Source organism: Schistocerca nitens, chromosome 2, assembly GCF_023898315.1.
Source record: "Schistocerca nitens isolate TAMUIC-IGC-003100 chromosome 2, iqSchNite1.1, whole genome shotgun sequence".
NCBI classification, from domain to species: Eukaryota; Metazoa; Arthropoda; class Insecta; order Orthoptera; family Acrididae; genus Schistocerca; species Schistocerca nitens.
Window position 1 is genome coordinate 1,025,513,863 of NC_064615.1, and position 72,089 is coordinate 1,025,585,951.

Here is a 72,089-nt window from a genome sequence, read left to right on the forward strand (position 1 = left end):
AGGCAGTACAGTTGAAGAGGAACGGACATCACTAAAACGGGCGTTCACAGAAGTTGGAAAGAAAAACATAGGAACGAAGAAGGTAACTGCGAAGAAACCTTGGGTAACAGAATAAATCCTTCAGTTGATCTATGAAAGAAGTAAGTACAAAAATGTTAAGATAAATTCAGGAATACAGAAATACAAGTCACTAAGGATTGAAATAAATAGAAAGCACAGGGAAGCTAAGACGAAATGGCTGCATGAAAAATGCGAGGAAATCGAAAAAGGAATGATTGTCGGAAGAACTGACTCAACGCATAGGAAAGCCAAAGTGGTCTTCAGTGAAATTAAAAGCAATGTTTTTTAACATTAAGAGTGCAATGGGACTTCTGCTGTTAAATGCAGAGGAGAGAGCAGATAGGTGGAAAGAGTACAATGAAGGCCTCTGTAAGGGGGAAGTTTTTTTGATGTGATAGAAGAAGAAAGAGGAGTCGATTTAGAAGAAGTAGGGGATCCAGCATTAGAATCAGAATTTAAGAGAGCTTTGGAGGACTTAAGATCAAATAAGGCAGAAGGGATAGACAAGGTTGCATCAGAAGCTCTAAAATCATTGGGGGAAGTGGCAACAAAACGACTATTCACACTGGGGTGCATAATGTATGATTCCGGCGATATACCATCTGATTTTCGGAAAAATATGATCCACACAATTCCGAAGACTGGAAGAGCTGACAAATGCGAGAATTATCGCTCAGTCAGATGAACAGCTCAGGCATCCAAGATGCTGACAAGAATAATACACAGAAGAATGGAAAAGAAAATTGAGGATGTGTTAGATGACGATTGGTTCGTCTGCAGGAAAGGTAAAGGCACCAGAGAGGCAATTGTAAAGTTGCGGTTGATAATGGAAGGAAGACTAAAGAAAAATCAACACACATTCACAGGATTTATCGACCTGGAAAAAGCGCTCTGGGCTGCAGGGAGATGTTGCAGAAATATGTAAACATTTATTTTCCTTTGCTTCCGGTGGTACAGTGTCCGTCGTCCTGCTCCGGTCGAAGTCTGCCCATTCGATGGTTTGGTAATGCGAGACACGCTACCCCAGGAAACTCTTCAGTGACGATTGTGTGCCGGCCTCCAGTGACTAGTAGCACTCTCGTCACGCCAACCCTGGTGAAAACACTCTCCTTGCTCCTCACTAACATCTCCCATATTGTCCGGGAAGTAATCAACATGACTATTAAAAAGTGAACTTTCAGGCTCATTAAACATCCTAAAGTTTTAAACTTCTATAGCACTGAAACTTCCTGGCAGATTAAAACTGTGTGCTGGACCGAGTTGGTAGAGCACTTGCCCGCGAAGGTTCTGAGTTCGAGTCTCGGTCCGCCACACAGTTTTAATCTGCCAGGAAGTATCATATCAGTACACAATCCGCTGCAGAGTGAAAATCTCATTCTGGAAACATCCCCCAGGCTGTTGCTAATCTATGTCTACGTAATATCCTTTCTTTCAGGAGTGCTAGTTCTGCAAGGTTCGCAGGAGAGCTTCCGTGAAGTTTGGAAAGTAGGAGACGAGGTACTGGCAGAAGTGAAGCTGTGAGGATGGGGCGTGAGTCGTGCTTGGGTAGCTCAGTTGATAGAGTACTTGCCCACGAAAGGTAAAAGTCCCGAGTTCGAGTCTCCGTCCGGCACACAGTTTTAATCTGCCAGGAGGTTTCATATCAGCCCACACTCTGCTGCAGAGCGAAAATCTCACTCTGAGTTCTTTAAGATCGTAGCTGTAATAGAAACGTGTTCTCGGTCTTTTCCATGTCCTAAGAATTTTTTAACGAGTTGCTTGAATGATACCCATGCCTTTTTCTCATTTAAGGTCATTGTGCATTCAAAGTTAACATCAAACATCAATTTTCTAATGTCATGTCTGACAAAGACGCCTTCTTTTACTTTAATTTCTGAAAAGTGTGAAAACTTTTGGCAGAGATACTTAAAACATGGTCCATCTTTAGGTAAGACCTTTACAAACAGTTTCAGTAAGCAAAACACTATCTGTTAACACAAAAGTAGAATCGACCTTTTTGCCAGCAAACGTTTTTCAGCAGTGCTAAGACGTCATCTACATTCATGACACCTCCTTTCTAAATTATTTTAACTATATAAAAGCTGTTAAATTCGTTAAAAATCGCTTAATTTAATAAATGTAACTGTAAAATGTGAAGAAATAGTGGGTGATACAGTTTTTTAAGTATCATATTTGTATCTCCCACCATAAAAAACATAAGAATAAGGTATTTTCAGCAAAATTTTTTTTCCATTGTTGGCCTGTGTAATCTTCCCACATACAATGTTAATATGATTTGGCCATCACAAGTTTTCATCTAAGTACAGGCATAGGGATCTGCAGCTATTAGTGTCCATTGCTTCAATTCCACATATATTAATTATAGAGATATGGTTAGAGCTAACAGTCTGAAATGATAATAGTTATGATTTCTTAACATTTACATTCAGATCTTGATCATGAAAGTACTTAATTATATTTATTACTCCATCTGTTGCAGAAGATGTAAGTTCACAGGTATTTTTGCAAGAAAACAACAAATATGTGTTATCTGCATAACTCACTATTTTGGAGTTTTGTGGTTGGGTGACATCATTGACACAAACTTGGAAGAGAAAGGGACAGAGAATTGACCCCTGGAGGACTCCTTGATCCACTGTTTCACTAGAAGACTGAGAGATTACAGCTCGATCAGTAATCTGATACGTTAACTTCGTGCATTGCTTCCGGTTGGTTAGCAGTAGTAATGCTGAATCTTTTAAGCTATATCCTCGAAATTTGTTTATTAATATGTTCAACAGAACCAAGTACTTTAGTAAGATCAAGGAATGTGCCTGTTGCCCAATTTCCTTCATCCAGTACACTGGATAAACCACGTAAAAACGCAGAGATTGCTGTGACGGTGCTGTGGTTTTTCCTCAAACCATGTTGTGTTTCAGTGAGTGGATTCTTTTTGTGAGACTGTCATTGAGTTGTGAAAGCAAAACAAATTCAAAGATTTTGCCAAATATGGGCATTAATCAAACTGGCCTTAAGTTCTCAACCTGTGTTTTGGATATTTTCTTATAAACTGGTTTAACTAAGCACATTTTTAATAAGTCTGCATAGATGTTTTCCCTAATACAGCAGTTAATGAGATAGGTAACAAGTTTACTAATTCTTTGTGATACTTGTTAACTAGGACACTAGATATTTCACCCCTGCCAGATGAGTGCTTGGTCTTTAATGCGTTGATCATTCGACTTAATTCATGTTCGCTAACAGCTCTGAATTGAAAGTTTATATACTGGGATGAGCAAATGTTTATCTATTTTTGTCAACAGGCTGAGCTGGAATACCACATGGAGTGATGAAATATTTATTAAAAATGTCACCGATTGTTCTTGGATCTTCTATTTATTTTCCCTAGTGTAATATGCTTATTTCTTCCACATTCACATTTGATGGTGTTTTCTGCTATTGATTAATGAGCTTTCAAGATGCTTTTCTCATATTGTCCGATTTGATGACCGAAACACTTCCCTGCAGTTCAAAAGCTCTGTCTTAAAAATTTTCATGACTTTGGAATACTTTTCCTTGAAAATTATACCTATTTTAGATTTTTAAAGTAAGAAGAGGTCAGGAATATTTTGCTTAAGTTTTTATCAGATTGCTGGATCGTCTCAGCTTTGGATTCTTTCTATGTATTAGAGTCCTTTAATACCTTTAACTGAGGAACAATGATTATTATGCCTCAAAGCTCTTTGAGCCTTTTACCTTATAAACACTGCTCTATTCCTCCTACGCTATGTTTCAGGCAGTTTGTATTGTGATCATTCAGTATTCATTTCTGCTCAGTAACATTTGTTGCATCTGCTCTATTTATATCCATGTGTTCAACAAATTGACATTAGTGGCCTGAGTAGTGATATTCTATACCGCTGTGCTTAACGTTATTTTAGTATTTCTACCGATTTTGGCTTAATCTATCCTGCTGGAGATGTAGTCAGTCACTCTTGTATGACTAATATGTTTACAAGGTTGTGTGAAATCAATACGTCTGTCAGCCTCAAGTTAGTAATGTTGTTGGAGTTTGCATTAATATCCAGGTCCCCTAGTATAGTAAGATTACAGAGGCCACTTAGACTAACTATTGAGCTGAGACTAGTAAAAAAGTGTGATACATCTCCATTTGATGGGTGATAAATTTCTACTATATTGTGCCTGGTGTAATTACTACACTCTGTCTTCAGTTCAAGAGTAATTCCAGTAATTTCTAGATTTATTTCACTGCTGTGTTTATCCAGAAATGACATTCTTGAAGTAATTAGTGTCTCTTGAACGAAAACAGCCGCCCCACTGCCTTTATGCTGCTGCCTACAGTAGCTGTTAGCTGAGATATAAATCTCGAATTTCGAAAATTTTAATTGCTCATCTTGAAGACCATGTTCAGTAATCGCAATGACATGTGGGAAGGGAATCTTCAGTCTCAAAAACTTGTAAATGTTCTAGTTCATTTCTGAGGTACTGAATATTTCTGTGTATCAGTTTCAGGACTTGTTTTCTACCTGCTGCATTACTAAATTGTTCAGACCAACTTAGCTTTTGAAAAACGTATCTATAGTAATAAGCATATTAATACTTTTGTTCCACCCTAGTTGTTTAACTGGTGTGTGTGACTGAGGGCTAATCTGTTCACATACTGGGTGTGCTAGTTTGGATCTTCCCTTTTTGTTCATGTGGGCAATTCAAAGAACTCAAGGGACAAGTAGCATCACATATTCAATGGGAAGATACAAATTTTGAAGCTGTAGTATTACCAGCAGAACGACTTCTTGTAACCCTTCCACTTTTGGCAACAGGTGACAGTTATACAAGTTTAATGTACTCTCATCAAACGTCTCTGGTCAAGATTATTGAAATTGTGCCTAAGGTGTTCTGGGTTATAATGGGTGTACACAGATTTTGTAAAAGTAAGTAAAAGTAATATTTTACTTTCTATACTTTCCACATATTAATATGTACACTCACTTGCACATATTAGACAATCATTTCCTTCCCAATTTCACATTATGAGAAGTGAAGGAACTGAAAGTTATTTTTATGGTCTCAGAATGCTGTAGTTGTTAGTAGGCACTTCAAGTTTTAAGTGCAAAAAGAATACAGGTTGCCAGAACCACTTTAAATACATGCCCTTACATTCACATACATTATATCTTGCAAGCATTTTCTTCTGAAAAGAAGCAACTAAAATATATTTTAATACCCAAAATGGTGCTCAGTAGATGTCACAGTCTTAAGATTAAAATAGAAATATGGTTGAATTGAAATAATTTATTCATAAAATTATTGGCTAACATGGGCTCTACAGAGTTAAGAAACAAAAAGAAAAGCTATCACTATGTTTCATCTGTATCTGTTGCCAGTATCAGAGTGTTTTCTGTATTTGAATACTCTTCATCTGTTGCATAAAATAATATCACTGTTACTGCTAAATCAGCAGTAGTAGCTTTGGCTTTTGCTTGCTCAGCAAGCATTTCTTTTGTGTCATTTATAACACCTGATATTTCTCTTTTTTACTTTAATGAGTGCCTTCTTATAAGCTGATCCAAAATAATCTGCAAATGCAAATATTTGCCTAATATTTTTGATGGTTTTTATCCTGTACTGATGAAGTAATTAAATGTGTTCAAAGGTCCTCTTCCTCGTCTTTGCAAAATTTGTACCTATCATATATGTTGAAGATGATGGAGAGTGTGTGTTGTTTGTGATGATGGAGATGGCACTCTAGATGCAAAGATACTTGGTGTAGCAGGTGTGGTGTCTTCATTACGGCTTGCAGACTGGTGTTCGACCTCAGTACTGTTCCTTCAAAGTCATCTAACTCATCACTGTCATCATTATTATCCTTTACATTGGCAGCTAGGTGGTGAGAATTAAATGTTTCTTATGAATTCTGAAATACACAAAATGTAAGTTTACTTTAAAACATTGACTCCTCTAAAGCTACCTATTAATACACTGTTTGAATTTTAACAGTATTTTTTTCTTATTTTTGTAGAAATCATCTAGCATATAAAATGGGAAATAGCTGCAATAGATGGCTGACACATTGAAATAGTGCTGCCTGCAGAAAATGGATCATTGTACTATAATTACACTGGAATGTTTAGTGTTGTACTGCTAGCACAGGTAAAGGCATATTACAATGTCATCAGTACATAGTAGGTATACAGGCAAATATTTCAAATGGTGATGTCTTTAACTGATCTAAAATGGGTGAGCGATTTGCTAAGGGGACGATTGCTCTCCCCACACCAAGACCACTTCCTGGAAGAAATGAGAATGTACCATTTTTTATGGCAGGAGATGATGCTTTTGCTCTGTTAGAGTACATGATGAAACGATATGCAGAGTGGCATGAGAAAGTGAGCCAAGAAAGAATGTTTAATTATCAGACACCTTGTACTAGAAAACTGTTGAAATTTTTAAAAATATTGTCAGCTGTTTTTCACGTTCTACAACAACTATGTATGTAAGTCCAGAAAAGCGACATTAGTGGCAGCTGCAGCTGCGTCTTTGCACAATTGTCCTAGAAAAAAATACACAAAGTGCCACATCTTGCTCCTCAACTGGCAGATTTGATGTGGAAGATTCAGAAACAAGCAGAGTGTCAGATAGTAGTTGGAGGATGTCTCCACAAAACAAATGTCTTCAGACAAAAAGATGAATGCAGGAAGAATATAAGGGATGAATTTGCAATGTAGTTTGCGTTAGATGTCAGTAAAGTGATATGGCAAGAGAAATATTCATAAATAAATACTGAGTGAAAAGACAAATGTAATTAAAAACTTCCAAACAAAACCCTTCCCGCTTCAGTTATGAGCAATGAAAACCCTGAATTTGCAAATTATTTTGTATCAGATGCTGGGTAAGCGATGGGCCTATAGCAAGATAAATAAATAAATTTTCAGTGAAAAGGCAGATGTAATTCCCAACTTCTGACCAAAAGCCTTACAGCTTCAGTTATTCTAGTGAGTGATACTTCACCTACGATTGTGAACATTTTTCCCACTGGCTTGTTCACACTTACCAAAAACATCATTTACTCAAAACACATCCACTTCAGAATATAAATATCAGCAGTCCTGGATCCACTTTCAATTTACAGCATTTTACGATGCTTGCTGTATCACTGGGTTTTCATATTAGTCCATTTTCTTTCACATTTCACAAGCGGTACACAATCATTTTCCGAGATTTCTTTCAATAAATCGTATGTGTCCTTAAACGCCGAATCAGGTGGATCTCACGAGGGTTTCCTGATTTCAGTTTCTAACAAAAGGTGAATACTTTGTCCTGTTGACCATTCGTGAGTCACCATTGTAAAAACACAATACAGGAAAACAGCAGACGTTACAGCAATGCACATGTACAAGTCATCCAACTCTGTCGTGTATATGCTCACTTACCATATACTACTAACCTGAGATACAATTCCTCTTAAATACTTTTTCAAACACGCGATGTCAAACAAAGGTTAACAACAACTGACAATTAAGTCTAAACTTCGAATTGAAAACAATTGTCAAATGAGTTTCTTGGACTTTGCTTTCAGTGTGAGGGTTCTTTTAGAAAATAGAATGTTTTCGTTAGCTGATGGTAATCTGTATCATCATTTAGGTTCGTTCGAGTAAAGATAGGAGAAATGAGTGAAACTGTTTTCAAACCGTCTCTACAGCTTCGTAATAGTTTCGACCGTCTGAGCAATTTGGCTTTTTCTCGAACGCCACAGCTAGTGGAACGCTGCAGTTGTCTGTGTAAACTCCTAGTTCTTTCTATAACGGCGTGACTTACGAGACGCACCTTTTGTCATGCCACAAAACGTTCAAATTGGTTGTACTTAATTGCGCCACTTTCCTTCCACCACTGTTCCTTGGTAGCAAAATTTGGAAATAGAGGGATTCTGTCTTAGTTGTCATGGAGTAACTCCTGCTGTATTCCATTCGATTTCAGAGTGTTTTCATTTTATTACTGAAAAAAGTGAAAACTGCAGTCGGACAGTACACTTTTGCAGCTTCTGGAACTACAAGAACTGCATCTACGTTTGATTTTCTGTAGCAGTGTGTGTGTGTGTGTGTGTGTGTGTGGATTCAACATTTGGGTTTCATATTCCTTGTATTTGACTCTTGTCACAGCTCTGATAACATAACCTGCACTATAACACTCATACCCGTCCATATGATTTCAGTTGACGCCATGCTGCAAAACTGTGAAACTACGTTGAATTTGTAGCGTCCTTTGTAAATTTTAGATCACGATGCCTCTAAAGAAGGTCACAAACTGTGGTTCCACATTAATTGCACTTGTGACCCCAGCTTAACGTACCAGTCATGGCATTCCGGCTTGCTTTTGTTACCCAATGCGATAGCAACCCGTAAAGTGGCCAGCAAATAACACTTGTGAGTAGCACATTGGATAAGCGCGAATTATATCGTTTGTATTGACTTATAACATTGCTTTTACAATAAGGAGCGTCTGTAGTGTCATAATATCGACAATAACTGAAAAATGACACCATATCTCTCATTCTTTTATTTCCTAAGGACCATGGAAGGTATAAAACTGTATGTAACAGAACAGTTCATTGTCAGTTCTCTGGTGACGTTGTAAATAATTATATATATATATATATATATATATATATATATATATATATATATATATATATTAAGTGTGTTTTTCTTTCTTATATACACTAATGGAAATTGAAATAAGAACACCGTGAATTCATTGTCCCAGGAAGGGGAAACTTTATTGACACATTCCTGGGGTCAGATACATCACATGATCACACTGACAGAACCACAGGCACATAGACACAGGCAACAGAGCATGCACAATGTCGGCACTAGTACAGTGTATATCCACCTTTCGCAGCAATGCAAGCTGCTATTCTCCCATGGAGACGATCGTAGAGATGCTGGATGTAGTCCTGTGGAACGGCTTGCCATGCCATTTCCACCTGGCGCCTCAGTTGGACCAGCGTTCGTGCTGGACGTGCAGACCGCGTGAGACGACGCTTCATCCAGTCCCAAACATGCTCAATGGGGGACAGATCCGGAGATCTTGCTGGCCAGGGTAGTTGACTTACACCTTCTAGAGCACGTTGGGTGGCACGGGATACATGCGGACGTGCATTGTCCTGTTGGAACAGCAAGTTCCCTTGCCGGTCTAGGAATGGTAGAACGATGGGTTCGATGACGGTTTGGATGTACCGTGCACTATTCAGTGTCCCCTCGACGATCACCAGTGGTGTACGGCCAGTGTAGGAGATCGCTCCCCACACCATGATGCCGGGTGTTGGCCCTGTGTGCCTCGGTCGTATGCAGTCCTGATTGTGGCGCTCACCTGCACGGCGCCAAACACGCATACGACCATCATTGGCACCAAGGCAGAAGCGACTCTCATCGCTGAAGACGACACGTCTCCATTCGTCCCTCCATTCACGCCTGTCGCGACACCACTGGAGGCGGGCTGCACGATGTTGGGGCGTGAGCGGAAGACGGCCTAACGGTGTGCGGGACCGTAGCCCAGCTTCATGGAGACGGTTGCGAATGGTCCTCGCCGATACCCCAGGAGCAACAGTGTCCCTAATTTGCTGGGAAGTGGCGGTGCGGTCCCCTACGGCACTGCGTAGGATCCTACGGTCTTGGCGTGCATCCGTGCGTCGCTGCGGTCCGGTCCCAGGTCGACGGGCACGTGCACCTTCCGCCGACCACTGGCGACAACATCGATGTACTGTGGAGACCTCACGCCCCACGTGTTGAGCAATTCGGTGGTACGTCCACCCGGCCTCCAGCATGTCCACTATACGCCCTCGCTCAAAGTCCGTCAACTGCACATACGGTTCACGTCCACGCTGTCGCGGCATGCTACCAGTGTTAAAGACTGCGATGGAGCTCCGTATGCCACGGCAAACTGGCTGACACTGACGGCGGCGGTGCACAAATGCTGCGCAGCTAGCGCCATTCGACGGCCAACACCGCGGTTCCTGGTGTGTCCGCTGTGCCGTGCGTGTGATCATTGCTTGTACAGTCCTCTCGCAGTGTCCGGAGCAAGTATGGTGGGTCTGACACACCGGTGTCAATGTGTTCTTTTTTCCATTTCCAGGAGTGTATTTTTGTTGAACTGAATTGAGATGGATGGAAATATAAAAAAAATCTGTGAATATATTTAAACCATGATAAGGTGGCAACAGACATATACTTTGAGAATTTCATTGCCGTAAGAAGGAGGTTCGTGGGCCACGTTATTTCTGAGCTGAAATGAGATAAATACTGAAAATACAGTTTACATATAATGTAGAAATTTTAGGATCATTGATTAAACAAATAATGAAATCACAATAGCATTAATAGCGTTAATCATAACTATAATTACTAAGTGCACTATGCTACTTACATTGGAAATACAATGTTAATCACTAGTGATATGTTGATTATCCGCACGTCGGTATCTCGTCCGTGCGCAGTGGAAATTTCCTTATATAATTACTAGTATGTGCGAGTATGCGCCCTGCAGTACACAGTGACTTATTATAAAATTAAAGACTTTAAATTAGAGCGGCCAGTCTCACTTTCAAGGCTCTCCCTCGATTCCATTCCAGAACAGATAACAGAAGAAGTAATTAACAAAAGACTAGACATCCTTTCTGTGTCTCACCAGCGATCACATGCGACCTCGCACAAGATAACTTGCGCTGGCTTTCATGCTTTATTAAACAGGGTTCTCTGATTTAAAAAAAATAGATTTACATGCTATGGCTAAAAATGTGCCTTTAAACTTCCCCCAAAGTTGCGAGGCAAAAGATCACACCTTTAGACAAGCAACTTTCCCAAGTGGGATGGCAAAAATAAAAAAAAAATAATAAATACTCATACAATTCCTTAAACATAACAACATATACAGATACATTACTATTGCATTTATTTACATTTTGACAAATCAAGTTCTTAGCCGGTCTTTAAGTTGCCGGGTAAGTCCCTTTGTCTGTTATTGTAGTCCGCGCGCATGCGCTTCACTGTAGGTAGCTGCCGCGCCGCGATCGCTGCTAGATATTCCGTCTCGCATAGATGCCGGTTTCACTCTCTGTTGCCACGCATACATTCTCGGATGTATCTTGTTGTGATAACGTTCATATGACTGCATACCAAAGTTCCTTGCAGGTAAGTACTTCATCACTTCGAAAAGAAAATATTTTCCATTGGTTTTCAATGTTCATTGTACTGGCCTAGTTTATAATTTATTCATTTCTTGCATCCGTTAGGTTCTCGTGCTGTCAATTGACGTCAGTGGTCAAAGTCCATTTGTTGGTGTTATTGCAGATATGATACAGGTTTGTATTGTCCATTAAAGTTCATTACAGTGCACCTTTTCCTCGCTTTTAACGAAGCAAAGGATTCACTTTTGCCGTTTGATTGACTATTTTGTCGTTGTTCACAGATCCGGTCGTATGTAAGAATTGAAGTACGTAACTTCAGGTGTGCCACGAGTGTTTAGTCCCGGAGAAGGCATGGAAATCACTTCCGACGTCACAGTTTACTGATTTGTTTATCCAATGTTCTAAAGTTAGTGTTTGTCATACCGTATCACGTCGTTGTCACTGTTCGCATTCACACACAAGACCTAACAACGCACTTGTTCATACACGCGAATAACTTCACACGTAAACACACTGATCACATTGTGTTGTGGGAATTTATATATTCTGGTCCTTTTCTACACTCTTGTCCTTATTTACAGGTATAGATCAATACATTGACATGTAAATAAAATTAAGAATACAATTACAACTATATTTCTCACTCATTCATGTGAGGGTTTCATGTTAGACATGTACAATATTATTCACATTTCTCCTTCTGTTGTGATCTAGTTTTTGCAACTAAATAACTTAACGAAATAAGCATCCTTTGTCAACAAGGTATGGAAAGAATTGTTTGCAAATCAAAAATTCAACAAATTTATACAAGTTTAAATTCACCTAAAAATAGAGAATATAAGGCAAAATACATCATAACTAGAACACTGGACCCTGAGGCGCTTATTAAACACAAATGTTACCGCATAACGAAAAGGAAATTTATTCAGTAAATCATAACCTAAGGTAACCATGCAACTAATTGTCCACTGTGTTCACGTCACTCAGTGTTGTGTGTTCTTGTCTCAAATCGCTGTGCTCAAGAATTTCTATTTGTTCCGCAGGCGTGCATGTGAATCGGTGTCACAGTCTACACATTGTACTGCAAACTTCTTTAATAGATGTGCCTTGCACAATTATATATACTTAATAACATATAATATCACTTACCTTCTATCTTAATGACTATAATATTCAGCATCAGCGTTCTGCAATCATGTCTTCTTTCTTCAGTCAGGTACATGAATATTACTTAATTAATATTAGTATCCTCTGCCTGTCATTATTCACTGCATTCCCTTAAAACTACTATTTACATGTAGTTATTCTGTGTTGTACTTTTTAATGTCTTTATGCGGATATAATCCTATAATCTTGTCATTTCTCCGGTTCTTTAGTAAGTATGCTACTGGATGCGATATCCTGAGGATTATGTATGGACCATCATAGACAAGTCTCCACTTAGCATTCCTATGCATCAGAGCTGAGAATTTGTGGCGAGTACGCAAAAGTACAAGTTCACCTTGTTTGTAGTTTAGTCTTTTCTTAGTTTGTTTACTGTAGTGTCCTTTTCTTATCTTACTTTCCCTTTCCAATGTAATGTAGACTTCTCTTAGCTTGTCTTCTAGTGGGATTTCTTCGTGTTTCAACTTCGGTATTGGATTACTGAATTCATTTCTTTCTGCTATGTTAAACATGATTTCCATAGCTGTATAGGTAGTGTCATATATGTTTCGATTATTGTGCACCTCCTCAAATGAGTTCAATAGGCTTACCCATTTGGTTTGCTTATTCGGTATGTAAGTCCTGATAAATCGATTGAGTTCCCTAAATATTCTTTCTGCTGGGTTACCTTGTGGTGCAAATTTACTAATGAATATGGGTTGTATGTTGTTGTCGGATAGAAATTTCCTTCAACGAAATCCTGTATAGTATGTGGCATTGTCTGATACGATTTTAACAGGTTTTCCTATATATGGTATGTAATCGTTCTTAAATCTCCTGATAATGGCATTTGCTGTTGCAGATACCAGTGCAAATAACTTTAAATGTTTGCTAAAAACATCACAAAATAAAAGTATGTATTTTGCTCCTCCAGAGCTTGTAGGATGAGGTCCAGATATGTCAGTACTAATTATTTCCAATGGTTTGGTAGGCAGTATTGAATGTAGTTCTGTTCTGTGTGACTGGTTACTTGCTTTTGCTTTCTGACATATGGTACAAGTTTTGAGTGTGTTATGTACTTTTCTCCTCGTGTTCGTGAAGTAACAGTATGAGCTTAATTTAGAAAAACATTTCTTAGATCTATAATGACCAAAGAGAAGATGTGTATGCCAAGTAAGATATCCTTCATATTCCTGTGGAATACAAATGCACCAGTTTTTACTCAAAATGGGTCTTCTGTAAAATAATACTCCTCTATCTAGTTTATATCTACTACACAGTGTGTGCTGAGGCTGATCTGTGATAACTTTCCTAGTTTTTGACCAGTGAGGGTCTGCCATCTGTAGTGTTTCCATGTTTGTACACAAGTCTTTGTAATTCTGCATTAGCAAAATTCTGTAATCATGGAGGTTCTCTGGTTCTGTTGTATCCCTACTAAATCCTTGTGGAAGTCGTGATAGTGTGTTTTCTATGCCATTATCTGTACCTTTAATGTGAATTATTTCAAATGAGAGTCCTTGAAGGGAAATCGCCCACCTGGCAAATCCGGGGTGTAATAATTTACATGATAGAAGAAATGTCAAGCATGATGATCTGTGTATACCCTTGTGTGCTTGCCAAAAATATAATAGTTAAGTTTCTTGAAACCCCAGACTATGGCTAATGTTTCTAGTTCTGTAGTTGTGTAAGATCTTTCACATTTGGTCAAAGTTCTGCTAGCAAATCCTATAATTCTAACTTCTTCCTTACCATCTTTATTTACAACTTGGAAAAGACATGCTCCTAAACCATAGTTGGAAGTATCACAAGCTAAACAGAACTCTGAGCTAAAATCTGGGTGGCATAATATGTCTGCATTCATTAGTGCATGTTTAATTTTTTCAAAGCCTTCCTGACACTCCTTACTCCAATGCCAAGTCTGGTTTTTCTTAAGTAATTTGAGTAGATGTGGGTTGTTTAGAGGTGGGTGAGTGTGGTTAGTGTACTGTAAGACCTTCAGTACACACACCATCAGATTATTTGACTTGTCACTCTAACGAAGTAGGCAAGTGTCAGCAATATGTCTCATGGTCTTATTGTGGCGTGTTTATCTTCTGCCGTTAGGTCAGACGATAGAAATGCGACTTGCACGCTTAGAGCAGCAGATTGACAGTGGCCAACCTTAAACAGAACTAGATTAATTTTCACACACATTTACTAAAATAATAACAAGCATAAAAATTACTTAACTTGGTTCTGGATGCTATTTACATTTGACAATCTGAAGTTCCTTTGGTATTGGTGCGTTAATTTTATTCTCACATATCTCTGATACTTGACAAAAGTGTCTATACATTTATCTTCATGGCTATGTACAGGAATATGGTAATCGTATTAGGCGCAGTCTGAAACTTGACTATTGACTGGTACAGACAAATGTAGAACTCGTACAGACTGGTACAGACTAATGCAGACTGGTACAGACTGGTGCAGACAAATGCAGACTGGTACAGACAAATGCAGACTGGTAATCGGAGGTCTGTATCCTTGTTATAATACCTCGCGCATTCATGTATCACTGCGCGAGGGTGATGCGCGAGGAGAAAAGGTTCTGTGTTAGCAGCAATCTCATTGGCTGCATTACATATTAATACGCGGATCAGCGGAAGCAGAATTTGGTCTGTCTCTATGGTGGCACCATCTGGTAGTGCAGAGACAGACGAGCTCTGCGCCTGCGCTGTTGTGTTTAGCGGGGCGCGCTCTAGTGGGAAAGTTGTGTACGTGCTGACTACGGGAAACTATGTACACAACAGTGAGGTAAAAATTTTCTAAAAAATGAGAAAAACCCAATTAGTGACCTTAGTTGTTTCTTTTTTCTGGGTGCTGGGAGATTCTTCAGTGCATCCAGCTTCATGGAATCTGGCCTTCTGCCTTGTGCATTTATTATATGTCCTAGAAATTTTATTTGTTCACAAGCAAACGTAGACTTAGATAGATTCACTGTAACACCACATTCCATAAATCTGTTTAATAGCTTGTTGAGAATGTATGGATGTTCTTCCCATGTGTGGGTGGCTATCAAAAGATCATCCATGTAGTGTGTGACAGAATGTTTTAAGTCTTCATTCAGTACCGTCTCTAAGGCTGAGATGAAAACACCAGAGATGATATTCAAGCCAAAATGCAGTACACAAAATTGATAACTCTTTCCATTAAACGAAAAAGCTGTGTATTTTCTACACTGAGGTTCCAGTCTTGTTTGCCAGAAGAAATTGACCAAATCTAAGGAACTAAAATATCTTGCATCTAGAAATTTCTGCAGTTGCTCTTCAAGGTTCTCAGGCTTAGTTCTAACAGGTAGTATAATCTGGTTTATTGCCCTAGCATCTAACACAAGTCTAATGCTACAATTAGCTTTCCTTACAACTAATAGTGGGCTGCAACATGAAGATATGCTGGGCTCAATAATATTCCACTCCAGCATCTGTTTCAACTCTTTCCAAAGTGCTGCTTTCTGTGAGTGTGGCACACTATATGATTTGTGGTAGAATACTGTATGGGGCTTCACTTCAGTGTTATAAGAATATGTGTTAATTACTCCTGGTCTATTTGAGAAAACACTGGCATATCTATGCAATAGTTCTGCTAGTTCACTTCGTTCGTCCTCAGATAAGGCCGATGATTGCTGTACCTTACTCTGTATAATTGTATCTGACTCAAACATGTCTTGCTTAGGTACTGGTGTGCATATCTTTATATCATCATGTTCATGTATTATCTGTAACTCGTATCCTGAACAGTGTTTATTATGGGTTACTTCTCTAGTTTCTAAGTGCATGGTGTACTGAATGCCAAAATCCTTAAAACTACATGTTTGTGCAGAAAAGTCAATTATAGCGTCCTTCCAGAATGAGATTTTCACTCTGCAGCGAAGTGTGCGCTGATATGAAACTTCCTGGCAGATTAAAACTGTGAGTCCGACCGAGACTCGAACTCGGGACCTTTGCCTTTCGCGGGCAAGTGCTCTACCAACTGAGCTACCGAAGCGCGACTCACGCCCAGTACTCACAGCTTTACTTCTGCCAGTATCTCGTGTCCTACCTTCCAAACTTTACAGAAGCTCACCTGCGAACCTTGCAGAACTAGCACTCCTGAAAGAAAGGATACTGCGGAGACATGGCTTAGCCACAGCCTGTGGCTAAGCCATGTCTCCGCAGTATCCTTTCTTTCAGGAGTGCTAGTTCTGCAAGGTTCGCAGGTGAGCTTCTGTAAAGTTTGGAAGGTAGGACACGAGATACTGGCAGAAGTAAAGCTGTGAGTACCGGGCGTGAGTCGTGCTTCGGTAGCTCAGTTGGTAGAGCACTTGCCCGTGAAAGGCAAAGGTCACAAGTTCGAGTCTCGGTCGGACTCACAGTTTTAATCTGCCAGGAAGTTTCATATAGCGTCCTTTTCACACAAGAAATCCAGTCCCAGTATGGCATCACATATTAAATTAGGTACAACTAAGAATGCACAATTGATCGATCAATTCTCTACTTGAACTGGTATATAAACTTGCTTCTTAATACTAAAAGGCTTGTTACCTACAGCAGTCAGTATGTTGCATCCTTGCACTGGAAACACTTTCACTTGTCCATGCTCTTACATTAAATTGTAAACATGCTCAGATAATACGCTTACAGCTGCACCAGTATCTAATGTGAGACTTGTAGTTATACCTCCTACTTTTGCTTTAGTGGAAGCAAGTACTACTATTTTGTGTGATGAACGGCAAATATTGTCATCATTTTCAGTGAGTTCATCTGATAAATTTTCACCATAATTATAGTGTAAGAATAACACAGGTTTATGTTTATAAATACTTCTTACTTTTTCTTGTTCAGTACTTACTGTGTCAGTCTTAAATAATTCTTGTAAATCAAAGTCGCCCCCATAGTATTCCTCAGCCACAACTTGGGGTCTAGTAATGGCTGTCATTAGTTTAGATGCCTGTCTTGTGTTCCATCAGTCTGTCTTGGTGTAGATGGGTTATTGTCTACCTCTATTATGTTTACATTCGGGTACTGTCTATTCCAGTCACCCGCATTCCTTCCTTGTTGCTGTGTAAAAGTTGCGTTAGGTGTCTGTTGTGTTGTGTTCTGTACTGCATTGCTCTAATTCCTTTGCGGCGGTGGCTGTGATTGAGTTTGATGTTGCTGTGGGCCATTGTTTACATTCTAATGCTGTGAATATGCTGGATATTGCATTCTGTAGTTTGGGTTATTACTGTACCAAACCTGCCCCTGTTGGTTTTGGTTACCGTTGTAATTAAAATTTTGTCAGGTATTTTGCCAGTTTTGGCCATTTTCATAATTGCGGTTTTGTTTATTGTTCCGCCTGCATTTGTAGCCATTGTCGCGAGGCGAAAATGTGGGGTTAGTGTTCAAGATGGGTGGTTGCAAATTAGGTACACAGTTGCCAGCAGAATTTGCATTCGCTGCAGACCCAAATTGCGGCGCAACATATGCTACGGTAGGTGGTATGTATTGATGAGGTTGGCTATACTGCTTGTTTTGGTTGGAATCACGACTGTCATATTGTTTGTTGTCATGTCGGCTGCTACGCTGATGTTCAAATAACAGATCGACAGTATCTAGAGCCTGGAGAAAATATTCTATGTCGTAATCCGGGATATGTAACGATTTCTCTTTGATATAGAACGGTAAACGTGCTTTCAATGCACGGAGCAGATCTCTAGACACGACAGGTTCTGACAAGAAATATGTCATATTTATATACTTCTCAAAGTAACGTCTAAGATTTCCGTACTTTGGATTAAATGGTTCGAGTTCTACAATCTGTCTCCTTATTCTTTCCTGCATGGTATGTGAACAGAATTTTGACAGGAAAGCATTTTCGAATTGCTGAAAAGTTTGGCATCTACCTCATTATAGGCCCATATAGCTGCGTTTCCTTGTATATAAGATACTGCAAAATTTATTTTCCTCCACTCACTTCACGTGCGAGGAAATGCGTCTTTGAAAGCTTTCATGAAAATTACAGGGTGAATAGTTTTCTTGTCTGAAGTAAAATGTTGAAAGGTTCGGTGTTTTATAAAACTTTCTTGCTGTCTGTCGGATTGAACTATATTTCCTCTACTCGTCCTTCGTCTCTGATACATTTCAGGACAAGAAGACTGTGGGTCAGAATCATTTCCGAAATTTCGGTTTTGTTTTACTTTTCTGTATTTATATCTGTCTGAGTTGTCTGAATAAGTTTCTCTCTTATGTCTGTTATTATGTCTCGACAATTTATGTCGGTTGTGTGTTTGAATGTAACTACCACTGTGATCTGAATTGTCTGTACTGTCAACATCATGTACATGTTTGTTTACACATATTCTTGTTTGTGCAGCATCAGGTACTTTGTTCGCTTTCGTTACAACATATCTCTCTACAGTCTGTTTGACTACTGCCGGTAGGTTTGTTCTAATGCATTCGTCAAGATGTTTGTCTTTTCTGTCAATCCACTAATGAAATTCTTGATTAATTTTAGAAAAACGCCTGTCTGTCTCTAATTTGATTGTCTGGTCAATTGTCTTTGTCATCGTTTCTAAATCTGTCTCTACTTGTGTGACATGCTTCGTGATGTCATCATGAGCAGTGACGCACTTTTCAACTTTTGTTGTCACGGTGTCACACGTGCTACTTAACTGTTTGACATTGGCTTCAAGAACATTGATTTTGGTTTGAAAACTTCGCGTCCATTTCATTGATCCTTTTGTTTAAGTCAGTACTGTCAAGATTTTTGTTTATTTCCTGAAATTTTTCCATAAACTGTTTGTCATTGTTCTGTAAACTTGTATTCATCTGCTGAAATTGTTGCATGACTGCATTGATAAATTGTGAGAAATGTACTGTTTGAACATTATCTGCCCCCAGTAAATCGTGAGAATTTACTGCTTGTGATTCAGTTTCCATATCTTGCGACTCTATGTTACTGTCTGTTGCTACAGCTATATTGTTTAGGTTCTGTATTTCATTTACTGTTTCGCTTGTTTGAGCATTAGTGTTTTGAACAAGCGTAATTTGATTCTGTGCTTCTTCATTGTATATAGAAGTTGCAGTAGGCGAACTGTTTATGTTATCCATTCTATTTGCCATACTACGAGTTGTGACCATATGAATAGCAAAAATGTAATAAAATTTTTTGAAAATTCAGTAAAGTAAATGCGTGAAATATTTTTAAAATCGTCTCTACAGCAAATGAGTATCTACAATGTTTAGCTTGTATGTAACTGTTATTCAAACAATGCATAGACTTGATCTATTATTGATGACGTATCTACACGCTATGTTATCTCTACTAAGCTGTGTATCGCCCATATTGCAATAATTATTCTCGTACTTTGAAAATCTAAATAAAATTTTGAAAAAAAATCACACTCAGTAGTAAAAATCACTTCCTTTTTAAAAAAAAGCTTTTGCAAACCTTCACTATATATCGCGAGTTAATGAAATATTGCGCCAGTATCAAATGCGACAGATGTGATATGTCTGTCCTACCTACTCTGTTGTGGTGATTGTTGTCACAGTCTGACCAGATTTTCCATTATGCTTTCTGGATTTAATATTCTTTCCATTCCTTCTTGGTGATTTCTCAGAGTAATGTTTGTGATGAAACATGAAACAAAAAAAATTATTAGCTCACAAATAACATCCTGGCCAATGTGTCGCCAATGTAAATTTGATATATATATATATATATATATATATATATATATATATATATATATATATATATATATATAAATACTGAAAATACAGTTTACATATAATGTTGAAATTTTAGGATCATGGATTAAACAAATAATGAAATCACAATAGCGTTCATAGCGTTAATCATAACTATAATTACTGAAGTGCACTATGCTACTTACATTGGGAATACAATATTAATCACTAGTGATATGTTGATTATCCACACGTCGGTTTCTCGTCCGTGCACAGTGGAAATTTCCTTATATAATTACTAGTATGCACAAGTATGCACCCTACAGTATGCAGTGACTTATTACAAAATTAAAGAGTTTAAATTAGAGTGGCCAGTCTAACTCGCAAGGGTCTCCCTCGACTCCATTCCAGAACAGATAACAGAAAAAGTGATTAACAAAAGACTAGACATCCTTTCTGTGTCACACCAGCGATCACATGCAACTGCACACAAGATAACTTGCATTGGCTTTCATGCTTTATTAAACAGGGTTCTCTGATTTAAAAAAATAGATTTACATGCTATGGCTAAAAATGTGCCTTTAAAATGTGCAGATGCTTACTGAAGAACATCTTTTTCCTTTAATAACAAGGAATTTCCAAGAAGCACTATAAGACCTGGCCTCTTGAAGAAAGATGTCATATATCTTCCCAACAACATGAGGTTTTGTTCACTGCACTTCCAGCCAAATCAGTAAACATGAAATGTATGAAATGTGTATGGAATGTAACATTGACATTATTTAACATATCAAATAAGTTGCAATACATGTAGCTGAGGAGAAAACGGGTATCCACATAGTCATCAAAATAAAAGGTCAAAAAGCAATAAAACTGTTTCCCAACAGAGACAAAAGCAGTTCCACAACTGTTGCTACATCTGAGCCACAAATGGCAAGAATCTTCAACATATTCACTTTGGAAGCAAAATTAATTACATTTACAAAAATGTTGATATATAAGAAAGTCTATCGACCCATTTCCCTTTTGTCGATTTTTTCAAAAATACTTGAAAAGGCTGTATTCAAGCGTCTTCCTTAGCATCTAACTACAAATAATACATTGTCCAAGTTACAGTTTGGGTTCTTTAAGTGCCCCACTATAGGGAAGGCTGTTTACACACACAGTGAGAATGTGCTTAATTCATTAGATAACAGTGGCTTCGGGCTTCTTCTGTGACCTGTCAAAAGCCATTGACTGTGCGAATCACAGCATTCTCTTAAGTAAATTAGAATGTTATGGTGTCACAGGTAGAGCGACAAAATGGTTCCATTTCACCCAACAGAAAACAAAGAATGTCTTTGTGGAAATACTTATAGTGTAAGCAGTCAGTCATCTTCTGTGTGGGAATTAATTACATGTCATGTTCCCAAGGTTCCGTCCTGGGTCCATTGCTTTGTCTTATATACATTAATGACATCTCATCTATTACATTGCCAGAAGATAAATTTGTTTTGTTTACAGATGATACAAACAAAGTAGTAAGTCAAATGCAGCTTTAGAAATGGCTGATAGTCAAATTTTCTCTGACGTTAATAAGTGGTTTAAAGGTAATCTACTGTCATTAAACTTTGAATAGATCCACTAAATGCAGTTCAGAACATGTAAGAGGTTTCCTTCCAAGCAATTGGTATAATCGCTGTGTGTATCACAGGAGATTAGTCGATAGGGCGCTCTGCACCAGAGACGCCACACCGATAATGTATGGTAAATTAAGTATTTTTGGAACTCTGTCAAAGGCATTGACTTGCTGTTACAGCAAAATTTACGACAATAGACATAGCAGTACGATAAAGTCACAGTGTAATAAATACAGTCACAACAGTCTCTGGTGTGGAAGTTGCTACCGTTTGACAGCTGGAGAAACACTAGCCTCCAAGTGGTGAGAAGGCAGACAGTAACAAGTCTCGAAGGATAATGCATATTACATTTATTTTTCAAATTAAGTAACAAAATAATTATATTTTAGCATTCTATGCATTACTAAATTATCAAGGGACAAAAATTGTCATATAATAAATCTTAAAACAGCTGAATTTCACTGATTCAGTGACGTAAGCTACAACTTTTTCATAATGTGATACCTTTTAATTCTTAAATAATTGCAGATTACTTTGCTGGCGGCTCTAGGTGCTACAGTCTGGAACTGCGCGACCGCTACGGTCGCAGGTTCGAATCCTGCCTCAGGCATGGATTTGTGTGATGTCCTTAGGCTAGTTAGGTTTAAGTAGTTCTAAGTTCTAGGGGACTGATGACCTTAGAACTTAAGTCCCATAGTGCTCAGAGCCATTTGAACCATTTTTACTTTGCTGACAACAAGAGAATAAAAATAGATATTTCATGCCTAAGAAGCATATATCTCTGTTTCTATCACTTTTCTTGATATATAAAAATTCTTTTATACAGTATAATGATTCGCTCATTCTTAGACTTCATTCGGCTTTCTGATTCACGAATATTTTTGTACATGTAGTTACTTTTATTTCAGATGTGAATATGTCGAATATTCTTGCTGTTTGTGTTTTCAGATGTAGTAACAATAGTAGAATTGGTTTCTTCCATGTAAAAAACAGTTTTATTGCTTTTTGGCGTTTTATTATGACGTTTGTGCAGTTTTCCCTTCCGCTACTTGTGCAATGGCTTCCTTGGTACATTAAATAATATAGGTATTAACTTTCATGCCAGACATGTCTGAAAGAACAGATACCATCTTCATATAGTTAAGGCTAACCAGCCATTGACCTTCTTCTGTGCGGATGCACATGCATTGCCCAAACTCTTACGGGACTAAGTAAGTTTGTCCGCTGCGAGTAATGAGAGTAATGGGCAGGGCCACTACGAATGTAGTGTGTGGACATTACACTGGGAATGTGAATCTCATGGGGAGCGTGCAAGGGATAAATCCCAGCAGTCGCACTATCCTCTGTGCCCTCAATGGCTCAGATGGATAGAGTGTTTGCCATGTAAGCAGGAGATCCCAGGTTCGAGTCCCAGATTCGAGTCCCAGTCAGGGCACACATTTTCAACTGTCCCCATTGATTTATATCAACGCCTGTCAACAGCTTAGGGTCTTGATTTAATTATCATTTCATTGTAAGAAAGCTGCATGGTGACCAATGTTATCTGTTCTCTCGGACATGTCCAAAAGAACAGATACCATCTTCATACAAAAAGAAACAATGCTGTAATATATGGTTTCATATCTCCCAGGGTACTTAAGAAACTAAAGAATGACAAATGTGGAGTTATTTTTTTTAAAAAACTTACTGTCGATTTTTATGACACTACATACGCTCTCTTGGTTGCTTGGTGCACTGCTGTTGCTGTGGGTAATAAAAATGAGATGGTGTGTCGCGACTGTTATCTTAGACTGTGATAAAGTTCCATATAAAACCGAAAGGCAGTGATGGCTATCACAGATATCAAAAAAATAGTGCATCTGACTTGTGATAATTGTCGCTAAGAAGCAAAAATTCCTCTTCATTTTTCTCTTCGAAAATAGTGTCAGGTTTATTCCAGGCATCAAATTCAAATTGTTATGATGTTTACGAAGTGATTGTACCTGCGACAATTGTCGCTAAGAAACAAAAATTCCTCTTCAATTTTCTCTTCGAAAATAGTGTTAGGTTTATTCCAGGCATCAAATTCAGATTGTTATGATGTTTACGAAGTGATTGTACCAAATCCAAGGAACCTACGAAGAGCGATTATTTCTACTAGTGATGTAATGACATTCTAAATGTACAAGGCACTTTACAGATAAACCTACAGTGTCCAGAGATCACGTAACCAAGGTGTCTATGTATCACTTTGTTTACATGCAACACATAAGACGAAAACCGACTTTCAGAAACCGTTTTTCGCTGTCGTGTTTACATGTTAACCCTTCTAATACCGAGGAATTTTTGTTACACTGAGTACCATTGGGGTCTTTAATGACCCCAACGAAATTTATTTCTTATTAAGGATAGTTTTAATAATGGTAGAATAAAATCACATTCCTTTTTTTTCCGTAATCTAAAACATGATGTCAGTGACATAACATTAAATTAAAATGCAAATTTTTAAAATTATTTATTTCCGTAAAATTTACAAACGACTCTCATGAAACTACAAACATTTTTGATTAAATTCCGAATTGACATTTGTGGCGCATTACACTGACAGAAATAAATTGCAGAGTGGTTTTTACACACGGAACATCCACATTTTGAACATTTATCAGTGAATTTTCTATCCTCAGTCCTTTTACAAGACGGACACCTTCCTCTTTTTTTTGTCTGTACTGTTGATGGAAGTACTGGGGAAATAATTTTGTCTGGCTTTCTTCTGACGAGCTGCCTTCCGAATTCTATGAGATGCCCGTCTCTTGTAGTTGATCCTTTATGCTCAGTCTCGGGTAAGATGTAGCCATATGATAAATGCATTCAGTGCACTGATGTCAATCATGTTGTAAAATAATACCATTGGCCACTTTATGCTCATCCTCTTTGTAGTGTACGTTCTAACCAGCTCGTCCATGGTATCTACTCCAGATTTTGTTTCATTATAATCCAGAATCATTACTGGATTGTATTCTTCACGATCTTCCACTTCCTTCCATGAATGCATTGTACTGCACAAAGTTACAACTTTTCACTTTTGCGGACAATATGAAACAATTGAAAAATGCTCTTGGAATCCAAAAATAGATGAATATTTGACTCGACCTTTGGTCTGAGTGAAAGCTTGTGGTAGTTCTCCTTTATTTTATTTAATTTTTTGTTCCTAATAGTGTGAGATTGATTTTCAGAAGTTCTCTCGCCAAACTAAGGCTAGTGAAAAAATTGTCAGTTGTTACATTTCTGCCACTGTTTTCTAAGCGTTTCACTATGTCTAAAGCAACTCTCTTGCATTTACCAACTCCACGAGGTTCATTTTCTTGTCGACCAGTGTAAACTTGGAGATTGAGAAGAAAAGACATTGCGTATCACATACAGCCCATAATTTCAACCCATATTTTCCTGATTTTGAAGGAATATATTGCCGAAATGGACATCTACCACGAAATGCTACAAGTTGTTCATCAATTGTTTCGTTGCTGTGAGGAACATATGCTTCTTGAAATGTGTGTAGCCACATTTCGAATATTTCTCTAATGGGAGCCAGCTAGTCAGGAGCATGCTTGTGACATCTCACAAATGCGTCATCAAATCGGATGCACCTTGAAATTTGCGTAAAGCGATTTCTCGCCATTGCTTCACTAAAATGGGTCTACCATCCTCTTTGTTCCACAGATATGTAACTGCTTCATTATGGGCGTTGTAAGCGCCTGCTAGGATCAAGACACCGATAAAGCACTTCACTTCAGTGGCATCTACTGGTTTCCATTTACTACCGTAAACAAGACTACCCTTTTTGTTAGTCCACTTTAGAATACATCAACAATGTTTCTCCTAAGAAACAAGTGAACAGTTGATTCTATGGATTCTACATTTTTCACTGCGAATTTTGTTGGACCTGACTTTACTCACATTAGTTCCATCTCTCTTCGCTTCCACGAGCTCTTCTCAACTCGTGTTTGTCCCACAATTATTCTATGTTTTTAGATCCACGCAAAATAAAAAAAATACAAAGGGTATATCTTGGCGCTAGACCTTAATGCACATTTACAAAAATACAATGTGTACTTACATGTAACAGTCAGAAATATGTGTAACTTCCTGTTGAGGCTGGACATCTGGGCTGTCCAAATCTTCTTTTGAACCTCCGTCTGATTGAGGAATATTCTCTTCTAAGACATCAATTTCTCCATCGTTGCACGAGACATCAGAAAATATATCGCTGATACCACTATTTGATTCTCCAGATAGAGGATTATCCTGCAGTAATATTTCAAGCACTTCGTCTTCGGAAAGGTGATGAGACATTTTCCACTAGATGCAATACATGCAATAGTAGTCTCCACTTCTATGGAACAAATAACTGTCGGCTTATAAAGTATTGGTAACAATCACACTTTACAAGAATAAAACAAAGGAAATACAGCAACAGTTATGGATTCAATGCAGCATTATTGGATGATAATACTGCAAGAGAGAAATGGGGTCGCATTTAACCCCAATGGTATTCAGTGGTTCTCTCTTGATTTTCTGCAAAACTATATATATTCAAAAAGTTATATTAATATATTACGAACCCGTTACTTAATTCAGGAAAAGTCTGAATTTTGCATAATTTTTAGGAATAGGAAATAAGGTATATTTTACAAAAAATTACGGCCTGGCGTCATTATAGACCCCACAGTATTAGGAGGGTTAAGGTCTGAAACGGATTTGCAAGCCCAGTTAAATATGGCGTCTGGAAAACAGCTGATCCAGTTTCTGATGTAGTCAACACAGTCGTTAATTCTCTTTACTGAAATATTGCAGGTAGACAGCTTCATGCTCATTTCTGCTTTTGTTTCACCACACAGTATGTCCATATTAACCGAATATTCTGAAAAAAGAGATGCAGCTTTACAACCCAAGCACCTTTCAAAACTGGTTGCGTTTACATGGGAGCGAAAATCGACTGTGGTACTGGAAAACCTACAACTAGAAGCGGATATCCAGAATCATTTTTGAAGTATGTACATGACCACCCATAAGTGGCATTGGGAAATCGGTTTACGAAATTCTGTTTTGGGAGTCCCATGTAGATGGGGTGATGTTCAGAATACAAAGTAAGTTCTGCTCATCTGAATGCTCACTCCTGAGATATGTCTACTCCATGGTATAGCACTGTGGCTTTCATCCTCTCACAAGTCAAGGGAAATGGGAACTCCAGAGATATTTCTACTCTATGGTATTACACTATGGCTTTCACCCTGTCACAAACCATGGGAACTGGGACAATGCCTGTGTCAAAGGCATTTGCATGGTTACAATGGTTGAAACTATACCTGAAAGGGTGAGCTCAACACTAAAGTGGAGAGACAACTGCATGAAGCAAAGGCATGCTGTCACAGTCGCCATGTTAAACCGCAGCAGGGTATACAACTGTTCTACTACATTGAAAAAATAAATTTACTATTTATGTACATTATATGGTGCTGTGTCTGTTTAGTTTATAGTTCACTATTAGCTGTTGCCTTGTACCTTCTAACCCTTCCCTGCAATATCAATTTCGCAATTATTCTGCTGTGTTTACTCACATAGTTTCTGTACTTCTGCAAATGCCACTGAAAAATTATACTCGTCAAAAATCTTACCTCTGTGCAAAAGATTTAGTGCTTTCAATTCTCGCATTTTATTTCTTGATGATTAAAACTATATACCACTAAAAATTGGCAAAAATTTTGACATAAAAAGTTTCTTACTATACTTACTTTATCAGATATGTGGTTAACTCTCATACACTAACGTATGTGATGCAAAGTACATTTCTCTCTAAAGATAATAAGAAAACTGCTAAACCATTGCTTTGTTGCTAATGTCAGCTGCTATCAGGGGAAAAATCTTTACTTTAACATGGATCACTTAACAATCTGTTATGTCAACAATTAACAGGCAAAAATTTTGGGAGAGGAACGAAGTGGTCAAATTAGTAACATGTAAACATGATACTTTGAATTTTTATTTATTGTTTTGCTTCGTTCAAGATATATTCACATGTCATACACTGCCAAATGTAATTAGTGTCCACAATATCTGCCTCATGCCAGAATAGTTGCAATATGCAGCAGCTGTTGCTTTTTTTGTGTGTGCCTTTAATCTAATCTGAAGCTACATAGTAGCAATGTGTTGTATTAACTGTGGCTCATGGAAGTCTTCGCAGTCAATGGAATATGTGCTTTTGCCAAATGTGTTGGCTTGTGCATCAAAGAAACAACAAAGAGACTTAATAAGTCTCTCATAAAAATGATTTGAGTTTAAGATACGTCTCACTACAGCAGAATGAAAGCATTTTTTCTGTGTGCTGCACTATTCTAAACACTGCTGCAGATGAATAGAACAAACGCCAACCTTCATAGTAAAGGCAGTTGCATTTGCCACTGGAGTCCTGCAGTAAGTGTGATCATTTGGGCACATATAGGGAAACGTCTTTGCACTCGACACATCTTAACATTTGCATATTTTTTTCACAACATATGATGGTGTTATTTATTATCCTGGTATTCAAGGAGTAGTACTATCAAGGGCTTCAACAAAGTAACTAGTATCTTCACTATCAACAGTGAACTTATAATTTTGCTTCTTATGACACAAGAATTTATGAATAATGAAAGAGCTCACTTTCTCAATCTACACTACTCTTTTCACTTTCAGTAACATTGTTCTTGAGCAACCTTGTTCTAAGAGCAGACTGGAACTGTAATGTGTGGGATTATTTGTCCAACCAAACCTAGTTCAAATGCAAGAAAAAAAGAGTTCTAGATGATCTTGTGAGAGTTTGTATGTTAAATTATACTTAAGAGGTCCTGTGTCTCAAAATAAACACCTATGAGAGGTTTCTAACACCATGTATGTACAGCAAAAATCACAGCACTAATATTTTTCATGGATGTACTAATGCACTCATGCCATCAGTCCTTAATGTTTGAAAGATGTTTTCTGCATGACAAAGAAATTTAGTCCAATAATTTATATTCTCAATCGTTGTTTAAAGCCCTTGGCACAAACATTTTAGAGTTGTCCACATAAAACATTTTATCAGTAATTTTGATTATAGTGGCAGAGGGTCCTAACAATTTGGGTGCTGGGAACTCTCTAGAAATTCAATGGCATCAGCAACACTGGAACTCATTGTGTTGGCTACTAAAGAGACATTCATTTTCTTACTATAGAAATTCATACACGGACCAGAGAGTGAAATGGCAAATTTTAAAAATTCACACTCTTTCAAATAATGTAACTTCCAAATAAGGTCCCACTTAGCATCTCCAGCTTTGCAGTTAATAATTTCCTTTTCAGCTGAAGTATTACAAACTAATTTCAGTATATGACATGGATCAAGAATTGTATGAACACTACTGTGATTGGCAGGATGCTTGAAGTAAGGGGCAAAATTTTCCATATTCAGTGGGCACCCAAGATTTTTCAGTGTCTGAATGTTGACAGCAGCATCATCACAACTCACTGACCTCACAAGAACACCTACAGAAAACAGTTTCAGTATACAAACTCTCACAGTTTCAGTCATTACATCTGATATCGTTTATTCACAAAGAAATATGGAATTGGGCACTTAAACTTTTCAGTATATGACACAATCTGAAAAAGTAAAACTTCAGTAGTCAGTTCTTCTGCATCTGTGCTCACAATCTTGCCCCGATCAATACTTTCTGCATACACTTTTTTGTTATTGTTCCACACATGCTGCTTTCTAATTGAAATACTATCAAAAATAAGTGCACATTCTTTAAGACACCATTTGTCACTGGTATTATTTTTAGATAATTGAAAATCTCTTATAGATAGCCAGATTCACAATTTACAGATAACATCCACCACAAAGAATAATGGGGTGGGGCAAAAGAAACATAGAGTGTACAAATCTGTATCCCCAAGGGGCAGATTATTTGGTTATTTCACTGTATTGCCAGCATTCCCTCTTTGCATCATTGGTTTTCCATTGGGTAAAAGTGTAAAGGAAAATCACTTAAATGTTCCTGAAGAACACTTTCCAGGTTGTCATTTACACACTGTCTTTTTTTAGCACTGTTATCAATTCTGCCATTTTTCCACTTTTCTTTTCCCCATCACTTACGTTTCATCTGCAATCATTTCACTTTTTTCCTAAGGGCCACAATTCTGTGAGAGATATCAGTCTGAATACTTGCATCACACTTCTCATGATTTCCAGCAATTCACACAGCATATTTGTAGTTTGGATCTCATTCAGTTCATGAAGCAAAATTTAAAGAATCCATCAGCAACAATTACAAGCTACTAGAAGCTCAGAAAGATACATAAACATCAATGTGTACCCTTGTTGCTAGTTAATCAGAAAGATACATGAACAGCAATGTGTATTCTTATTGCTAGTTAAGTACATGGTTTTACATCAGAAACTGATGGTTTATTCTGAACAAGTTGCCTTCTACAACTGATTTTCACTTGCAAATGGCCTGGAAAACTGAATAAACTTGGTGTAGCGTCGTCCTTGAGCAGCTAGCAGCTTCTGGTCAAGATATGTAACTGGCTTTTTTTTTTAAATGTTTCGATGGAGTCCAATGTTCCCTTCATAATGCATGCACCCATTTCTTTAAAACTTCTGGATGTGAGTGAGGAAAATTGAAAAGATTTTAGATATCTTTTTACAGGATTCAAATTTCTCGAACACTCTTTCCTTACCATATATTAAAGCATTTGTAACTTACAGGTGGAAGTGAATACCACTGCCTGTTATCCGCTGTTTACTACATCTGTATATGGCACAACTTTTGACAATGTTTGTTAAAAAAAGGAACAGAATCACTTTAAATTCACAAGCAGGAGAACGACAATAAGTACTAGTGCCCCATTGCAATATGGCTACTCCACTAAAGACCTTCACGGTTTTCTAGGCAAAGACACCTTTAGTAGTCTCTCTAGTTTAGTACTGAGCTTCAGGGGTTTGCACACATTCAATACTTTTTGACAATACTAGTTTGTCAAACCTTCAATATATTGAAGAGATCTCACACTATCAGTTTCATTGACAAGAATTGTCAGTTGACAACGCGATATTGCAAGGTTAAGATGTCGAAGACCATAAAGAAAGTGTGTGCTGCAAATATATTAGCTATAGTTTGCAAGCATCAGAAAACAAAGGTAAAGAGGAAATGGATCCAACAAGATTGGTTGAAAAAAGGTACCACTAATCACACCCTAATTTACTGAGTGAAATCAGAATAATAGACTCGAGAGATTTTTTCCGATGAGTTCTGCATCCTACTTATTAGTGTTGATATAAGGTAAAATACAGACGGAAAATACGTCAATAAGAGAGGGAATCGCCTTCGACCAAAGATTAGGAGTAACTTAGAGATGTCTGGCGACAGACAGGTCATTCTAAGGCTCGAATATTAGTTCTGTAATATCAGCAACTACAATTACTAAAATTCTATGGAAACCTAAGAAACAATTATGCCTGCCTGGCAAGGAACTGTTAAAGAAATAACGTAAAACATTTTTTTATGCTTTGTGATAATTTCGTGAAACTAACAGCAGTTCCCAGACCTCTTACTAGCCATTGCAAATATGTGATGTATTTTTCGAAATGGGAGCTGTTTTCAAAACTGCTATGAAACACAACAATCTATACTTTATTTTTAAATTAATGAAGTAAGCAATGTCCTAGAGAATCCTCCGTTAACCATCCTAAGGTGTCATATACAATTACTACTGCTGCATAGGTCTATTAAAATTATTTTGTGTTGAAAGACTCCTTAAAAATTTGTGACAGCTATCGACTGTACGAGTGATATATCTTTGCCATAGCAGAGGCTCTCTGACCCAGGCGGACCTCGGGTAGCATCATGGAGGTAAAAACATGGAGGTAAAAATAAGAGGAGTTGTCATGACGTCACAAACTTGAAGCCAACCCAAGCGAAGATCCGCCATGTTAGCTACCCCAAAACATTCACTTCTGGTGGTTTGATTCCGTGTAGTCATGAAGTGTTTTGATAAAAAAAAAATGCCGGCTTGCGTCGCTTACAGGTGTACTAATCGTTCTGATTCTAGTCTAAAGTTTCAAAAATCACATTTCATTCGTAAGTGGACTTATTTAAGCGCTATTTTCATATATATACTTGAAATTCTGATGCACTGTAAAGTTTTACAGTATGGTTTTATTTCTGTGATTTGACTTTAGATTTCCTATCAATACAACGTGGAAAGCTCTCTGGAGGTGAGCAATGCACTTGGTTTTCGTTGTTTGGTTATTCCCAAGTAACTGAAGAGTCCTGGGAAGAAATATCCTGGAAATGGGGACTAATGTTTTAAAATGCAATAATTTAATATAAAAGTAATGTAACTACATGTAGTTAATTAAATCTTCAGTAAAATGTGTGGTACACCTGTTATAGTGATTAAATTATGAGTACTTAAAGGGTTACATATTTGTCAAAGCAAAGTTCCCTATCTAAGTCCAGGCTTAGATCATTACATTAATCATTGTGTAGTCGTCTTACCCTGTAAATTGCTATTACTTGCCACACTGAATGTCATTTGGTAGGTACAATTTAAAAACAAAGCAGCTGTGTAAACTACAATTGGCCTGACAATCTTAATTTCAGTTCTTTTCCTTCGTAATTTAACGAATCTTTCACTTTGTTGACATGATAGCTGGCTTGTTTAACTCATCCCAGCATACATCCACGGGACACCAATGGAAATAGGGTAAGTTTCTTGCAAACTTGAACATTTAAAATTTTCATTTGACTTCAAAATGCAACGAATATAAATCGGTTCCTCTAAACTATCAATCATTGCTTTTGGAGTTCTGCCTTTATCAATTATAGACACAAACACAATGAAAGTGAATGGAAATGGATTGCGAAAGCACGCTTTTCATAGCACATACTTCTCTTCTCGGTTATTCGAAGTGTATAAACGAGAAGGAACTACAGTACTGAGACCAGAAGCGTCATATTTTAGTGTCGTTTACTGTATCGAATACGCATTCAAGACAAGGAAAACGTTTGAAGTTGCGTTACTTATGCTGTGTTGTTCACTAAAACAGTGTAACGTTTACTATATAAAACAAATATCGCGTGCACACGACAGAAATAACGAACAAGAAGCAATTGTAAACACTCGTCTGCTAATGTTTTGGGGGATCCAAAATGGCGGCAGGCACCGCCCACTGACTTCAAAACAACGTACAGCCTGTAGCGCCATCTCCCCTTATTCTACCTCTGTTTTGTGCCGCCGACGGTGTACGACTGTAAATATTCACGCATAATAAAATTGTGTTCATGTATTTTGGTGTGTTATTTAATGATCGCCACCGCTCCGCGTATCAGGAATAGCCACACATTGAAGCTAAGGCATATTGCACACAATGCACAATGGAGAGTTGAAAAAATAAAGTGCACATAATAAAAAAAGAAAAACGCTGTGTGGCTAGTTCCTGAAGCTCTGCTAACATCTGAACGGAGAATATTGTCGATCAGTATTAGACCTCACACATTCAGTACGTATTGACAATACTGATAATATTTTGAGTTCCATCAACACTGTTCATCAATATTTCTAGGATTGACATTACGTCAATACGCCCCCGCAGACTGTCAGTTTATTGACAATGTTACTGAATGTGTGAGCCCTCTCTGATCTCGAATGTCGTGTTGGCTTCATGGAGGTATTCTTACCTCCATGGTAGCATTCATCTCACGCTAGCTGAGGAGAGCCCTACGTCATAGTGACATAACGCTACGTCATCGTGACGTAAATAAACCTATATCGACTTCATGAGTACCTGTATCGATCTTTGCAGTTAGAGGTTGCACGGTAACGTGAAAGCTAAATGTGATATGTTCAGCCCAGTTGAATTACTTATGAAGCTGGAATCCCAACAGTTTCGGATGTTATTGTGTGTTTCTTGAACATAATGAATGTCTGAACGAAGGAACCATAACGAAAGAAAAAAAGAAACGCTTACAGTCTTTTTTTAAATCCGTGAATCGTCCAGAAATCACGTGGAAAAAACGTGAAATAATTAATTATTAAGCTGTAATCCAAAGAATTTTGGATGTTATTGATTATTTCATGAGTATAACGAAAGTAAAAAAAAGCTTGTAGTCATTTTTTGAAAAATCCCATGAATTGTGCATGATTGTGTCGACAGAAACGTGAAATAATTAATTATTAAGCTCTAATCCCAAGAATGTAGGATGTTATTGTATGTTACATGAATATAGCGAATATCTGAACGAAGGAGCCATAACCACAACGAAAATAAAAAAGCGAGCAGTCATTAAAAAAGCCAATTAATTCTGCATAAATCATGTGGACAGACAAGTGAAATAGGGAGAAATTAAAGTGTTTCGTATTTTTATATAAGCCAATGGATTGTACATAACTCTTCCGGGCAGAAACGTTAAACCGAGAAATTAATGTGGTTCCAAAGATAATTCGGAATGTTTCTGGAGTTTTAATTTTGCATTCATTCTTTATACGCTGTATACTGTGAAAAAACAATGATATTTCGTCTATAATTGTTACTCACATTTTAATATGTAAGCAGTATCAACTATAAAAAAAGTAAGTCTCCTAGTAGTTGCCAAATGATGTTGGAACACTGGCTGTCACAATGGGTGAACGACTTGACAAAATAGCCACAAAAGCCCACAGTTTTAGCAGCAGTAAGCTATGTTTCATATGCGATGGTGGAATACTGTGTTTGTTTATTCTCTCAATAGACTTGGTATTAATTTTGGGGGTGTTTGGCATGATTACTATAGCTATTTCCATATTGCCTAAGAGTCATACAAAAAGTAGCTGAAAATGGCAACAGCACGCACAGCTTTCAGTTGCTTAAAATTCTGGTAAATGTAACTTGGATGTCTGTTTTTTCACAGTATACAACATATGAAGAAAAATAATGGCATGTGTTATAACAGGTCAGTACATTCTATTCATCAGCAATAACTTGTTTCTGAAGAGCAAAAGTGTCTGTGCTGATCTACAGCATAAAGGCAAAATTAAAATTCCAGCAATATTCCGAATTATATTTGGAACCACATTAATTTCTCAGTTTAACGTATCTGCCCAGAAGAATTATGCACAACTTATTGGCTTTTATAAAAATACGAAACACTTTAATTTCTCTCTATTTCACGTTTCTATCCGCATGATTTATGCACAATTAATGGGATTTTTTTTAATGACTAGACGCTATTTTTGACTTTTGTTATTGTTTTGGTTCCTTCGTTCAGACATTCATTACATCAAGAAACACACAATAACATCGAAAACTGTTGAGATTACAGCTTAACAAGTAATTCAACTGGGATGAGCATACCACACAACTGCTGTCATTTCGTTTGTATATGTGTATTTACATTTAGCTTCCACGTTACCGTGCAACCTCTGTGGTACAACCACAGTCTAACATAACAGTCGCGACACTTTGCCTCGATTTTGTTGCCTACAGCGCCCCAAGCGGCCGGTAAGTTGAACTGTGAGTTCGGCGCGATCGTGAAAGCGAATAGTGATTGTTTATTTTTATTTATAGAATGGTTTTTACCATCGGGAGCGTTTGTAGTGCAATACACTGCAGCAGCAACAGGAAGAAGACACCACAGCTGTCTTTTTTAGGTTTCCTAAAGATCCTGAGAGGTATATACCATCATGATACTAAACTGTATCGTCAGGATTCACTTGCAAACTATATGTGTATAAATGATGAATGTTTCGTTTTAGGAGCAGAAAATGACTAGTTAATAGCAGACGAGAAGACCTTATGAAGAAAGACCCAGTTTACCTATATAATAATATTAGGTTTTGTTCGCTACATTTCGAACAAAACCAGTTCATGAACAAAGACAATATCAAACTCGTGTGGAATGCAGTACCCATACTTTTTGACATTCCAAATAAGCCACCTCAACTGACGACGAAGAGGAAACTGCCACAAAGATTCGACAGTGCTACGACACAGAAGCAGCCAGTTCACCTCTCCATGTATCAGTGTCAGATTCGTGTGAATCATCAACGCAGACCTGCTTTGACGATGGAGTGGGCAGATTAAGTGCAGCTGTTCGTGTCTTACAAAAGCGTGTAAAGTGTCAGAATGTGCAGATCGCTAGACTTCGAGCGAAACTATTACGGGACAAGGAAAGTGCCTACAGACAGATTGTTTGAAAATTATTCAAATATTTGGTTTTTCGTGAAATGTAATGTAATGAGCTCATTATAATGTTTTCAGCGTATTTCTCCCACTATTTGGCAGTTGCTTGTCCCACTTAGAATAATGTTAAGATGAACGTTGTACTTGTGGCAACAGGCGACAATGACAAACACAGTAGGCCTAGAGAACGATAAACGAGCTGTCGATCGCTTTTGCATGTAGAGATACATGTCTGTGCTTCTTACATGTGAATCTGTGTGTTTATATTCTTTTGATATCAACGTGGTAAGCTGCAATCATGTCCAATGTCACAAGTGTTTCTTCACGAATGTGTTCTAGCTTGCCACTCTATTCATGGTTTTTGTCCATACTTGCGCATATTTTAGAATTATTTTCAGAAACATATGTGCCTTCTGATACTACACAAGCTCTTGGGGGCAAGAAAATAACTCGAATAATTCGGAAATTACGTAGGAAATGGATGTAAACAAACATTATGCTTACGACGCGTCTGACGTTCACCTTACCTGCCGCTTGGAGCGCTAGTGTCGCTCCATCTGTCAAGCGGCAACAAGTTTTACAGCAGTGAGTGTCGCGACTGTTATTTTAGACTGTGGGTACAACCACAGTCTAACATAACAGTCGCGACACTCACTGCTGTAAAAGTAGTTGCCGTTTGACAGATGGAGCGACACTAGCGCTCAGAGCGGCAGGTAGGGTGAACGTCAGACGCGTCGTAAGCATAATGTTTGTTTGCATCCATTTCGTACGTAATTTCCGAATTATTCGACTTAGTTTCTTGCCTCCAAGAGTTTCTGTAGTATCAGAAGGCATAAATGTTTCTAAAAATGATTCTAAAATAAGCGCAAGTATGGACAAAAACCATGAATAGAGTGGCAAACTACAACACATTCGTGAAGAAACACTTGTGACATTGGACAGAATTGCAGCTTACCACGTTGATATCAAAAGAATATAAACATACAGATTCACATGTAAGAAGCACAGACATGTACCTCTACATGCAAAAGCGATGGACAGCTCGTTTATCGTTCTGTAGGCGTGCTGTGTTTGTCATTGTCACTTGTTGCCACGACCTTCATCTTTATATTATTCTAAGTGGGACAATCAACTGACGAACAGTGGGAGAAATATGCTGAAAACATTATAATGAACTGATTACATTACATTTCACGAAAAACCAAATATTTGAATAATTTTCAAACAATCTGTCTGTATTCACTTTCCTTGTCCCATAATAGTTTCGCTCGAAGTCTAGCGATCTGCAATTCTGACACTTCACATGCTTTTGTAAGACACGAACAGCTGCACTTAATCTAACCACTTCATCGTCAAAGCAGGTCTTGTGTTAATGATTCTCACGAATCTGGCACTAATACATAGAGAGTTGAACTGGCTGCTTCTGTGTCATAGGACTGTTTTACAGCTTTAGATTGACTGTCGTATCTTTGTGGCAGTTTCTTCTTCATCGTCAGTTGAGGTGGCTTATTTGGAATGTCAAACAGTGTGGGTACTGCATTCCACACGAGTTTGTTATTGTCTGCGTTCATGAACTGGTTTTGTTCGAAATGTAGCGAACAAAACCTAATATTATTATACAGGTAAACCGGGTCTTTGTTCATAAGGTCTTCTCGTCTGCTATTAACTAGCCATTTTTATGCTCCTAAAACGAAACATTCATGATTTATACACATACATTTGCAAATGAATCCTGACGATACAGTTTAGTAACATGATGGTATATGCCTCTCAGGATCCTTAGGAAACCTAAAAAAGACAGCTGTGGTGTCTTCTTCCTATTGCTGCTGCAATATATTGCGCTACAAACGCTCCCGATGGTAAAAACCATTGTATAAATCAAAATAAACAATCACTATTCGCTTTCGCGATCGCGCCGAACTCACAGTTCAACCTACCGGCCGCTTGGAGCGCTGCTGGCGCTGAAGGCAACAAAATCGAGGCGAAGTGTCGCGACTGTTATACTAGACTGTGGTACAACTGCAAAGATCGATATACGTACGCATGAAGTCGATTTAGGTTTATTTATGCCATGATGACGTAGCGGGCACGTCACTATGATGCAGAGCTCTCCTCACCTAGCCTGAGATGAATGCTACGCAATGTATTTTAGGTCAGGGAAATCAGCACTCGTGTTTTCATGACCAACTAAAAATGGAAAATCATGTTACAGATAGCAGGATTTTTTAGCTATTGATTTTTCATTTAGAGCTATGTTGGGTGTAATTAATTATTCTCCCTGTTTACACACACAGTCTGTCTCTGACATAGTGCGTCACATCTTTGCGTTGAAGTGACAGTTGTTGCTTACAATGTGTGAATAATGTAAACAAGCTATGGCAGATCTGAAAAGGGATCTCGACGAGTATCTCTTAAGAAATGACAAATCACAGACAAAGTTTAGTATCCCTGCTGTTTTTCCAGCAACGTCGGTTGGTAGGTGGTTTAAGAGATCGGGCGAAAATGACGAAGCACCAGATGGATGGTTTGCAGAAACACAGAAAGATTGCTGTCCACGTATGGTTAGTATAGTATAATTTTCCCTATAATTCGTAATGAACACCTGAAAGAAGCGGCATTTCGTTTTAAAGCCTCCTAACTGCGTGTGCAGCGTGACCAATTTATCACTATAGAAATTGATCATAAATATTGACGCTTGCTATGAAAAACTAGTGTACCTTCATAAATGAGCTACAATGTTCATGAAACTTGGGGTACATATTACGTATTGAGTAAGTTCCTGATTCAGTTTCGTATCTGCTTTCAGGGCCGGATTCAGAGAATCACAGGATTTTGTTTTTGCCTCGGAATGGGTTGCCTCTGTTTCATCCTTGCTGCTATGTATACACCTGTTCTGCTCTTGAAAGCAAGAAAATTCGCACTCCTGTACACATTAGGCAGCTTATTTGTAATTAGCAGGTATTGTATGACCTTATTTAGCTTGTATTTAGTTAGAATTTCATTAAAGTGTGTAACATAATTGTAGTAAATAAGTGGGAGGTAGCCAATACAGCTCTCAGACCAAAAGCATACAGTGAAGGAACAGTATTAGTCTGCAATCATTATTTGTCACTATCATATGTACGATGTTGTATGAATTCTGTGGGTATGATTATAATAGAATCACGGAGATTAGATTTTGTTATTGTTCTGATGGTGTTACTTATGTTTAGTAAGCTACATTGGCTTGATGTTTTACACACCTGAATACAATGTGTGTAAATGAAACTGGCCATGAGTAAACCTTTTAGTTCAATAACGCTTATCTCGGACATTACATTCCTTGAATGGTGGAAGTATCCCTTCTGTGCTGGGATTGAGTTGTACAAACTGTGTTTGCCTTGATGCTGTGTGTGTGGTTCTGTGTAAACATTACCAATTAGTTTCATGTTTGTGCTAAATAATACTATTAACAGATATGTACATTTGAATTGAATTTCTCATTGTTTTTCCCTGCTATGGTAGCCCCGTTGTTTCTTGCTGCTGGTTGGTTGGTTGGTTTGGGGAAGGAGACCAGACAGCGTGGTCATCTCTTGCTGTTGTTTAAAGGAATTTGTTACAATAGTTCGCACAAAGATTTGGTATGAAGTAAGGGGTGTAGCAAACAATATCACTGTATTATGGGAAGTTTGGTGTCAAATGTGAAGTAGATTGTATCTGTTATATTTTTCTTGGGAATTAATAACCACTTCAGCTCTATTTAGTCCTTTATTATTGAATCACTACCAGTTTCATGGCACTAATAGCCACATCTTCAAGTGAACGTATGACACCTGAAGATTTTGGCTTTTAGTGCCATGAAATTGGTAGTGATCCAATAATAAAGGACTAAATATAGCTGAAGTGGATACCAACACCTAAGACGATTATTACCATAGCAGTGGTTGCGCTACCTACATGTCTGCCTTTTACATTTTTGTTTTTGCCAGTTTGTTTCAGATATCTTTGTGATTTTATTAAAAATTTGTTTCATTCTTTTGTGGTATAATAATTGTGTTTGTTGTTGGTTGGTCGACTGGTCGCTTGGTCGTCACATGTGTTGTTGTATATAATGATGTGTAAAGTTTATTTAGAGTTATTGTCATTATGGGGCCCATTATTAGTAATATAGTAGAGTCAGAAAAAGAATGTCCCTGACAGCTGGCAGTGCTCTTGCCAGGTTTAAACTGTGAAGCACAAATGACTGTAGGCAAAAACAGTAGGCCTAATCGTCTATAGAGCTGCTACAACACTGAAGTGATGCGATAGAGATATACACAAAATCTCTTTACAAGGTAGGTTCAGGTAGAAGCGTGGAGCAGACATGAAAAGTCCTTTGGAACTGTCAGGTATCTTCTTTTGCTGACTCGACTACAGCGTCATTCATTGTCTGATTCCCTTCCTCTGGCGCTGATTCAGAGAGAGGGGTAAATATTTACTTCCACAGTTTCAATAAACCATTTTGATGATGTGTTATATAGTGACAAATGGAATTGGCTGATTGTTTAGAAGCACCATGTGAAATGTCTTTGCACTGTAATCACAGAATTACACTTTGCAAACTTGAAAACACAAAATTATTTCTGTTGCGGAGTAGTCATTTTAAACATTTGACAGTTACCAAGCAAGACAGAAGACAACTGACATCTATCAGCTATTAATGTAAACTAGACTATATATTTGTTTCTCCAGTAACCAAGCCGAGACACAGCAATCGAGAGTTTAGACAAAATAATACTTTGTAATATGTGTATTCTTTTTGAAACACCCTGTAGAGTGGCAAGTCATTAATATATATTAAAAACGATAAGGGACCAAGACTGAACCTTATGGGACCTCATTCTTGGTACCTCCCCCACTGGAGAAATCTGCTGATTTTTGGCACATCATGCAAACTGTTTATTTCGGCCCTCTGTACTCTTCCAGTTACGTAAATATGAATTTAACCAATTGTGTACTGTCCCACCCATACCGGAATACTTAAGCTTATGTAGAAGAATTCCATGATTTGCGCAATCAAGAGCCTTTGACAGATCACAGAAAACACCAGCTAGTGATATTTTGTTAATCACAGCATTTGATATATGATCAGTGAAAGCATATACAGCATTTTCTGTTGTAAAGCCTTTCTGGAAATCAAATTATGATTTTGTTAGTACTTCATTTTTACAAATGTGTAAATCTACTCTTGAATACATTACCTCTTCAAGAATTTTGGACAAAGCAGTAAGAAGTGCGGTTGGGTGGTAGCTGTTGCCATCAGCCGTATCCCCATTTTTAGGCAATGGTTTAACAATAGCATATTTCAATCTCTCAGAAAAACTGCTCTGTTTCAGTGAGCTATTACACATGTGACTGAGAATCCTACTTATCTGTTGGGAACAAACCTTTAGTACTTTGTTGAAGATGCCATCAATTCTATGAAAGCTTTTACATTTCATTGAGTTTATTATTTTCCTATCTTTAGAAGGAGAGACAGGCAGAATTTTGATTTTATCAAACTACATTGGTATTGTCTCTTCCACATACAGCTTTGCCTTTTGCTATGAACATGTGGATCCTATTTTCTCCACAACATCTAAAAAATGATTATATTAAAAATATTTTCAACCTTTGACTTCTTGTTAATTAACTTTTCCTTCAGTTTGATGGTAATAAAGTCTTCTTGTGCTCTTGGTTGCTGTTTTTCTTTTCTGCGATATTTCAAATTGTTTCAATTTTTTATCAGAGTTGCTAATCTCAGATATAATACACACACTTCTAGACTTTTATTAATAACTTTCCGTAATATCTTACAGTATTTTTTATAATATTTGACTGTTTATGGGTCATTGTTCTTTTTTGCTATTAGATACATTTCCCCATTACAGTTATAAGATATTTTTATCCCTTCAGTGAACTTATATGCTCTGTTAGAATTATATTTACTATTTTCATAGAGAAACTGTTTTGAAAAATACTCACAAATGTCATGAAACAAGTTATATTTTAAATTAGTGTCAGGTTCCTGGCACAACTCATCCCAATCTAACTGCTGCAAGCTTTCCCTAAAATTTGAAATTGTTCAATTGTTAATTGAACACACCATTTTGGAGGACTGTTTTGCATTACTGTCTGGAGCAATATCATATACTGTAATTATGTGTGCATCATTATCAGAAAGACTATTCTTGACAGGATAAATGTTTATTGGATTAAATTTAATCTTGGTCTAGGAAAATATCATCCATCAGTGTGCTGCTTTCCTTTACTATCCAAATAAGAAAATCAGTAGCTGATGTCAAATTGAATGAACTGAGTAGTACTTCAGTATCATTATTGCTGTCAAACCCTTTCAGAAAATGTACATTGAAATCCCCACATGTAATAATTTCCTTCCCTCTGTCTGACAGGTAGGAATCAAAAATTTTCAAGAATAGTTGAAAATTTTCCATTAGAAACCTCTGCAAAGTTACAATTATAAAATTGCCATTATTTGGTTAAAGCTCAGGGGCACATTCTTTTATATGTTGCTCTACAGAAAATTTTTAGTTTCTAAGTTTTTCACACTATGTTAACCCTTAAAATATATGGCAACTCTTTTCCGTATTGTGTCTACTTATGTACGCTGAAAGCTTATATCCACTTACATTTAGCTTTTCCATATCTGTGACTACGCGATTTTTTAACAGACAAAGCACTTCTATTGCATTATCTGTTTCTAAATCTTACAGACAAACAAGAAATTCATCTACCTTGCTTCTCAATCTCCTGATATTCTTTCCTTTCCTACTGAGATGCAACCCATGCCTAGTGAAATCCAACCTAGTAAAAGCATCAACAGGAATCAAACCCATGTCTGACCCAGCAGCTGCCTGAAGCAGCCGAACCAACTCCATATTGACCCTCCTTACAGAGCTGTTCAGCTTGGGCTGATCATGCTGCATGGAAGCAAGCACCAACCCAACATATGTATGGTTCATTGCGGAAGCTATTTTTATATTTATTCCCTCGTGAAGTTTGTTGTAAATAATCAACTACAGTTCAAAATGAGCAGTTATGCAGTTATGTACATAATCACAATGACAGAAGGAAAAATACATTCATTACTCCTCATTAACATTGACTTTCGCACAAAGACAGGTGCACAGTGGTGCAACAAAAATTTTTGATCACTTACCCAGTTATATAAAAGGGTCAGTCCATAGGAAGTGGCCCAGTGATGGTTGCTTAACCATTTTTAAATATTTTAGTGTGTTTATATGTGATTGCCCTATATTTGAGAAGTTCAAAACAGTTTTTTAAAATAATTTATCTTGCACCTTTACTGGTTGGTGGCCATTTTTATTTGTAGGCGCGTGACGCTTTTTCAGTCGGGAGAGATTAGCGAAAATTTGAATATGGGTCAATCCAGACGAAGTGGTCCAATAAAAATTAAGTTGGTTGCTTGACCACTTTTAAATATTTTAATTTTTTTTATATGTGATTACCCTATAATTGAGAAGTTCAGAACAGTTAAAAAAAAAAAAAAGGGTTACCTTTCACCTTTACCGAATGGCGTCCATTTTTGTTTGTAAGCACGCAACGATGTTTCAGTTTAGAGGCGTTAGCAAAAATATGAATATCTCTGCACTGGGTAAGTTACAACCTTGCAATTGACATGATTGTAAGTTACAACCTTGCAATTGACATGATTGTTTTTCTAAAAAGTGTCCTCTACAACATTGTCTATTACACAAAATACCCTAAATTCAAAAATAACCAGTCAAAATGACCTCCAATGTTTGGTATCCAAATTTTCAAAAATCCACTTTTTAGGCCCAAAAACAACAAACAAGGAGTGATTTATGAGTGTGTCTTTTTTCCTATAGTTAGATATAATACACTACTAGCCCCATATAGAGCAAGAACACTTACAAATGTTTCCTTAATTTTTTTATGAATTTTTTAAACTTGAAAATTATCATTTTTTGTGAAGTTTCGGCTTAGTTTGATATCTGACTGTGAACAAAGATATGAATTTATGAAAATGGGGAAATAATTCAGATTACTCTACCACTGATCTTATAGCTGTTGCCTATTTGAATGGTTTATTGTTTCATTGTAATAACATTTAATTGTGAATATATTTAGTTAACACTCTCACCCAATATTCATTTAGTTTATTTATTTTTAATAATGCAACCCCCCCAGTTGCTGTGGTAAGTTCAAGCACTGAAAGTTTCCTTAAAACATTTTTCATTGGTATCCAAACTTTCTCACTAGTAGATTTATTGAATGATGTTCTTGGGCCAGCAGGGTGGTAAAAATGCACAAAAACATCATTGTTTTCCAAACTTTATTCTTTCAACCTCTGCAAGCCACCACTGTACATCATACACACATGCCATTATGTCGTTCAACGTTAAAGACAGAGATGTAATTTTACTGACACAATGATCCTCATAAATATCGATTTCTGATGTTACATAGCATTGAACTAAGTTTTCTGCAATACCAAGGAATTTGTGGAAATGCCTTGTTCCTTTTATTGCTGTACTGTTTTCAAATCTGGTTGAAGTGTTGTTTTCATATGCAGAACTACTTCTTCTTTCTTGATAAGAAAACAGGTAATGCCTTTAATATTATCCTTGCAAAAAAACATACATGTCCTATATCCTTGTAAAAAGAGATCTGCGAATGAATAAAGCAGCTACTACTACTACTTCTACTACTACATGTCCTGTACTGTGAGAGTTTGGTCTTTGTAGGCTGGCTTTACTTACTTCAAGTTTTGTTGTACCTCCTACTCCATCACATGCATTTTTACCATGACAAGATGCAAAAAAGTGCCATTCAGCCTCCAACCCAAACTCTACTTTGTGGTTGCACATATCTGAAAAATGCTTTTTGTTCTTATACTGACTATCACTTCCATCTGTAAAGTATATCAGCTTCTCAACCTTGGGAAAATTTTCTTTTATGTAATTTATTACATACTTTTGAAACACATATACAGCCAAAGTGTTGTGCTCCAAGTAGTTGCTTAGAATGCAAATTGAAGAACTGCAAACTTCATCTTTCTCATTTTTAAAGTAGAGAATAAATAGATACACTGTTGCCTGGTCATTGACCCAGTGGTACCCTTGTATTGCATCCTGAATCACAAATGTAAAATTTTCTGCATATCAGCTAGCACTATGCATTCAGTTTCATAAAGTCATGCTTTTTCGTCCTTCAAAAACTTACTTTGGATTTTAGAAACATAGTGGGGCGTTTTGAGTTTTTGGAAGTTATCAATTAAAGATTTCAAGTACCCTTCCTGAGATTTAACCACTGTTATCATTTCTGCCCTTTCAGTTGTGACCCACTGTTTGAAGGTAATACTATCTGGCATTTCCTCATCATATTTGTGAAACAATTCAATAATGGTTTCCTTACTAGGGCATTTATTACGCAAACTCATCACGCAGTCATAACTGTTAAGTGTCACAGGCCATTATATCTAGCAACTCTTTGTAGTTAAGATCACTGAGTTTTGAACCCGCAATCGTCAGTTTGACATTTTGATTATATAAACAAACACACGGGGTGGTGAGACTTGATCAGTGGGGAGACTTGTTCCTCCCATTACTTTGGCCATTTTGGGGAATTAATAATTTTTTTTTTTTTTTTGCATCAGTGTTTCTTGCCATCCACTTTCCATTGTTGTAATTTGCATCTGTGAGTTTAACTGTTGTTGCTGTCCAGTAAGAGGGAAAGAAAGATTTTTCACTGAATTAACTTTTATTTTGGAAAGTGAATCCAATTATTTTTACATATTAATTCTGTAGGAAATAATGCTGGTAACTGTTTCCCATAAAAGTCCATACTTTAAGGCATATAGTATAACTGAAAGTGAATGCTAATTGTAGGTTAGGGAGCATTCAGAAGCAATTTTGCTTACTTGTGTCTTATGGGGAGACTTGATCCTCAAGAACTTGGTGACACTTGATCCACATATCAAGTGTCCCTGTTCAAATGTTTCCCAAAGATTTAATTGTTTTCCTGGTATCACATTATTGTAAAACATACAACACCCAACAAATGATATTATATAGGCATTTTATTGTAATATAATGCATTGAATTATACAATATGGGTGAAAATGAAACTTAGGTCTAATAAACTAAAACAAAAAGTATCATAATTTTGCTTTATATTGCAGAACTATGGGTCTTACATATAAAAGGAAAGAGGGAGTCAAAGCTAGGAAAAAAATTGACTCTAGAAGTATGGAACTTGCAGTAATGGCGTGCTTTGGGGGAAAAAGTTTTCGAGGAGCATCAAAAGAATTTCAAGTCCCACTAATGACCTTAAAACGTTATGTTGGGAAGCAGTTAAGTCAAGATACTGAAATGTTTTATTCTTCTACATACAAGTCTCAGGTGTTTTCAGCTGAGGAGGAAAATTCTTTATCTGAATACTTGAAAACGGCAAGCAAATTACACCATGGCATGAGTGCAAAAAGTGTGCGTGCATTTGCATATCAATTTTCTTCTGAAAATAAAAAGAAAATTCCTGAAAATTGGAAGAAAGAGGGCAGAGCTGGAAATGACTGGTTCAGAGGTTTCATGAGAAGGCATCCTGAACTCTCTCTTCGTACACCAAAGGAACCAGTATTAGCAGAGGAAGCAGCTTTAATAAACACAATGTTAGACAGTTTTTTGATAATCTTCGCCAGATTATCGCTAGGGAAGTTCTTGGACCAGAATCTATTTGGAACATAGATGAAACGGGTCTTACTACAGTCCACAAATCAGGAAAAATAGTGGCTGTAAGAGGAGAGAAACAGGTAGGAAAAGTGACTTTTGCCGAGAGAGGTGAACTTGTGACAGCATGTTGTGCAATAAATGCTATAGGAGGCCACATCCCACCTTTCATGATCTTTCCACGTGTGAACTGGCAGGATAGGATGCTGCATGGAGCTCCTCCTGGAACCAGTGGTTCCACTCATTCCAGCGGTTGGATGACAGCTGTTAATTTTGTTTTGTTTTTAGAACATTTTCATAAATATGTAAAATGGAGTGCTCAACACAAAGCACTGATCATCATGGACAATCATAATAGTCATATTAGTTTGGAATCCTTACATTTTGCAAAAGAAAATGGAATTACTCTCTTGACAATTCCTCCCCATACATCCCATAAAATACAACCCCATGATAGGTCAGTGTATGGTCCACTGAAGGCATATTACAATTCTGCTGCAGGAGACTGGATGACAGCGCATCCAGGGAAAACTATCTGTATCTATGATCTCTCCGAGATTTTTGGTAGAGCTTTCCCTAAAGCTTTTACACTCGGCAACGTGATTAGTGGTTTTCAGGTTTCAGGCATATGGCCATTTAACTCTGATATATTTACAGATGATGAATTTTTGTCTGCATATACAACAAACCACTTACAATCTGTGGAAGTTTGTGATTCTCCAAAAGAGTTTGTTTCAGTATCAACACCTTCATCTTCCAGAATTAGACCTAGCCCTATTGGATACAGATCCTTTGAAGATATCAGACCACACCCTAAGGCAGCAGCTCACACTACAACTAGATGAGGAAGAAAACGAGCATGTACCGCAATCCTAACAAACACTCTGATAAAAGATAAACTTGAGGAAGAACTCAGAGCAAGAAATGCACGAAGACTGAAACCTGTGGGAAGACCTAAGAGGCTGAACTTTGAAAACAAGAAACAAACAAATAAGCCGAAAGTAGAAACTTTTGAAAGTGAAGAACTGTCTCCATGTGAGTTTGATAATGACTTGGAGAATTTGAGTAACAGTGATTCTGATGAAATTTTGAATGATGGACCAGGCACTGGAAAATGGATCATTGCTACCTTCCAAACAAAGAAAACTGAAAAACATTATGTGGGAAAGATTGTCAATGTTCCTGACGAAGAGAATTTCACTATAAAATGTGCAAGAAAAATAGAGGGCCAACGGTTCAAGTGGCCAGAAACTGAAGACACATGTAACATTGAAAGGAACCAAATTGTATGAGTCATTCCATCTTCAGCATTTTCTTCAAAGAATGACAGAGTTACCTGTTTCATGTTTAACAGTGTCAAATTTCAGGGCTTTAATATTCAATAATTTGTATGTTTGTCTATAATTTCATCATGTTAAATACTTCAAACACAGGCAACCATTATTGACTTTCTCAAGAAGTATACTTGTTTTTTCTTTGTGTGAATGTGCTTTATCTCATATATGATCTTGGATACACTAAACATGCTAATTCTAATTTTTTGACAGTAATTTAAACTATTTAAAATATACATTTGATAACTTAGTGACTTTTTTTATGATCTCATAACATGTTTTGTAGGCTACAGATTACACTTCAAGCAATGACTCTAGAGATCATGAATGAATTTGTTTTCTAAAGTTATTATGTGAGTTTCTTTTGTTAGTAAACCTCAGTTCCTCTTATTAATCTTATAGACAAAATAAAATTTGGTTTGAATAATGAATAAATTGTTTTATTTACCACAATAAAGTGGCGGATCAAGTCTCCCCGTAAAAGGGATCAAGTGTCCCACATATGGTGAGACTTGATCCATTCTGCATGGCTTTAGTTTTTAATTTTTTATGATGATGGTAAATGGCAAAGGATTGAATTAAAAATAGGGACAGAAAGAGTTAAAACTGACTATGTATTACACATTTTAGTTCTTTTCTGATGTTTATACCTACCGCTTATGTAAAAAAGGCATCAAGTCTCACCACTCTCCACCGGTGTGTTTCCCTGAGGATCCAGTCAAAATACACCACTTCGGGTGAAGGTCACAAAATTTTGACCTTCCAATTTTGCATTAAGGATGATAATTTTTGAAGCTACATAAAGTTCATTTAAATTTGACAGTACTAGTCTTTCTGCTTTGTTACTTTAACTCAATTTATAACAACTCTTTTGCTACCTTTGCAACCTGGGCACATTCTACTGTTTTCATCATCTTCAAAAAAACTGCTGGATCTTTTTAATTGTTTCTTCACTTATACCTACTCCTTTCTTCTTTACTACAACTGGAAGAATGCCTTGCTCTTTCATTAATTTTCGTGTTAGTTTATCCAAACAATGAGAATGTAGAATTCATGAACTATTTTTGCTATTGACCATGAGTCAGGAAGCAAACTTAAGATTTTAACTTTTTGATCATTATAATGATAAAATTTTCGGCAAATCTGTCAGTCACATTCAGAATTTTTCAATGATTTGGTCTCAAAACAACTATGCATGAAACGCCAAATCTGACTGCACACAAGACCATAACTGGTTATACGGAAAAGAAATTAGGTATTAGGTTACCATCAAAGTGAGGGCTGTTCAATAAGTAATGCAACACATTTTTTTCCATGGCCAATTTCAGCTGAAAAAAAAAAAATGGAATTTGCTGTGGGACATGTGAAATATTCCTGCTTCATCCCCATAGTGCATGAAGCTCCAATAGGTACTGTATATAGCCTTCAAAACGGTGTCTTTAATGGAGGTGCAGTCCAAGCAGGGTGCTGTCATTGAGTTTCTTTTGATGGAAAAGTAGAATATTGCAGGTACTTATAGGTGCTTGGAGAAGTCTACGGAGACCTGACACTGAACTAAAGCATGGTGAGTTGTTGGGTGATGTGTGTGTCACCATAGCAACAAGGTTGCACAAACCTGCCCTGTCTCCCACATGCTGGCCAGCCTCACATATTTGTAACTCCTGTAATGTTGGAACATGCAGACACGCTTATTCAAGTAGATCAGTGGATCACAGTTGAACACCTGGCTGCACAACTGGGCGTCTCTGTTGGTACTGCTGACACACTCGTCCACAATTTGGGGTACACAAAGGTGTATGCCCACTGTTTTCCTCACTGCCTGACAGAAAATCATAAAGAGCCGAATTGCGTGCATGGTGCAGGCTGACTGTGACAGTTTTTGTCGAACATTGTCACAGGTGATGAAATATGAATTTATCACTTCGAACCGGTAACAAAACAAAATCCATGAAGTGGTATCACACCACCTCTCCACCGAAGAAAAAGTTCAAAACCACACCCTCAGCCAGTAAAATCATGACGACAGTCTTTTGTGACTCAGAAGGGGTTATTCTGTATGATGTTCTCCCTCATAGTGTAACAATCATTTCTGAAATGTTTTGTGCTACCTTCACTTAAGAAATGAATCCAGCATGTTTGTCACCACAAAAATATAAATGCTCCTTCTCCATGACAGCACAAGGTCTCACGCAAGTTTGCGCATCCATGAGGAACTTGCAAAACTTCATTGGATTGTTCCTCCTCATCCACCCTACAGCCTGGATCTCACACCTTCCGACTTCCATCTGTTTGGCCCAATGAAGGATGCACTCCACAGGAAGCAGTATGTGGATGGTGGGGAGGTAATTGATGCAACAAGATGTTGGCCCTGACATTGACTTGTACAATGTTGCCATGTGAACATACAGACCCTCCCAGCAGAATGGTATAAGCAGTCACATTGAACAGAGATTATGTTGAAATATAGGGTTTTGTAGCCAAAAGAGTGGGGAATAATATGGTGTGTTAGAATCCTGAATAAAAACAACCTACCTTCAGAAAAAAAAGTGTTGCTTTACTTTCTTAACATCGCCCGTATTTGTGCCAACCATCAGGAAACCAATACATTTTAAAATTGCTGACTAGAATAAAATACAGGACAATAGAAAATCAAATTACAGAGGTAGGGACTGAAAAATGGTTTTGCTTCTAAAAAAAAGTAATGGGTCTGTACAAAGAGTTCTGAGTTCGTGCTTAGCAATAAAAGGGAGAAAAATTAAACCAAATATAGCATTTGTGGCTCCAGAGAATGCATAAGCAGTGGGATGTGAAATACACTGTCCAAAACCATCTCAAGAATGGAGACAGCCAAAAACTAAACACGTAATCTGGAGTGTCTACATATACCACGTGAGGATAACAAATGTGGGAAATCAAGGAAGACAGTTTAATTTTTTCCACTTTTGTGTAACCCATATACCCAAGAGCAAGACTGTATGGACAGTAAGCGAAGATCTCCGAAAACTGTTGGATGGAACTGATAGCCTAGTTAGACAAAATAAAGCAAGGAGGGAAGTGGTAATGAGCAGTATTAAAGAAGATGGCCACATGCTTGCCATCAGAATTGAAGATGACACAGACAGAATAGGAAGAAAATTACTGTAAAAAGCAGTGTGAACCAAGAAGGCTTGAGAGATCAGAAATGGATAGTGACAGTATCAGGTATGGGCATAAACTTATACCTGTAGTTGACCACCAGACTCACCTACAGATGTAAAAAAACTTTTAAGTAAAACACACGTTCACTAGGACACAAGTTCCCCAATTATACTGTTATCATTAGAGGAGACTAATCATCCAACAATAATTATTAAATGCTTTCTCTGAAAGCTATATAGAACAGATAAGCTGGGAAACCCACTTATGATGAAAGTATATTGGATGTAATGACAACAAATAGACCTGACCTCTTTTAGGATATCCACATTGCAACTGATATCAGTGAAGCAACAACAATTACCAAAGTACGAAGGGCAACTAAAACAAGTAGAAGGATTTATATGATCAGCAAACCAGATAAAGAGGTAGTAGTGCCATATCTCAATTAGGAACTCGAAACACTTAGCTATGGAGAACAACATATATAACTGTGGCTCAATGTTAAAACCATGCATGTGATAGATATGAGCCTAGTAGAAGGATCCTCTGTGGTATAGTGGAAGATCCTCTGTGGTATACAGTCACTATAAAGAAGTGTCTAAAGAAACTGAGATTGCTGCATGATAGTTGCAAAAAAAGCATCACTATAGCTAATGAGGTAATGAAACATTTGTGGCTGTCGAAAGGGCAACACATGAAACCTTCAGTCACTACTGTAGCAGAAAATTATTGAAAGTTCTCTCACAAAATCAAAAAAAACTTGCATCATATGTAAACACTGTTAGTAGCACCTAAGTTGGTGTCCAGTCAATCATGGATTAGACAGGAACTGAAATTTATGATAGAAAATAAGCAGAAATATTTTGTTTGTAAATAAAAAAGCCTTCTTTGCTGCAGCAAGAGAAGGGGTTTTTTATTTACAAAACACACATTTCTGTGCTTGCTGTGGAGGATGGCTATGCTAACAAACTCATTAAAAGCAGAAATGCTTAGTTCTGTTTCCAAAAGTTCCTTCATACACTAAAATCCAGGAATTTTACCCCCCCCCCCCCCCCAATTCAGCACTCAGGCCACTGCAAAGATGATATAGATATTAGTGCCAGCGGTGTTGAGAAACAACTGAAATTGCTAAAAATCAAACAAAGGTCCATGGCCCAGTGGAATCCCTACCAGCTTCTATACTAACTTTGCAGCTGAGTTATCGTCTTTCTTAAAAATAATCTACTCCTGTAAATCCCTTGAATAAAAAACCATCACAGTGGTTGGAAGAAAACACAGGTCACACCTGTCTTCAAAAAGAGTAGCGGAAGTGATTGACAAAACTGCTGTCCAAAATCCTTGACATTTATTTGTTGTCAACTTAGAACACAGTCTAAGCTCAAATATAACGAGGTATTGTGAACAGAATGATGCCAACCTGTGTGGATTCTGGACCATCAGTTGTGTTAGATCCAACTTGTACTTTTCACATGTGACATCTTGAAAGCCATGGCTCAAGACAGTCAGGTAGATCATATCAGATATTAAGTGAAATTTGTGACTGGGTTGGTAAGAGGGACACAACTTCTGAGCTTGGATGGAGAGTTATCAACAACTGTGTAAGTAACTTCAGAGGTGTCCACGAGGAAATGTTTTTGGCACCTTGTTGTTCTTATTGTGTATTAATGGCCTTGCAGAAACTATTAAAAGTAACCTTAGACTTTTTGCTGATAATACAGTGATCTCGGCTGAAGTAATGTCCGAAAAATCTGTATAAATATTCAGTTGTATGTTGACAAGATTTCATAGTGGTGCAAAGATTGGCTGGCAACATGTGTTAAATGTTCAGAAGTGTAAAATTCTGGTCTTCATAAAATAACAGAACATAGGATCCGATGATCAAAAGATTGATGACTCATAACTGGAAACTGTCAACTCGTACAAATAACTGGGTGTAACAATTTGTAGGGATGTGAAATGGAATGATCACAGATTCAGTGATAGTAAAGTAGGTGACAGACTTCCGTTCATTGATAGAATACTAAATGCAGTCAGTCTACAAAGGAGATTGCTTACAAAAGATTCAAGTGTCATATTCTAGAATATTACTCAATTATGTGGGAGTCAAAGCAAATAGGACTAACAGTAGTATTGAATGTATACAGAGGAAGGTAGCACGAATATTCACGGGTTTGTTGACCCATGGGAGAGCATCATGGAGATGCTGAAGAAACTGAACTGGCAGACTAGCTCAAAAAAGCCTACTTACAAAGTTTCAATAATCACCTATGTGAGAGATTGCAAAGACAAGATTAGACTAATTATAGTGCTCTCAGAAGTGTTTAAGCAATCTTTCTTCCTGCACACCTTATGAGAATGGAATGGGAAGAAGCTCTAATAACTGGTACAAGGATAAGTACCCTTCTGCCATGCACTTCACAGTAGTTTGTGGAGTATGGCTGCAGATGTAGTTGAGTCTCGCAGTTGCGTTCTTGCTTCCCAAGCATGTGGTCCCAGGTTCGATTCCCAGCGGGGTCAGGGATTTTCACCTGCCTCGAGATGACTGGGAGTTGGTGTTGTCCTCATCATTCCTGAAAGTGGCGAGATTGGACAGAGCAAAGGTTGGGAATTTGTACAGGCACTGATAACTGCGCAGTTGAGTGCCCCACAAACCAATAATCATCCAGATGTAGTTGAAAGCTTTCTCATTTAAAAGAAGTTTACTGAAATTAAATATGATGTGCAGTTCAGGTAGTTTTCCAATGTGAGGACATACTAGAATGAGTTCTGTGGAAAACTAATTCCAGTCATAAGGTTGATTAGTATTTTCTTTCTACCACCTGATACTTATAGCCATGGAAGAGATAGAATGTTGAGGAATAAAACCGGTTGAGGGACTTGTGAAAGTAAATATGAAAGACAACTTGCTGGCTTATAGGGTGTCCACAATAACTGTAATTCATGTGTTTTGCAACACTAATAATGAATCATTTTATGAAGGGTAAAGAAACTCCCTGAATGATGATTTTTTTTGCGTTGGATGAAGAAAGTCCCAGAATATTGTTGTTGTTGTTGTTGTCTTCAGTCCTGAGACTGGTTTGAGTCAGCTCTCCATGCTACTCTATCCTGTGCAAGTTTCTTCATCTCCCAGTACTTACTGCAACCTACATCCTTCTGAATCTGCTTAGTGTATTCATCTCTTGGTCTCCCTCTACGATTTTTACCCTCCACGCTGCCCTCCAATGCTAAATTTGTGATCCCTTGATGCCTCAGAACGTGTCCTACCAACTGGTCCCTTCTTCTTGTCAAGTTGTGCCACAAACTCCTCTTCTCCCCAATTCTATTCAGTACCTCCTCATTAGTTATGTGATCTACCCATCTAATCTTCAGCATTCTTCTGTAGCACCACATTTCAAAAGCTTCTATGCTCTTCTTGTCCAAACTATTTATCGTCCATGTTTCACTTCCATACATGGCTACACTCCATACAAATACTTTCAGAAACGACTCCCTGACACTTAAATCTATACTCGATGTTAACAAATTTCTCTTCATCAGAAACGCTTTCCTTGCCATTGCCAGTATACATTTTATATCCTCTCTACTTTGACCATCATCAGTTATTTTGCTCCCCAAATAGCCAAACTCCTTTACTACTTTAAGTGTCTCATTTCCTAATCTAATTCCCTCAGCATCACCCGACTTAATTCGACTACATTCCATTATCCTTGTTTTGCTTTTGTTGATGTTCATCTTATATCCTCCTTTCAAGACACTGTCCATTCCGTTCAACTGCTCTTCCAAGTCCTTTGCTGTCTCTGACAGAATTACAATGTCATTGGCGAACCTCAACGTTTTTATTTCTTCTCCATGGACTTTAATACCTACTCCGAATTTTTCTTTTGTTTCCTTTACTGCTTGCTCAATATACAGATTGAATAACATCGGGGACAGGCTACAACCCGGTCTCACTCCCTTCCCAAGCACTGCTTCCCTTTCATGTCCCTCGACTCTTATAACTGCCATCTGGTTTCTGTCCAAATTGAAAATAGCCTTTCGCTCCCTGTATTTTACCCCTGCCACCTTTAGAATTTGAAAGAGAGTATTCCAGTCAACATTGTCAAAAGCTTTCTCTTAGACTACAAATGCTAGAAATGTAGCTCTGCCTTTCCTCAATCTATTTTCTAAGATAAGTCGTAGGGTCAGTATTGCCTCATGTGTTCCAACATTTCTGCAGAATCCATACTGAACTTCGCAGAGGTCGGCTTCTGCCAGTTTTTCCATTCGTCTGTAAGGAATTCGCCTTAGTATTTTGCAGCTGTGACTTATTGAACTGATAGTTCAGTAATTTTCACATCTGTCAACACCTGCTTTCTTTGGGATTGGAATTATTATATTCTTCATGAAGTCTGAGGGTATTTCACCTGTCTCATACATCTTGCTCACCAGATGGTAGAGTTTTGTCAGGACTGGTTCTCCCAAGGCCGTCAGTAGTTCCAGTGGAATGTTGTTTACTCCCGGGGCCTTGTTTCGACTCAGGTCTTTCAGTGCTTTGTCAAACTCTTCACGCAGTATCGTATCTCCCATTTCATCTTCATCTACATCCATTTCCATAATATTGTCCTGAAGTACATTGCCCTTGTATGGACCCTCTATATACTCCTTCCACTTTTCTGCTTTCCCTTCTTTGCTTAGAACTGGGTTTCCATCTGAGCTCTTGATATTCATACAAGTGGCTCTCTTTTCTCCAAAGGTCTCTTTAATTTTCCTGTAGGCAGTATCTATCTTACTACCACTAGTGAGATAAGCCTCTACATCCTTACATTTGTCCCCTAGCCATCCCTGCTTAGTCATTTTGCACTTCCTGTCGATCTCATTTTTGAGACGTTTGTATTCCCTTTTGTCTGCTTCATTTATTGCGTTTTTATATTTTCTCCTTTCATCAATTAAATTCAATATTTCTTCTGTTACCCAAGGATTTCCACTAGCCCTCGTCTTTTTACCTACTTGATCCTCTGCTGCCTTCACTACTTCATCCCTCAAAGCTAACCATTCTTCTTCTACTGTACTTCTTTCCCCCATTCCTGTCAATTGTTCCCTTAGGCTCTCCCTGAAACTCTTTACAACCTCTCGTTCTTTCAGTTTATCCAGTCTCATCTCCTTAAATTCCCACCTTTTTGCAGTTTCTTCAGTTTCAATCTACAGTTCATAACCAATAGGTTGTGGTCAGAATCCACATCTGCCCCTGGAAATGTCTTACAATTTAAAACCTGGTTTCTAAATCTCTTGTCTTACCATTATATAATCTATCTGATACCTTCTAGTATCTCCAGGATTCTTCCCTGTATACAAACTTCTTTTATGATTCTTGAACCAAGTGTTAGCTATGATTAATGTATGCTCTGTGCAAAATTCTACAAGGCGGCTTCCTCTTTCATTCCTTACCCCCAATCCATAGTCACCCACCATGTTTCCTTCTCTCCCTTTTCCTACTCTCGAATTCCAGTCACCCATGACTATTAAATTTTCGTCTCCCTTCACTACCTGAATAATTTCTTTTATCTCATCATACATTTCATCAATTTCTTCATCATCTGCAGAGCTAGTTGGCATATAAACTTGTACTACTGTAGTAGGCATGGGCTTCGTGTCTATCTTGGCCACAATAATGCGTTCACTATGCTGTTGGTAGTAGCATACCCGCACTCCTATTTTTTTATTCATTACTAAACCTACTCCTGCAACTTCACTAATTCCCACTATATCTAACTTCAACCTATCCATTTCCCTTTTTAAATTTTCTAACCTACCTGCCCGATTAAGGGATCTGACATTCCGCTTTCCGATCCGTAGAAAGCCAGTTTTCTTTCTCCTGATAACGGCGCCCTCTTGAGTAGTCCCTGCCCGGAGATCCGAATGGGAGACTATTTTACCTCCGGAATATTTTACCCAAGAGGGCACCATCATTTGACCATACAGTAAAGCTGCATGCCCTCGGGAAAAATTACGGCTGTAGTTTCCCTTTGCTTTCAGCCGTTCGCAGTACCAGCACAGCAAGGCCGTTTTGGTTAGTGTTGCAAGGCCAGATCAGTCAATCATCCAGACTGTTGCCCCCGCAACTACTGAAAAGGCTGCTGCCCCTCTTCAGGAACCACACGTTTGTCTGGCCTCTCAACAGATACACCTCCATTGTGGTTGCACCTACGGTACGGCCATCTGTATCGCTGAGACACGCAAGCCTCCCCACCAAAGGCAAGGTCCATGGTTCATGATTCAGAATGTTATAGCATTAAATAATGCTGGTAGCAAAGAAAAGGCATACATAGAATGAATTTTTATACATTTTTTGGCTGCAACCTGTGTTACATAAACCAGTTTCCATCATACAGTCCCAAGAACTCTTATCTTCTGGAATGGCATCAGGTTTTTAAATTTCCAATAAAAATTGTATTTCTATACTTTCAAAAGTAAATTTTTTAAATGTGTTGTTATTAAGTTGAATTATAACAAGTTTTTGGTACAGTATACCTGTACAGTTCTATTTATTGCAGCAGCAGCAGTAGTAGTACATTTCCATCATACTAATTATAGAACTCTTTACATTTCAGCTTTTCATTTCTCTGGGGTCCTCTACATCACCTGCGGCATTTGTGTTCAAGGGAACGATTACCTTTTACCTCTGTCTACTTTGGTACTTTATTTGCAACACTATATTTTGCACTGCATGTTCAGAGCACACCATTCACTGTGCTTTGTGCTGCGTGTCAGATTGTTGCACTTCTATGGTTCCTCTTCAGTTACATACCTGGTGGTCAGTCTGGTATCATGTTTTTTACGAGGCTTTGCTCTTCTACTGTCTCAAGCACTGTCTCCAAAACACTCCCAGTTTGATGAATGTCTTTTGAATGAAGTGGAGAACATGTTAAGAAAGTTCTTGTGAATGTAAATCATTTATACTTAACTGACAGTGCCTATTACCAAAGCAAAGGAATGTATTTATTTAAATGATATTAACAACATATAATTTTTTAATAAAATCATGATGTGATCTATTTTTTTATGAATGAGTGGCGCATGTACGTATATTGTAAGAAGTGAAATCACTGATAAATAAATATATATTTCTTAGAAGTTACTGAATATTTATTTTCTTTTAATTGCAAGTTAATTTGGAATAATTAGTTTTTTTCCATGAAAGATTTCAATATAGTGTGTGTGGAACGTGTGTGAGAGAATATTTTGTTGAGAATTAATGAGCATTGTACAGCACACAAATTTCATTAACAGCAACTCCAAAAAAAGTTGTCATTCATAATAAGTAATGTTATTTCTTTGGGAGTTAAAAATAAAATAAGAAGCAGTAGTGTTCTGGACAGGGCATTATTACAGTTTGGGGTGTATCATGGCAAGAAACCGAAGAAAATTTTATTTCATTGAGAGTTATCTTGTGATTCTCATTTCATAGTACTCCATACAAAGTACACTTAGGTGTCTTTTTTTCATCTTGCTATTTTTTCATTTTTAAAAAACTTCTTTTATAATGGTTTAATTTCAAAAGATGCAACTGCAACAAGTTCTGCCCATGTTCTTGGTGTTATATCGCCCTTTTCTATCCATAAGTCACTTGCAAAAAGCTGATGCAATACTATCTGTGTAGAGGTTGGTGAGTATAAGATAGTAAGTATGTTAAACAGTCACTTATTACACATGGAGGAAAATGAGTGCAGCAACTGGAGAGGGAAGGAGAGTCAAGTCCAAGCTTGTAAAAGCATGTCCAGATGTCTTGATAATGCCAGGGGTAGAGTGCGATATTATTGCAGTGTCACTCAACTCCAAATAAGTTTAGACCTAATTTTCCGCCTTTTTGACTGATCTTTTACTTTAATAAATCTGACATATTATCCAAAATATGGTAAAATCATCCATCTTTGGTTGTTTAATGCCCTAATGTTTTCATAATGTACCAATAAATGCTGCTAGTTTCATGCGAAACTTGGTGATTGCTGTTTTACTGTGGCTCCCTTGTGTGCAATGCACTGTAGTCTAGTTTTGTATGTAGCAGCAAGTAGAATGCTCCATTGTACTTGTAATTGGGTGTTGCAGCATGCCAGCAGACCCCCAGTGGGGAAACAGTTGCAAACATCGCTGCTAGTATGCATGCTGAAGTGTCGCTGCTCACACCTCGCTGGCATGGATCAGTGATGTCAAAACAAGCCCACTGTGTCTTACTGGCTATGACTGGTTGCCTTAAGGACTGCTTTGTTGAGAGTACTACTCCTTATTTATGTGGTTTCTTACACACCAGATGTCTAAATGTCCATCAGCATACGTACTCTGCAAACCCCTGTGAAGTGTATGACAGACCCGTTGTACCACATTTTAAGATTTCTTCCCAGTCCACTCTCTTATGGAGTGTGGAAGAAAATGACTGCTTAAATGCCCCTGTAAATGCTGTCATTTATTTAATCTTGTCTTCACAATCTGCAAGAGTGTATGGAGGAGGCTATACTGCATCCCTAGATTTCTCGCTATTTGTAAGTTTATAAGTAGGCTTTCGCAAGATATTTTGCATCATCTCCGAGATTCAGTCATTTGACCATTGGTGCTACTCTTCTTTTTATACATTTAGTATCTTTCGATAACCTCATTAGATATGGATCCCACACACTTGGACAATATTCAAGGATGGGTCACAGAAGTGTTCTGTAAGCAATTTCATTTGTAGACTGACTGCATTTTCCCAATATTATACTAGTGAAATTGTGATAAGCAGACAGTAACGTTTGCTCTGAGTTTATGAGTTGAGAGCAAGAACTATTGGTGACTACTTTATACAGGCACTTATGGCAGCCCTTTTGAACGTAACATTATTTGGGACATGAGGCATACAGATCATCACTTGTCCACAGAAATTGCATTAGTAATGTGGGATTGAATCTTCACGTTTGACTGTTTGTGGTTTAATAATGGTTAAAGCAACCTGGTAAATTTGTGAAGACATTTGTAACTATCTGAAAAAGAGCACTCCATCTTCAGGCCACGAGTGGCCTGGAGCTGCATATAATTTTTGAGCTGTGTGTAAAACATGTGAAAGTACCTACTGTCCAGACTTTCTGCATTTAAAGGTGCTCTCCATACCTCTTCTTCATTTTCCTTGCCAGTAACCACATTTTTGTCTTGAACACACTGCTCTTACTGATCTCAAATGATGCAAAGAGTATTTTCATTTCACACTGCTGTAAGTAATGCACTCAGCTAGTGACTTGAACAGCTACAGGATAAATACGCCTGTGTGCAGCAATATGCCAGCAGCAAGTCTGTAGCATAAACGAATCCTTATATTGCACCACTCTGGGTAGATGAATTTATCCCTGCTTTCTAGCCTCTCACAACGCCAATTTCTTTCCATGCTGCTAGGTTATTCTATACTGTCCACCCACATCTTTATCAACATTGGTAGCTTATTAGCAATCATAAACATTTTGGTTCATCCTGTAATTCGTAATGAAGATAAGAGTTTTGGAGGAAATGTTTTCTCATCAGCATAACTTTATTTTATATTTCAATCAACTGTAAACTGAGCATAGTGCCAACATTGGCAAATGTGGTAAAGTGACTAGACATAATATTTTCGGTGTTAACTGTGAGCATTATCAAGTTCATGAATTAGATACTTAAAGGTGATTCTGGAAAGAGTGAAACTTTAATGTGCCAAGCTTGTGGTCATAAAAAAAATTCTCTCCTGTTTAGTTCTCATTATTGGTTAAAATTCTTTGCCAGAGTTATGCCACTAGTTGAAGCTCTCTTGAGTTAGTTGTAACACAGAGACGTGTGTTTTACACAGAAGGCCATGTTAACTTTCAAGCAAATATCACCAATATCCAAGAAGAAATTGACATAATCAGCTGTAATTAACCTACTGATTGATCACCAGGGACAAAGAAACTGAACAAGGTGCAATGGGGAAGAGAAACAAAGGAAACGTGCTATGTCATACTATGCCTAAGACGAAGAACTGTTTTAGTTCCTCTGGTCATCTTGCAACTTCTTTTAAAGAAGTTCCCCATGTATTGTTCTAAGTTCACTGAAGATATCTCAAAGACAGTTTGTTCAGAGTATACATTTTTGCACAAGCTGAAACTATGCCATTAATTACCTTGCACCTATTTAGCACAATAGTTCAGGTTATTGATCGATGCTGTTAATCTTGCAGGGTTTATAGTAACCAACAACCTAGACGAGACATACACTGAGTGTTTGAAACTGTTGACACTAATAACTGCAATTCCAATAATGTCAGTTGAAGCAGGAAAATGTTTTGCTACCCTGAAAAGATTAAAATCATTCTTAAGTAACTCCATGACCCAAGGAAGAATTTCTACTGTGCCAATGATCTCGATTGAAAGAGAAAGCTCATGATGTAGATCACAGACTCCAGTCAGCAGGTAACTGACAAATTTGCATCACCGAAAAACAGGAGAGTAAAATTTCAGTAAAAGTGGATAACAATTACTTTCATTATATTGTATAATTTTCGTCTTAATTCTGGTGTTTTAGTTACAGACTATACTATAGTTTATAAGTAATACATTACTTAACAGTATTAGAATTTATTTTTATATGCCTCTCTTAATTGTGTATGTACTTCTTGCATGAGGATCACTGCTTTCGTGATGTGTGACCTACCAGCATTCCTAGTACTGATGGAACAAGTTTGTGTTTCTGACATACTTGTTTTAACTGAAATCATAGTTCACTCATTTTGCTTTCTTATGTTTTTGAATCTGATTTTAAAAGTTTCTGTGTGTGATGATCTTCATATGTTCTCAAAAAGGTGTCTTTTTGAAGTATGAAGGTGATTAAAAAGAAAACTTTAATTTTTATTGTTATGTAAATGAAGTAACACACAAAAATTACAGCTATGTTATTTTTTTGGTGTAGTCCCCGTGATGTAATGCACGCATTCCTTTTCCTCAAAAGTGCATGGATACCTCGTGAGAAGAATTATTTGAGTTGTAAGGGCAGGGAGACACTCGAAAATGAATCACTTGGGGTGAGGTCTGGAAAGTGAGATGGGTGTTCAGAACAAAGATGATTTTGTAGGAAATTTGAGTTGAATTGCACAGTGGAGTTAGTTGAGTTTCAATTGTGTGTTGAACAAAACTAATATCCAAAATAGTTTCTACTTCATTTACAGTAATATTCATTTTCCTTCTCAAGCTCTTCCCCTGTAGCAGTGTCTTCATTCATCTCTACGTGGCATTCCTGGCTTGGGTGCCAAGCATCTTTCACAAAAGTTGTGCCTCTCTTAAACTTTTTGCACCATTCATAAAGTTGCTTTGGGGACACACTTGAATGACTGTACTGTGCTTTCATTCTGTGATGTATTTCCAAAGGTTTAACAGTTTCACTACTCAAACAAAGTATCCCAGATCGCTGTTCCAACATGGCGGAAGTCAACCAATGGGTGACCATCTTTACAGTAACAGGTTAATTTTACCTTGTGCAACAAAAGGCTGTCAACTGCTGATCATCTGTCAAAACACAAGGGCAGCTCTGCCAGTTATGAAATTTATTGTATAATTTTAATGAATTCTCTTGCACTTTTTGTATTTTGATTCGAATCACTTTCATATAATTTATTGGGATAGAATATCAAAAAACTAGATGCTGAATTAAAAAAAAAAAAAATCATTCCATTCTAAAATTCTCATATAAAAATGTGACAAACATGACACTGAAAAGCTTGGTGCTCACCCAGCTTCACATACCACCAGGCACTACTGCTTAGTATGCTGATGAAATAAAGTCATTTGTGTTTTCAATAAAAAATTTCAGGAACTAATTTTGCTTATTAATTTGCGTAAATTTTCTTCAGCTCAGGGAATTTTTATGTAAGGTATAAAGTATACATTACCAAATCTCTTCATCTCTTGCTGATCAGTAACAATAATGTACATCAGTGCAACCTTAATCTCGGTCTGGCACTCACTCACGAAACTGTAGCAGTACATAAAATAATGCAAAGTTTTTTGACCTGTGCAGGCATTTGTTCTACTCCTCAAATTCAGTTTACAGTAGCTTCTTAAAGTTCATTCTCTCTCTCTGTCATTTGTATTCACTACCCCCATTTCCCTTTTCTTCTTGTTCAGTGCAACTAATGGCTGTCACCTTTTATGTAATGATGTTCTCACTAAGTCAGGAGCTTCGTGTTGTCATTAGGGTTGTTGTTTTCTTTTTTTCCTCACCATACCTCATCTACATCAATACTCTGCAAATCACATTTAAGTGCCTGGCAGAGGGTTCATCAAACCACCTTCACAATTCTCTATTATTCCAATGTCATATAGCGCACAGAAAGAATAAACACATATATCTTTCCGTACGAGCTCTGATTTCCCTTATTTTATCTTGGTGGTCATTCCTCCCTGTGTAAGTCAGTGTCAACAAAATATTTTTGCATTCAGAGGAGAAAGTTGGTGATTGGAATTTCGTGAGAAGATTCCGTCGCAGCGAAAAACGCCTTTCTTTTAATGATGTCCATCCCAAATCCTGTATCATTTCTGTGACACTCTCTCCCATATTTCGCGATAATACAAAACGTGCTGCCTTTCTTTGAACTTTTTCGATGTACTCTGTCAGTCCTATCTGGTAAGGATCCCACACCATGCCGCAGTATTCTAAAAGAGGACGGACAAGCGTAATGTAGGCAGTCTCCTTAGTAGGTCTGTTAATTTTCTGTGTCCTACCAATAAAATACAGTCTTTGGTTAGCCTTGTAGATTTTTGGTAGGTACTGAGTCCCATAAACCAACTCCTTACAGCACAATAACGATTTATTCGGATAACATTCACAGGTTAACATCACAGTGCAAGAGTAAACAATCGGCCAACTCCAACTCTCTAGGCGAAGCAGAGCCAAAGATCGTAAATATAGCAAAGACATATACATATATACATAAGTATGCACGGAAGTACAGGTTATTACTGAACGATCACTACATAGACACACCCCCCCCCCCCCCCCCGCCGTCCAGCACGGAGTGAGAGGAATGCAGGAGAGTGACATACAGAACAAACAAGAGAAAAAAAAATACATGTACATTAAGAAAGCAAAAGGTACACATCGGTACTTTGTGCAAAATGTCAAAATTAGTGCTAATCAGTGCACAGTCACTGAGTGTCAAGTAATGCTGAAAAGGAAAGTACAAGAAATATACACAAAAAAACTGTCTAATTGCAGTCATAATGCTCTAGGTAGCGCGGGGGAACGAGGAGGCTGCCAACCCGCGATCGTTGTTTGGTGTCGTGCACTAGGGAGGGGGGGACATCGTCACACGCAGTATGGCCTCCCGAATAATCGTCACACGCATCATCATTGTCACACGCAGTATCATCACCTGAATACCCATCACACGCATCATCGTGGGTCGTGTCAGTGTGACCAACAGGCGGAGTGGCGGCTGGGACAGGTTCATCCGATTGTTCGGAGAGCGTCCAGGCTGGTTTCACGCGATGTGTCGAAACAGTAACTGCTTTTTGATTAATATCAATGTCCATGGTATTTGCACCCTTTGGACCACCCGGTATGGGCCTGAATAAGGTGGTTGTAAAGCTCCGTGAATTGTGTCGTCGTGTAACATGACGTGTGCAGGTTGCCAACTGTCTGTGGACGAAAACTTGTGGCGCCGTGTGCGTCTTGGTAGCTGGCATGTGGAGTTTTGAGATAATGGATCGTACTCGCCCCAATAAAGGGTGCAAGTCAACAGTTGCCAATGGAGGTGAGTCGTCGATTATTCGGCGGGGAGGACGAGGGGTTCCCCGTACAACACCTCTGTGAGTGAAGCATTTAGATCCTCCTTGACTGTGGTTCGCAAGCCCAGTAAAACCCAACTGGAGGGCGTCTGTCCACTGGCCACCATGTGCCATGATTGCTGCTTTTAAGGTGCGGTGGAACCTCTCCACCAGGCCGTTGCTCTGAGGGTGGTAAGCTGTCGTACAGAATCTGTCTACACCACACAGTTGACAGAGCCGTGCAAAGAGGTTCACTTCAAACTGGCGCCCCTGGTCCATTGCTATAGAGGAGGGGCAGCCAAAACGTGAGATCCATGACTCTATAAAGGTGCAGACTATCGTTGTGGTGGAAGCGTTGGTGACGGGCGTGGCCTCGACCCAGCGGGTCGCTCTGTCTATCATTGTGAATAAGTGGTTAAATGGGCCCGCAGGGGGTAGGGGTCCCACGATGTCAATGTGGACGTGGCGAAAACGTCCGGTACGTACAACAAAGAGGGTGAGAGGAGGGTGGGTGTGACGGGAAACCTTGCTACATTGGCATGCCACACATGCTTGTGCCCACCGTTTGCAGTTCTGATGTACACCAGGCCACACAAAACGTTCAGTCACAAGGCAGATCCTGGCCCGGACGCCCGGGTGTGCTGAATCATGGAGTGCTTGGAAAATGGGTTGTCGCATGGACGGCGGGATCCATGGTCGAGGTCGTCCAGTTGAAATGTCACACTTAAGGTGTAAGGTCTGAGTCCGGGAGCGGACGGTCTCCAAATCGAAGAGTTGAGGTTGAGCTATCTAACTCAGCATGAGTTTCGTGTTCAGTCCGCTGGCGGTGTGCAAGTTCGGTGAGGGATATGTCAGCTGAGACCACTGCGATCCTCGACCAAAAATCAGCGACCACGTTATTGGAACCGCAAACATGTCGTGCGTTGGTTGAAAACTGTGAAATGTATTCCAAATGGCAAAGTCTGCGAGGAGATGCGTTGGTGCTCGGATTGTGGATCATCTCCGCAAGGGGTTTGTGGTCGGTGTAAATCACAAAGGCACGTCCCTCGAGGTCATCCTGAAAGTGGCGAATGGCGGCGTAAACTGCGAAAAGTTCTCTATCAAAAGCTGACCATTTAGTCTGAGCAGGTGACAGTTTTTGCGAAAAGAAGTGTAGTGGTTCGACAGAACTACCTAAATGTTGGTGGAGCACGGCGCCGACTGCTGAGTCACTTGCATCTGTCGTAAGTGAAAGCTGTGCGTCCGGCATAGGATGTGAAAGAGTCACTGCTGTCTGAACGGCCGTTTTGAGTTTGTCTAAAGCCGTCGTAATTTCATCAGTCCATTGAACTATGCGCGTGCCTGAAGTATTCTTCCAGCGAAGCGCATCGGTAAGCGGAAGTTGTAATGCCGCAGCATGGGGAATGTGTCCTCTATAAAAATTAACCATGCCGAGGAACTGTCGTAACCTGTGAAAGTCATTCGGTCATGGGACATTGGTAATTACCTCCACACAAGGGGATGGTGGAGCGATACCTGCAGCGGAAACCACGTGTCCAAGGAAAGTTATTTGTGAAAGCACAAGTTGCGATTTGTCCTGGTTGATTTCAACACCTGCGCTTGACAAAGCGTCTGTGACAGCACGTAGATGGGCTTGATGATCCTCGCTAGAGGTTGAGAAGATTAAACCTTCATCTAAATATGCATACCAAAAGGGTAAGGTCGTCACACCTCATCAATAAATCTCTGCCAGGTTTGCGCGGCATTTTTTAACCCGAAAGGCATGTATAAGTATTCAAAGAGCCCGATGGGTGTGATAATTGCCGTCTTTTCGATATCGTCTGGTGCCATCAGTATCTGATGATACTCTTTTTTACAGTCTATCACTGAGAAAACCTGAGAGCCATGTAACCACTGTGTGAATTCCTGAATATGTGGTGCTGGATAGTTATCCATGATTGTTCTGGAATTCAAAGCGCGGTAGTTGCCGCAAAGTCTGTACTTGCCATCGGGTTTATCAACTAAATGAATAGGAGACGACCAACTGCTACTAGAGCATCTGATGATGTTGGTGTCTAAGAGTTCACATATGATGGCACGTGCAGATAGGAGTTTTTCCAGGTTAAGCCTGCGGGCTTTGTGTCTGATCGGCAGTCCCGGTGTCGTGAGAATATGATGTACAATACCCGTTGTTACTGTGCACACTGACGTGTGGAGTCGTCGACCTGACTGTCCTAGCGGGGCAACACAGGGAGACACTGGGCCGACCTGTATGTGGCTCCTTGAGGGCGTTGGTGTGGTTGTGGTGGCGGCGGTGACATTTGTGGCGGCAGAGCTCGGAACGGGCGTCGTTACTGCAACCGGTGCCTCGTAGGTCAGTGGTGGAGGCGTCGTGGCGACAGCTGCAGGTGACGAGGGCACGCATAAGGCATGCCCGGTGTTGTGGTGGTGTGGTGGGGTCTGGGTGGCAACCGGGTGCCGCTCGATAACCCTTGGCACTGCAGCATCATGCTGGGTCGCGAGGTGTCAGCCACGGGCGCTGCATCCGTGGCATCGGTAGCCCTGGCATCGTGTTGAACATGGCGACCAGAAAAGGAACGGTCAGGCGGCGAAACAACATTGTGGGGTGGAGTAAGAGACGCAATTGTGCGGTTGCAGGAGTTGATTTCAGCCTGTAATTCACGAAGACGGCACTGAAGAGTGCTGTTGTCAACGATGAGGGCTGAGGATTCATGTTGGTGGCGGATGAGAGAAGACATGGTTGTAGCCAAATCGACGTAGAGTGCTACACAACGGTGACATTCCTCGATGATAGATGATGAGGTGTCGGTGTTGTGTGTCGAGAATGGAATGCAAATGCCTGATTTTGAGAGTAAAGAAGAATCGTCGATATCCACTGATAGCTTGTAGTGATGGAGGAAGTCTATACCAATGATGGGTTCATCAACTGAAGCTACGCAGAAGGACCATGGGAATGTAGTACCAGTATTGAATTCGAACTGGACGAGAGCTGTGCCAGTGACAGGAATGCGTGTGTGGTTAGCCGCAAAAAGCTCTACAGGTGGAGCAGAGTCAGTGGCAGAGGTCATAGAGGCAGGTAATATACTCATTTCTGCACCCGTATCGATTGAGAATGAAGAGAGTAACGTATGATCATATACGTATGGGCGCGCAGATGGCGTCGGCAGGCTCGAAAAATTAGAGCATGATTGTAGGCGCAGAGGTTCATTAGGACAGAGTGGCGTGCCTAAACCACTCCGTCCTCGGGGTTTAAAGCATTGCAGGGCATGCGGCACTTTGTGGCTTTATCACCGAGTGTTGCATGGTACCAGCAGATTGATGACAGAGCCCGTTGCTGTTGGTAGAAGCCGTGGAGTCATCTGTCCGCCGGGCGGATGACCCAGTACTGGGCGCGGTCGGTTTGGTGTGTGGTTTAATGCTGGCGCGTGTAGCCGGTTGTGTGGCTGTGCGTGTGAAGTTGCCAACCTCGGTTGGCGAATAGTGCGTCATGTCCTGCGTGGTCGCCGGGGGATGTAGGAAGGTGTAATGATTGTACGATGAAACTCTGTTGGAACCAGCAACTGGTTGATGGGGTTTGAATAGGGTATAAGCTTCGTCTGCTAGGTGCAGCTTAGCATCTAGGGGAAGGTGTCTCTGTGGCAAGAGCGTTAACTGCAAGGTTAAAGGGAATTTATCCAACCAAATAGTCCAAAGGGAGTCGTCTGGCAGGGCTTCCTTAGGAACCATAGCTCATAAGTATCGCCAGTACTGGGACGGAGACTGGTCTCCGGGTGGTTCGTGATAAATTGCTTGGCATAACAATTCAGTTTCGGAGCGTGAAGCACACTCGATAATAGCTTGTTTAAGTGCAACATATTTGTCATGTGCAAGTGGGTCAAGTATAATATCAGAAAATAACTCCGTGAAATTATGGAGGTGGCTGACGAGGAGAGCAAATTTTGTGTCATCCTTGTGAATTCAGAGAAAATGAAAAATACTGTCCACAATGGCGAACCAGATGCATGGGTTAGCCTGATTAAACGGTGGTAAGTCAGGCTTGTGAGCTGGTGGATATTACAGTGCGGCAGCAGACGAGGGTGGGCCACAGGATGGGGGTACCATAAACTGAGCCGAGGAAACGGGGGCAGAACCCGTATTAGCGGTGGGCAATGACTGACCTGTACTCAATGGCGCGGAGATGTGCAATGCAGGTTGGTTGTAGAGCCACTTGAGACGTTGCTGCGTTGCAGGAAGAGCTGTTTTGACGATGTTGTCCCACATAGCCAGGTTGGAGTCCGACACTGGAATTGTGGGTGGCGGTGGGGATGCATGAAAAGTACCCGAGTCAGGCACAAAATACACTGATACGTCGCCGTCGAAGCACGGCGCGGTTGTCATGTTAGCGGGTGGAATCGTTCCCCGAACATGCGGCGCGGCAGGCATGGCAGAAACCATGGGTGGCAGTTGCGGCGGGAAAGTTTGGTTTGGAATAGCCTTCTGAGCCATACAGAACTGGTTTGGCGTTGAGTCCAGTGAAGGTAGTGCACTGTCCACGATCGGCGGTACACACAAATTGGTCCGTTGAGCACATTGTGCAACATTTAGCAATATATCACAATTCGGTGAAATGGCAAAACATGTTGTGCCGTGTAGTCAGGAAAACTGGGGACCACCTATTGTGACATGCCTGAGTTGAAAGCACTGTCTGTAGCACTGTTAACACTGTAACGGTTAACGGTCACACGATGCGTCGAAGAATTCCAAGTGGGTAAACACACGTTCGGAGCACTGTTATGCGGAAGCACTGTGGAGAGAAAACCTGATTCTAAGTCAATTAAAACGTCCGTAGAAGGCGGAACCGATAATCTGGCGGTCGGCACAGTATTGTTGTTCAGATGCATTGGCGGTAACATAGTTTGTTCGAAAATTCTGTAACTGAGCAGCAATAACTTGCGTTACGCGGAATTAACTTGTCTGGGGTCACCAATGTAGATTTTTGGTAGGTATTGAGTCCCATAAACCAACTCCTTACAGCACAATAACGATTTATTCGGATAACGTTCACAGGTTAACATCACAGTGCAAGAGTAAACAATCGACTAACTCCAACTCTCTAGGCAAAGCAGACCCAAAGATCGTAAATATAGCAAAGACATGTACATAGGTATGCATGGAAGTACAGGTTATTACTGTATGATTGCTACAGCCTTTCCCACAACATTTTCTATGTGTTCCTTCCAATTTAAGTTGTTCGTAATTGTAATACCTACGCATTTAGTTGAATTTAAGGCTTTTTATATTAGATTGATTTATCGTGTAACCAAAGTTTAACGAGTTCCTTTTAGCACTCATGTGGATGACCTCACTCTTTTCATTTTTTAAGGTCAACTGCCACTTTTCGCACCATTCTGATATTTGTTCTAAATCGTTTTGCAGTTTGTTTTGATCTTCTGACAACTTTATTAGTCGATAAATGACGTCGTCATCTGCAAACAACCGAAGACGGCTGCTCAGATTGTCTCCCAAATCGTTTATATAGATAAGGAACACCAAAGGGCCTATAACACTATGTTGGGGAATGCCAGAGATCACTTGTTTCATTCGATGACTTTCCATCATTTACTATGAACTGTAACCTGACAGGAAATCACAAATCCAGTCACATAAGTGAGACGATATTCCATAAGCACACAATTTCACTATGAGCCGCTTGTGTGGTACAGTGTCAAAAGCCTTACGGATACCCAGAAATACGGAATCAATCTGAAATCCCTAGTCAATAACACTCAACACTTCATTTGAATAAAGAGCTAGTTGTGTTTCACAAGAACGATGTTTTCTAAACCCATGTTGACTGTGTGTCATTAGAGCGTTTTGTTCGAACACAGTATATGTTCTAAAATCTTGCTGCATATCGACGTTAATGATATGGGCCTGTGATTTAGTGGATTACTCCTAATACCTTTCTTGAATATTGGTGTGACCTATGCAACTTTCCAGTCTTGGGTACAGATCTTTCGTCGAGCGAACGGTTGTATATGATTGTTAAGTATGGAGCTAATGCATCAGCATACTCCGAAAGGAACCTAATTAGTGTAAAATCTGGACCAGAAGCCTTACTTTTATTAAGTGATTTAAGTCGCTTCAGTACTCCGAGGATATTAACTTCTACGTTATCCATGTTGGCAGTTGTTCTCGATTTGAATTCTGGAATATTTACTTTGTCTTCTTTTGTGAAGGCATTTTGGAAGGCTGTGTTTAGTAACTCTGCTTTGGCAGCACTGTCTTCGATAGTATCTCCATTGCTATTGTACAGAGAAGGCATTGATTGTTTCTTGGCGCTAACATGCTTCACATATGACAAGAATCTCTTTGGATTTTCTGCCAGGTTTCAAGACAAAGCTTCGTTGTGTAATGGCATCTCGCATTGAAGTCCATGCTAAATTTTTAGCTTCTGTAAAAGATCGCCAATCTTGGGGATTTTGCGTCTGTTTAAATTTGGCATGTTTATTTCGTTGTTTCTTCAACAGTGTTCTTACCTGTTTTGGGGACCAAGGAGGATCAGCTCCGTCGTTTGTTAATTTATTTGGTATAAATCTCTCAATTGCTGCCGATACCATTTCTTTGAATTTAAGCTACATCTGGTCTACACTTATATTATTAATTTGGAATGAGTGGAGATTGTCTCCCAGGAAGGCATCAAGTGAATTGTTATCTGCTTTCTTGAATAGGTATATTTTTCGCTTATTTTTCGAGGGTTAGGGGATTACAATATTCAATCTCCTGTGTTCACTAATTCCTGAATTGGTTTTGATGCTTGTTATTAACTCAGGGTTATTTGTTGCTGAGAGGTCAAGTGTGTTTCCACAACTGCTTACTATTCGCGTGGGCTCATGAGCTAACTGCTCAAAATAATTGTCAGAGAATGCATTTAGCACAATTTCGGATGACATTTTATGCGTACCTCTGGAATTAAATGCGTATTGTCGCCAACATATTGAGGGTAAATTAAAGTTACCACCAACTATTATTGTATGAGTCGGGTACGTGTTTGAAATCAAACTTAAGTTTTCTTTGAACCTTTCAGCAACTGCATCATCTAAATTGGGAGGTCGGTAAAAGGATCCAATTATTATTTTATTCCTGTTGCCAACAATGACCTCTGCCCATACTAATGCACAGGAAGTACCTACTTCAGTTTTGCGACAAGTTAAACTACTACTGAC

General features: G+C 38.6%; 1 protein-coding gene across 1 annotated transcript; it reads left to right on the forward strand.

The window, feature by feature from the left end:
* The first annotated feature begins 38,034 nt into the window (after positions 1 to 38,034).
* LOC126234772 (uncharacterized) lies at positions 38,035 to 58,226 on the forward strand. Its single transcript, XM_049943522.1, has 3 exons — positions 38,035 to 38,474; positions 38,720 to 38,871; positions 57,700 to 58,226. Exons 1-3 carry the CDS (start codon positions 38,289 to 38,291, stop codon positions 57,980 to 57,982), a joined length of 621 nt encoding a protein of 206 aa, XP_049799479.1. The 5' UTR covers positions 38,035 to 38,288; the 3' UTR covers positions 57,983 to 58,226.
* The last annotated feature ends 13,863 nt before the right edge of the window (positions 58,227 to 72,089 follow it).

Coding starts and splice junctions, on each gene's coding strand:
- LOC126234772 (XM_049943522.1), top strand. CDS start 38,289: ATGGCAGATCTGAAAAGGGATCTCGACGAGTATCTCTTAAGAAATGAC. Junction 38,475..38,719: donor AAGATTGCTGTCCACGTATG/GTTAGTATAGTA, acceptor ATCTGCTTTCAG/GGCCGGATTCAGAGAATCAC. Junction 38,872..57,699: donor AGCTTATTTGTAATTAGCAG/GTATTGTATGAC, acceptor TTTACATTTCAG/CTTTTCATTTCTCTGGGGTC.